The 72,089-nt window shown below is 39.5% G+C and overlaps 1 long non-coding RNA gene across 2 annotated transcripts; it reads right to left on the bottom strand.

The window, feature by feature from the left end:
• Window positions 1–1,442: 1,442 nt before the first annotated feature.
• Window positions 1,443–35,763, bottom strand: LOC106028256 (uncharacterized). Of its 2 annotated transcripts, XR_010049678.1 has the most exons (6): window positions 35,617–35,763; window positions 20,555–20,605; window positions 19,890–20,161; window positions 18,870–18,990; window positions 9,075–9,230; window positions 1,443–5,309 (listed from the first exon to the last, which is right to left on the bottom strand). It is a non-coding gene; the product is annotated as an uncharacterized LOC106028256 (long non-coding RNA). The 2 variants fall into 2 exon arrangements; XR_001201862.3 differs by having other exon boundaries at window positions 1,443–9,230.
• Window positions 35,764–72,089: the final 36,326 nt, after the last annotated feature.

Raw genomic sequence — 72,089 nt, forward strand, 5'->3', positions numbered from 1 at the left:
TGTGGGTTAAAAGAAAGGGCTCACTTCTTGAAGTTTTTCTTCTTTCCCCTCTTTGCTTTTTTCCTCTTTGAAAGTCTGCTATGTTTGTTTCAGGGCTTTCAGAGTCTTTGGAGCCTTGCCTCTCTATTCAGAGAGAACTTGGCTCCTTCATGGTGCCCCCATTCCTCTGCTGAATCTAATCTGACTGTTCTATTTATAATTCTTGAACAAGATGAATCTAGTCTTTGTGTTTCTGAGCAACAGCGTCCCCTCCCTAGGACTTGAGCCATTTAACCTCTGCAAGAATCTCTTTAATTTCTCTGCAATTTGCCAGAAAGCAGGCAGCTGAAACCCTATCAGGTCCTGGATCATATCAGACCTGCTTTAAACTGGCACCCTCCTCCATCCCCCAATCTCCTGGGAGTTGATTTAGGAACAGGGCTGTGTAGAGAAATTCTCAGCAGTGCTTTGGTGACGCCAGGGCAGTCTGGGAAGTCTGATAGGCAGGGGCCCATTCTCTGGAGGATGGAAAGGCTCAAAAATGGAAATTGTGCTACTTCTGTGCATGCCTCGGTTCCTCCCAGTCCCTTGAGGCTTATACACACATTATGGGCTATTTACCCTTAGCCTTAGAGTTAGCATTAAGTTATTTTTCCTAGGACCCCTGTGGCCTCTACCTCTTAGAAAGGGAGACAAAAAGAAGAGAACGGACTTATCCAAAGTTACATAGCTGGATCGTTCAAGAGTTCATACCATCACGCAGGTGTATTGGCTGACTGTGTCAATTTGAGAAGTTTAGAAGTTTAACGAAATCAGCTCAGCAGTTGTATAGCCCAGGGTATAGAAGACCCACCCTTGGGCAGCGCATCACCTGGATGGCATAAAGGGAAAGTTAGGAAGGACAGATCTGCTTCTGTTCTTCCGAGGAACTCCAGTCTGCCTTCAACTTGGAAGTCATCTTTTGGCTTCCAGGGCAGACTCCGGCTTCCTTCATAAACAATTCAGCCTTCTAGCGCAGACCCACCGGCCTCTGGATTCGGACTTGTACAGGGGCACTGCAGTGAACATCAGACACTGGGTGGAAACCTTCGCTCTCCATTGTGCAGACCCCCTCTGCTGGCTTCCTCATCTGACTCTGTGAATGACCTTGAGAGCCAATCTTGTAATTTCTCATACATTGGTGTACCTTGTGTTATATCTCGTTTTTCTAGTAAAATACATGAGTAATACAAGTATCCAGTCTTAAGCCACCATGAACTTGTGAAAGTACTAATTATCTCACATGCATGAAACTACCCCCATTAAACACAGTTTTTTAAAGTATCTCTTTCTTCTGCTTTGTCTAATTGTTCCCTGAAGCCTATCCTCATTTTATCCCAGTCTCTACTTCTATGTCAGAAGAAGAGCTCTGTCTCCAGGGAATAGAAACTGCCTCACTGGAATGTAAATTTTACAACGAGAGATTCTTTTTAAGTTTTTTTTTTTATTTTAAAGAGAATAAAACAAAAGGGAACAGAACAAAGCAAATCAGAACAGAACAGTGCAAGCAACACAGCACTTCGCAAGCAGACATCTGGACAACAGTAGCTACCATAATGTCTCTTTTCTTCGAAATAGTTGACATTACCTTCACACACATTAATACCTAGCATAACAATATAGTGTAAAACCATTCAAAAGAATGAAAGAATACAGGACTTCAAAACCAAATAACAGGAAATGAACAATGGCTACTATAATACCTTATTTTCCTCAAAAAATTTCTATTCTATTACATATAATCAAGTCAAATAAACCACAACAGGATAGAACCAATCAAAACAGAAGAACAAAAGCATGGTAGGACTTCAAGATGATAGTAAATCAACAATGGCTACCATAATGTGTTGTTTTCTTCAAAATAGGGGTTCATACCATTACACATAATAAAATCAAACAAAACAGAATAAAATCAATCAAACAAATGAATGAAAGCATTACAAAACTTCAAAGCAATATAATAGGAAACCATGATTATCATAATATATCCCATTGTATTCAAAATAGCTGCTCCTACCATCTGAAAGCATAGAATCTAACAAAACAAGACAGAACAAAGCCAAACCTAACACAATTGTGTTAAATAATGCAAGAGTTCAAGATAAGACAACAAGAAATTGACAGGAGTTTCCACCTTTCCCTCCCAGGTGTTTCCTCCGCTTTGCTCTGCATTAACTATTTTGCTTTTGGATCCCATAAGGAGTCTTAACGAGGGAACAAGCCCTAGAATTGCAGGTTTGGAGGAAGCAGGTCATTAAGTTCACAGTGACATACAGAGCTGTGAATTGGCTTTCTTGGGTCACACTTGGTGACCAAGCCAGGATTACAGCCTGAGGTTCTCTCCTTCCAGTAGTGGGCATTCCACTCTCTTCAAAATTCTGCTGGCTCCTCGTGATTCTTGAATTTGAATGGAATCTGGAATGTCTTTTCAGACAATTCTTTTAAGACTCACTCAGACTTGCCTGATGTAACCTTACATACATTTGTAACAAGAGGATATTCTATCATACTCTTAAATTCAATCATATTTTAAACCCATTTATCATAAGCTTCCTTGTAAAATTAATGTAAAAGAGCAAAAACATTTTTTGACTTCACTCATGTAATTGTGAAGTCAAAAAATATTTCTTAGTTTATCTTCTTTTCTAGCAAGATAAACTAAAATGATCTTTAATTTTGAGTCAGTGTGTCTCATTGAACATATAAAAGTACATTTACTCTTCAAAACTACTGATTTTGCAAAAAGATTTCACAAAATGGAAAGACATTCTTTGTTCATGTATAGGAAGAACAAACATTGTGAAAATGGCCATCTCCTAAGATTGTTATACAGATTAATGCAGTTCCAATCAAAATACCATTTATATACCTCACAGATGTAGAGGCAATCATTCCTAAAAGTCATACGGAACCAGATGAGATCTAGAGTAGCAAAGGCAACTCTAGGTAACAAAGGCAAGGCAGGAAGCATCACAATCCCTGACTTGAAATTATACTACAAACCTACTATGATAAAATCAGCATGGTACTGGCAAAAATACAGACCTGAAGATCAATGGAATAGATTAGAAGATACAACCATAACTACAAACACAGTCAGCTACCTCATCTTCAACAAGGGACAAACCTGTTTCTTTGGTTGAAAGATAGCCTCTTTAATAAGTGGTGCTAGAGTAACTGGCTTTCCATATACAAAAAATTAAAACTAGATTGATATCTATCACAATGCACATATTAAAGTCAAAATGAATCAAAGATCTTATTAAACATCATATTAAACAAAGATCATATTAAAACAAAAACATTAAATCTGCTGGAAACCAAATTAGGTAGAAATCTTGATGACAAAGGAGTAGGTTGAGAGTTCATGGACAAAAATCAAACTGCATGGAAAATACTTCCTAGAATCAACAACTGGGATCTCATCTTATTAAAACGTTTTTTCATGTCAAAGGAAATCTCCAACAGAGTGAAAAGAAAACCCATGAATTGGGAAAATATCTTAGGTAACTGTCTCTCAGACAAAGGATTTCTATCTAGAACATATAAAGAATTTTTTAAAAATCAGGCCCCCAAAATTCAACGGTCCAATTCAAAAATGAGTAACTGATATACACTTCTCAGACAAAGAAATTTAAATGGCAAATAAGTATATGAAAACATGTTCAGCATCACTGATCATTAGAGAAACGCAAATTAAAATAACACTGAAATTCCATCTCATCCCAGAAAGAATGGCCAGGATCAAGAAATCAACCAGTAACAAATGCTGGAAAGGCTCTGAGGGAAAAGGAACCTTTCTCCACTGTTGGTGGGAGTATAGACTGGTGAAACCACTGTGGAATTCAGTGTGGAGACTCCTCAAAAAGCTAGGATTAGAGATTCCATTTGACCTAGCTATTCCACTTCTGGGCATATTCCCAGAAGAACTGAAAACATCATATCATAGTGATATATGTGCACCCATGTTTACAGCAGCACAATTTGTAATAGCCAAATTGTGGAAACAACCCAAGTTCCTATCAAGCAATGGATGGAAATGATGTGGTGTTTTTATACAATAGAGTACTACTTAATTAAAAAAAAGGATTACATTGAGAGATTTATAGGTAAATGAGTAAGACTTGAGACCATATACACAAGTGAAATAAACCAGACTCACATGTGTAAATACTATAAATACTACACTTTCTCTGTAGTGTAAGAGATGGAAAGAGTAAATAAAACCCAAAATCTACAATAAATACTGTGAAAGGATAAGAAAATGCTCAAAGGAGTAAAATAAACTGGGGTAGGGGAAAGGAGAAAAAAAGGGAAGAAAAAGGAAAAAGATATAAATTTGCTTATATATACATAAAATATCTAAAATGATTATACTACCAATTCTATTAGTTCTTGGAAAATAACAGTTAATACTCATATGATTAGACCAATTTTGCAAGTTTATATGGGGTAATCTAAGTGACTCTTGAAGATAACTATATTATAACCGTTGTTAAGTTCCTATCACCTTGTTTTGAAAGCCTATATAATTATTGTTTTGAGTTTCTTGTAGCTGTTGTTTGTATGCCTCTTGATTTTTGTTTTTCTTTTCTGTATTTTTTTTTCTTTAAAAAAAAAACTAGTGATTTTGCATTCAAATATGACACAGGTGCTGTTTGGGCCAAGACCAACTTTATATAATTCCTATTGAGATCTAGGTGGAGAAAGATAGTGATCAATGGCTTCCTACACGTGTGACTGTGTCAGCATCCTGGCCCTGCTCTTTCCATGACATACTTGTTATGGTCTGAGAACTGGTGGTCAACTTAACGCCAGCTGGATTACATCAGCATGCATTGAGAGAAGATGCTCCACCTGAGGAGGGTTGCCAGGATAAATAAGTGGAGAAGAAGGGAGGTGTTGAGAAGGATTGAGGCGGTAAGGAAGCATTGTGGGTTCTCCTACGAGTTGCTGTCTGAGCTTTTGGTTCTCCTGGAAAGGCTTTGGTCCTCACATCAAGCATTGCTTCCTGGCTTTGGAGAGGAAGACATGTGCTGCTTGGTCTCCAGGATGAACTCATCACGCTATTTCCTGGCACATATCCGACTGTGCTTGTCGTTGGAGGAGCTCGGGGCCTCCGTGTCACTGAGGATGGCTGTGGTGCCTTTCAGGATAGCCCTGCTCTTTGTTGTGAGTGTGACTTCTCGGCTCCAGCGGAGAACCCTCATCCCACTAGCACAGCTCCTTCATCCTGCTGGCATAGACTTTCTGGCTTCCACTGCTGACCCTTGGGTCTTCCCGGCATGGATCTGTAAAAGAGACTGGTGTGAGTCCTTACTGTGGGCTCTGGACCTCCAGTTGGACTCGTGGAAGGCATTGTTCTGAGCTCTGGATTTTATCTGGACTCATGTGGGACAATTGCCGTGGGGTTTAGGCTCTTGACTAAATAATCTATGTCTTTGGTGTTGAGGATAGATTTCCTGCGTTTTCTTGTGTTAACTTCTGGTGACCATTATAAAAATATTATGAACTCCATATCCTAATCCTAGTTGTTCTCTGTCTACAACCCCTGACTACGACAATACCTTCTCCTTCTGGATTCAAATTCTTAGGAGCAGAGGGTTTATGGACTTCTAGGAAAGCACAGAATAAGAGAAAATGGAGGAGCTCACTTGTTCGCCTCACACGTGCCTTTACTTACAGTCAAGCAATTTCTTCCAATCAGTGAAGAATATGAATATTTCCCTAATTCATAGACACGTGGAAAATACCATTCTTAAAAATTTCTTAAGTGTCAGACATTGAGTGACACTCTTCACCAACATTCTTCTCTTTTAATTTGTACAGTATCTCTGCAAAACAGGCACAGTTATCCCATTTTAATGAATGAAAAAGAGCTAAAGTTTGAGACCACATAAGGAATAAATGGTTTAGACAACACTTAATTCAAGTCTCTGATCACAAAATCAGCTATTGTTATGAATGCTTTTGTATGCTTTCTCTTATAGAATATGTGTAATACTTCTCTGGTGTGTGTGTGTGTGTGTGTGTGTGTGTGTGTGTGTGTATGTGTAGAAATGGAATGATGGAATGGCTGAGTCATGGAAAATGTGTAACTTCAACACTGTAAGTCAAATTTTTCATGATGAATCTATTTATATTCTGCTCAGAATTAAGAATTTGTCTTGCTCTGTATTCTTGCTAACACTTGATGTGATCAGAATTTTTAAAAATGTTTCCTGATATCACATGATACTTCATTGTGCTTTTAATTTGCATTTTTGCATTACAATGAGATTGTTTTTAAATGTTTATTATTGTCTCTTCTTTCTTGGTGAATTCCTTATTCATAATTTTTATAAACCTGTGTTTTCTAGTTCTAGTTGGTTTGTAAGGGTGTGTGTATGTATCCAAAACATAGATTATCTGGATTCTAATCCTTATATGATTGTATAACTCCCCCCAAATATCTTGTAATCTGTAATTTGATTTTTTGCTTTTTAAATGACTTTAAATAATTTGGGTAGAGATTGTGCCTACTTTGGTAAAATTTTTCTTAAAAAATCTAAACACTGCTGAATGAAGTAAACCTTACATGGCCTCAACTTGAATAGACTGTTGCATTTTAGTTAATTTAAGTGATCAAGCAACCATCATTATAACCCAGTTTTAGAGTATTGGATCACCCCAATCTTGCCTAAATTTGATCACCATATGCTCCTATTTTCTGGCCCAGCCAGCTATTGATTTGTTTTGAGTTTCTAGTGCTGCCTTTTTTTAGAAATGTCACATAAAGATATACAATAGTGTTCTTTGGCATATGATTTCTTTCCTTTAGCCCCGTGTTTTGGAGGTTCATCCACGGTGTGGGTAATATTTTGTTCCCTTCAATTTTGAATGGCATTCCATTCTTGGTTAGCCCATCTTCTACTTAACATATGCTCTAGTTTTTGGCTATTTGAATTGTTTTCAATTTTCAGTTGTATAAATAATTTTGCTATGAACATTTCTGTAAAAATTTTGGATTGATATTTTTGTATTAATACATAAAGTGAAATGGCTGGGTTGTATGTCACTTCTATGCTTCACTTTTAAAGAAACTGGAAAAAAAAATACCTGAAACTGATTGTACCCATTTTATCTCTAGGAAAATGTATGTATTTTTAAATGGGTGAGTTATTTGAATAGGTATTTCACCAAAGAAAATGTATGAATGGCTAATAAAAGCATGAAAATTTTCCAACATCATTAGCCAATAATAAAATGCAAATTAAACCATAATATAACAATAACCCACATAAGTGGCTTTAGTAAAAAGATGAACAAAACCAAGTGTTGATGAGTTTGTTGAGAAATTTCCCAATGTTTGATCACTGATGTATCTGCCCAAGTTTCGAATCCAGCTTACTGGAAGTTACCTCTGTGTCTGTTTAGCTAACTGAACAGTCAATGATTTGGTAGAAATTGTGCCTGCTAATTGATCAGTGTGTGAGTACAGAAATTACTTGGACATACGAGATCTCAAGTCTTTTTTTATTTTTTGGGGTCTTCCTCATACATGTTTATTTTCCAGTCACCGAGATTAGTATGCAAAGTTTATGCAGTTACATGGCTCTCTTATTTCCAGAATCTCCCCATTAAGTTTTTGGCTAACGTGTCACCACAACTAGGTTGCATTCTTGGACTAACAAATTGAAAAGTGTTTCCACATATATCTTTTTTACCGAATTTGCCACTTTTACCTGGAAAAGCATGTTTTTTTTTTTTTAACCTCACATGCATTAGTCAGTGTTTATGAGACACACAGATACGATAGAAGATATTCAAATATACATTATAATTTACAAGTTGGCTTACAATGGCTGCCCACAGAGCTGGGTGTGGGACAGTGCAAAAGGTCTGTCTGCCCACTTGGGATCTGAAGGATTCAGTCACGGGCCTGGTGGTCCCATGTGAGCTTCAAATAAGGATGCTGAAGGGACTGTACCAGAAAGCTGAAGGTGAGCATTCTCTGTTGGAGGCTAAACAGTCTGCTGAAAGCCAGGAATGAAGTCCAAGGTGAAAGCAAAGACTAGAGCACCTGGGGAGGAAGATGAAGGGATCTTTCCTCTTATGTTTTCCCCTTTGTATAGCACTGTGGTGGTAATCCTCCCTAGGGTGGCTTTTCCACACCCAGAACTATGCTGAGGTGATTTAGTTAGTGTAATTTATTCAAATTGATAAAATAGTTCAACTGTCACATCACCCCATCCTTCTATCCACCGTGATTACTTGAGCTGACTTCCGCTGGTTTTGCAGCATGCCCAGCACTGAAAAAAACTACTGTCTTTGACTAACAAAGCTGTAGCAAGGGATGAAAGCAGACTCCATCAAGAAGATTAGATGTCATAAGTGGGCGCAGCTTCAGACCATACTCATAAGCGAAATAAATCAAACTCACATGTATAAATGCTGAATAGTCTCCCTAGTGTAAGAAATGGTAAGAATACATAAAAGTATGTGGTAATCATGATTCCTCATTATATTGCTTTGAAGCCTTATAATGTTTTCATTCATTAGTTGGAATGGTTTTATTCTGGGTTGTTTGATTTTATTGTCTGTGATGGTATGAACAGCTATTTTGAAGAAAACAAGACACTGTAATAGCTAGTGCTGATTTAATATCATCTTGTTTTGAAGTCCTACCAAGCTTTTGTTCTTCTGTCTCCATCGGTTTTATCATGTTGTATCTTATTGGATTTTATTATATGTTATAATATAAACAAAATTTTTTATGGACAAGGAGATAATATAGTCATTGTTCATTTTCTGTTAGTTGGTTTTGAATACCCTGTAATACTTTCATTCTCTTGAATGGTTTTATACTATATTGTTATGTTTGATACTACAGTATATGAAAGTATACTCAAATATTTCAAGGAAAGAGACACTATGGTAGCTACTGTTATGTTGGGTTGTCTTGTGGTGAAACACTATTTTGCTTAAATTGTTCTGTTCTGATCTGTTTTGTTATGTCCTCTTTTATCTTAATCTTTTTAAAATAAAAAAAAAGATTATATGTCTACTGTTCTTACCCCAAGCTCTGGTAGGTTTTGGGGACAAATTCTTCCCGACTTATCATCTGTCCCATAGTTGATTTCCAGAGCCATCAAGTGGTTGATTTTGACAATTCTTTCACGTATGGTTTTTGAAATGTCCTCTTGATTTTGCCATAGCCTCTCCAATTATGTCTGTAGGTACACAGATACTTTAATGTAATATAACAAAATTTATCACTATTTTCTTATTGGTATTATGATTGGATGATTGTGTCCTATCCAAAACTCGTGTTGAAATGTAATCTGCAATGAAATGGTAAGGAGAAATGTAGCTTTTAGGCAGTAACTGAGATATGAGGGGTTTATCTTCAGGAATAGGATTAAGTGCATTAAAGGGTTAACTGAGCCAGTTAACTTGGCTCAGTTGCTCTTCCGCCTTCTATCACGTGAGACCACAGCACTGTTCCCTGTCAGAGTTAAGTATGCCAGGTATCATTTTGGAAGGAGAAACACTGCATTATTTCTAGATAGGGCTACAATCTTGTACTTTCTAGTCTCCAGAACAGTATCACTGTCAGTATAGTGATAGGAGTCGTGCAGGTTTTTGAATCTGTACATTCCTCAAGGTCTGTACCAGGTCTGGAGCAGTGTGAACAAGGCATATGCCAAAGATAGTGCAAAGGTGCAAAGAAATAAGGACTTGACCTTGAGGGCTACTACAAACCAATGAGGCAAATGAGGAGTCAGAGCTGTTTCAGGTAAAGACTGATAAAGAATAGGTTACATTCTATCTAGATATGGGTTTGAGATTTTGAAATAGATAGTCGAATTGTCCAGTAGGCCATCAGGAGTTTTGGTTTAAAAGCTGAGAAGTTCTGGCCAGAGATAATGCCATGGGAATGGCCTGCACACAGTCAGAGCTGTGAGGTGGAAGGTGGTTATTTGAGACAAATACACAGGAAAGAGGGTACAGGGTGCAACTTTGGAGGTGAGAGTAACCAGGATGAGTAGATGGAAGAGAACAGGAGAGAGGTGCCATAAAGTCAAAGAGAGAAAAATACAAAGGTACAATTTCCTGTGTTTGGACTCAAAATACACAGTAATATCTGGGGTCTGATACTTCCTCCTTTAGGCCATATATCTGAGAAAAGGGAATTATTGAATTTCTCAAAATATTTTAGGTGAAATCACTGTTAAACTATTTCATCCTAAGGCCCAGAAAAACATATCTTTTCCTCCAGATCAAAGGTCAATATATTCTCTAACCCACTGGCTTCAATCTTGTTTGCCTTTTTAGTTCTTAATCTCATAAAAATAAGTGTGTTATTTTGAACTCAGTCACAGAAGGAGTATCATATAGTCTGTCTGCTTTTCATCACAAGTATCATATAGATTAAGATTTTATGTCTTCTCCAGTATAAAAATGATCGCATAGCTTATGCTGTCTTTTTTGATATTCATGTATCACAGATGTACAGCATTCAGTCAACATAGACACATAAAATTTCAAAGGTAAGATGGACCACAGAAGGCATCTTTTTTAGTTCACAGATGAGAATATTCAGGACTAGAGAAAGTGCGGTGACCTAACTGTGAATTTGAGACAGAGATTGGATTAGAGCCCAGATCTCCTGACTTGAAATTCTCATGATTCAGAACCTTATCAGCAATGAGACATAAATCACCCTTTCTCATGCCAACACACTATTATGAACTAATAATCTGTTCATTTTATCGATAGCTATTTTCCTAGTTATGATTCCTTTGTTTATCTGAAAGATATTAGCTGGTTCCTATAAACATACTATGTTTAATTTTTTAAAAGTTTTTTTATGTTTGTTTATACTGAATGGAAACAGTCAAATAAACATGCTATTAGCCTGCAAACAAAAATGTCAACTGAGGCAAAATTCATTAATTTGTTGATGATTCCCTTGAAGTATATGTATCAATTATCTTCAAATTATCTTTTCTGAAGCACAAATTGCATTCTTACAAAACATATGAACTAACATTTTTACAGTTCAATGTATTTACTAAAGTAGAAGTTAACATCTTTTTTAATTCAATAAATATGATTGAGTGCCTACCACATGCTAGGCCCTAGGACCTAGAGTAGTAGATAAGATACGCAAAGTCCTTCATGAAATACATAGTATCATGGTGGAAGGGCAGACAACAAATTTGCAGATGATGTACTTTTGAGACAGGGAGAAGACTAACAGGATAGAGATGGTTCTACACAGTATAATCCACCATGGCTAGGAAGAGCCACAGTATTCAGGATTCCTGGAAAAGTTACTCCAAGGTGGAGACTGTATATCTAGAAATTTTATTGTGGGAACTTTTTCAGGGCAATGCTATTATCAAAGTGACAGGCAGTCACAGCAAAGCTTCAACCTCCCAAGCCATAAAGAAGTTTGGGTTGCCTGCAGATGATCCTGAATTGGGGCCAGAGGGCCAGCTTTTAGATTTGTTTATTAGTCTGTATTGTACACAGGCTTCTCTGGGATAGAAGAGATCTCGGGTGAAGTGGACCACTGAGGGCCATCTATGAAAGGGTGCAGCTGGGAGGAAATAGTACTTAAGTCCAGAAAGGGGCCTCTGGGTGGACTACCAGAGTGTCCACTGTACCTCTCTGAATAAGGATTACGTACCTGAGCTGAGATCTGGATGCTGTGATCCCATTGAAGTCTGGGGTCAGTATTGTTATTGGGGTCAGTATACAGTTTTGTATCTGTTTGTTTCTTAGAAACTCAAAAAGGTGAAGCGACCTTCTCCAAGAGACATAGCTACCAGGAAGCAAGATTTTATGTTTCTTGCCCAGTTTTTTCCTAGTATGACCTGGATTTATCTTGTTCTGTTGTTGCCCATATTTGTGAAAATCTCTGGGTGAGCATTTCTATAAACACTTTCATGAGGGGCTGGAGACACTGTCAGCACACTACATGCATTTCACCGTACAGTACAATAGAAAAAGCTTGTAAGGCCATGTTTGCCTCTTTGTTCAAATAAGAGACTCTGTATTTCTACGGAATAAAGCTTTAGAGTTTACAAAATTTTCAAATAATATACTGATGACTTAGTTAAAAGAAAAGCAAGTGGAACAAATTTCCCTCGACGTTACTTGTTCCAAAAAGTCAAAAGGTTAACACAGTCGTTCCAAACATCTGCAAATGTTTTCAGCCTTCTAATCCCTAATCTTTCTTTGATTTCAGGCACAAGGGGAGATTACTAGGTTGCCATCGTCCTTAGAGTCAATTGCTTAAAGTTTGTTTCTTCAACCTTTGAGTCATTCAGCCCATCTTCTGTCCATTCTGGGCTCCAGTCAGTGTCTTGCATCTTACATTTCTCTGTAGTTTTAAAAGCACCTTTTTTGTGTTAGTTCATTCAATCCTTGCAAAAGTACTGCAAAGCACTGGCCTGTATCACCCTCACTGATAAAGAAACGGAAGCCTTGAAAATTCAGTGACTCAGGTACATCCAAGCCTTTTGCTCTAAGATTACATGTTCTTTCTCTGACCTCTCCACTCACAGAACCTGAGGTGGCTCCTTGGAGGGTGCAAGGTGGGTAATATATAAGAAAAAAGACATGAGAATGAGAAGAGAGTAATATAGTTTGAAATAATTGGGAAAAGGCATGTAGCTTCCTTAGATCTCGGTTTACTCATGGAAATGATAGAACTAAGGTAGGTTGAATTTGAGGAATTTCCTCAACTTTAAGCATCTTTGGTTTTAAAGAAACAGCAAAGAAAAGGAAACAGATGAATACAAACAATGAGACAGCAGCAGCACTACAGCAAGAGCAACAACAACCCCACAACCGCAGACACCACGGTATCGCAGCTCTGTATACATCACACTAACTACACCGCGACTCCTTGTTTGGAGTTTTGCCAGCCACTGCAAAGCCTTCATCTCTAACACTGCACTGCTCGGGTTTCTGCTAGTTTCCTTGCTACCAATATCACTGTTTCACACAGAATGGTGAACAGACTGAAGAGATCAAATTAAATCCATTTCCACTTTAAGATGGGAAATCTGTTTGGAACAATCAAGCGAGTTTGGAGCAGCAAGCCTGGGTTTTCAATTGCCATCAAATGGTAAATTGCTTAGTGTCAATTGGTGTTAAGTGAACCGATTTGTACTCAATTAATATACTGTGGTTGGGAAGGAAGAAAACAATTTCATTTAGCTAGATTGTTCTTCTCTAGGTTCTGTGTGGGCTTCCAGCAGTTTGCTGGTCTCCTCTGTTTCTCCATCAATTCTTTACCCACTGTTAGCTGCATCCTCTGTTGTTGAGGAAGACAGGTTTGCAGCACTTTATTTTAGGCTTCTTCATTCTTTGCAATCCCACCTAGGGAACGGTTGGTGCAGGCCCCCAAGTAAAAGCATTAGTGGTGTAAAAGAGTTAACAAAGCTTTCGGAAGCATTTCATCTCCAACCAGCTCCAATCCACTTTTAAAATTTACCCCAGAAGACTCCTGCTGGAGGGTGCAAGAGATCAAAACAGTGCTAAGGTGACAGGTGAGATGTGTGAGGACCTCAGTGGCTCCATAAGATCTGGAGATTACCTGACAACTAATGATCTGGAGATTACCTGACAACAAGCACAGAGGAAATATTGGTCATCCAGCAATAGCCAGCTGAAATACTAGCATACAGAAGCTCAGGTAAATCCATGTGGGAGTGCTGCCCAAATAAAAGGACACCCTGTGGACATGGGCTGGCCAACAGGAACAGGATGAGGAAATACAGCAGCCTCATTTTCACACATATAGATTTTTATGCTCCCTTTGGTTGGTAATTTACATTTATATAGACTCTTTCAAACTCTGGGTTCTGAAATGGTTTTACTGGTTTATATGTATAGGATACCACTTTATATAAGCAGTTGGCTCCGTATGCGTAAACAAAACCTGACCATCTGTATTTAAGTGACAGCATGTGGCCGAGACTGGTCATTTGAAGCCCTACCGTACTTGAACTCCCTTCCTTGAGTTTTTTTAAGGGACCATCAGTATAGAGCAATGTCATTTGATGATCGCTTTTGTCTGACTTCCCTTGATGCACGCTGGCTGTTTCCATGCTGCTGTTACGTTTATGCATGAGCATAGCTAGATGAGATGTGACTGATCAAAATACAGGTGACAACTCTTCTCTCCTTTGGTCTAAATATAAAATGTACCTTGTACCTCTTTCCACAAACCTACCTAAAGAAATACAGAGGAGAACAAGAGCATATGAAGAAATCACAACATAGGTTGTCCAGCTCTGCAAGAGTGTTAATATCTACTGTTTCTGTGGAGAGAGGGAAACATTAGGAGAGATTCCTCGTCTGGAGTCAGAGGCCTGGGGCTGAGTCAGGACACTGAAAGTGAGGAGTAGTGAGGTCTTAGGTCACTAAACCTTAGTTTCCAAATATAACTTGGAGACACACTGATTCTGTTTCCTTAAGACAGTTGAAGAAGCAGCATTGTTAGCAGTGACTGTCAGGGTCAACCTGGCAACTCTGGTTGGCTAGGCTAAGAATCCTGCCTCTCAGTGGGAGAGAATGGCCTTTCCAGGTAGAGGAAAACTGCTCTTCAGTTACTAGTATGCAAATAAATGGAGGCGCTTCAATAGGACTGTGTGAGGCTGGAATATGACAGTATATGCACAAAATTCCTGTAACTTCCAAGAATCCTACATAAGAACTTGTAGAAACTTTGTTCTCAGTAGAGCATAATCCTCAGTTCTTTAAACTTGCTGGTAGAAGGGTCTAACTAATGACACTAAGATGATTTCTTGCTATAAACTGAAAAGATTCCCAGAAATCTGAGGCTGCTACTCCTCCTAGCCTCCGTTGTGTTAAGGAAATCTACACGTGCAGGGTATTCCTAGACAAGAATTGAGAGTTTCTCACTTTTAGCACTTAATGACATTTTTGATGGGATAGTTCTTTGGGGTTGGATACAGACCTGTGTGTTGGCAGATACTTAGTGGCATTCCTGACCTCTACCCGAAAGATACAAGTAGCACCCCCATCTTCAATAGTGATAATCAAAGTGTCGGTAGACATTGCCAGACACCCTTTGAGTGGAGGAGTAAGATCATGCCAGGTTGAGATTCACTCACTTTGACTGGGAGCTCTATGAGAGCAAGTTCTACTTTTTAAAAAGTTGTATCTTTACACTATTGTAACAGCACATTCAGTCTTACTAGGTACTCAACAGAAAGTGCCTGGGTGAAATTTACTAAATAGTAAAGTTCCACTTTGGTATAGAGTGACCCCCTGCCGACTTACAACCCTTGGTTAAAGTGGCCAAATTGAAAATTAAAAATGTTGTAGCTGTAAAGCCAGCCCTAGGCTCGATAGGGAAATATTTGTCGACAAAGAATCAAATATTCTCAGTATACGTTGTGCAAATTATAAAGGCAATTGAAGCTATCCCAGGCTGCTGCGGTTGGACTGAAAGAGTCGAGAGTATATTTGTATGTGTGACCCTTTTCATGTTCGCATTTATTGGTAGCCCCCTGAGACTCATTCACAGTATAATTTTGAATTACTTTTGGGTTCCTGACTTCTGCACATTCATGTTCTTGCAAGTTTTCCGGCAGACTTTGTCACTGTACTAGTAGTTGGAGACTCTAAGTGTCCCTTGCAGGCTCAAGCAGTAAGACAAAAGGAGTCAGATGGTGCTTAGTCATTTAATGGGTGAGAGGCCACTGCCGGGGCTTCTGAAGAAGCAGATCTAATAATTCAATGCATAGGTGGACCATCAGCTCCCTGCAATGCCCATCATAGCACATTCTTTGAGCCTGCCCGATTGGCCTTTGGAGCACAAAGGTGCTCCGTAAGTAAATGCTGCCCTCCCAGGAGACAGAAATACACTGCGGGTGGCTTTTACAAATACACGGGTTTCCTTTTAAAGCCACCATGCCTTTCTCTGCTCTCTTTAACTACAAATGCCCTGGAAGAGTGATTAATATTAGTTGCTCCCATTTCTTCTGTCTTATTTTACTCACCATAGTCAGAATCTTACCTCTCATTGGAAAGAAAATTGCTCTAGTCAAGGTCACCATGACTTGCCAGCTGCTAAATTCATGATCAGTCTTCATCCCCATCTCAATTTATCAGCAGCCATTTCACTTAGGAGATCATCCGTCTTCCTTTAAACACTTTCTGAACTTGGCTCAGGACAGTGCACGTCCCCTGTTCTCCGTCACCTCCCAAGGCCATCCCTTCTCTCTGATGGCTGCTTGGGATGCTTTATTCTCTGCGATCATGCCAGGGGCCCGTTCTTCACAACTCTCTTCTCCTTTCTCCACTACACTTCCTCTCTTTTTTCTTCTATGTGTTAGTCTCATAGCTTTAACTACTACTCATTGGAAGCTCATATATTTGTGAATCTAGGCTGAAAATCTTACACGAACAGCCAATACCTAACTGGTTATTCAACGTCTCTGCTTGGATGACTAACAGGGCTCAAAACTTAGTATCTCCAAAATATAACTATTGATATCCCTCTGCCCAAAACTTACTTCCAAATTCTACTCTGTCTCCTTAAATGGCAACTCTTTCCTTCCAGTTGCCCAGGTTAAGAGGCACGTCATTCTTTGCCTCAGATTCCACATCCAACCCTTCAGCAAAGTCTAGTTATATTGTCCTTGCAAAAATATCTCAGAATGCACTTGCTTCTTAAGAGTCTCACCGATCACCACCTTGGCTGTGTCACCAACCTTCTGAGATGTTGCGGGGCCTCCTAATTGGTGGCTTCCATGTGCCCATTCTCGCCTGCCACTCTAGTCATCTCCTAATCTGTATCCAACAGAGATGCTAATGGGATGATTTTGAAACATAGGCCAGATGCCATACACTCCAAGTTTGCATTCTCCAAAAAGACCCATCTTCCTCAGAGAAAACTCTAAAGCCTTCCTGTGTGGTACAGCTTCCTACATCTGTAGCGCTGCTATTGTTACAGCCTTATAGTCCCCCACCCCGTCCCCCTGCAACCCTGCTCACCCCTCTCCTCTGCAGTGTCCTTATTTTCCTCTTCTGCAAAAACACCAAGCATCATCCAGTTGCAGAGTCTTTGTGATCACTTTTGGCTAGAATGCTTTTCCTTCATATATTTGCATAGGTTATTTACTTAGCTCTTCCAAGTCAAATAGCGATCTCCTTTAAACAGTCAGAATTTTCAAGTAGCTTCTCTAAAGAACTGTTATTTTTAAGTCATGATTCTGACTTCTTTATATCACTCAAGACACATTGCCTATTTATTACCTTCTTAACCTATTTCTTCCTTTATATATAGTCCCCAATTTTCTGTTCTGTATCCCTAAAAGTTCACCAGCTCCCAACATGTATTTGGGGCTCAGTGATATTTATTGAATGAATCGATAGCTCTATTTGTAAAAATTCAGCATGGAAAAGTGATCTCTCAACAAATTCCTGAAAGATGGCAGGATAGTGATATTTCTTTGTTAAAGGAAACATCCAAGTTTCAAAATGAGACTGCATGTGCCACTATTTCTCATTGCAGTGTGAAATATGACTTTTTTCTGTTAAAAATGAAGGATTTAAGTTTGATGAACATTTCCAACTTCAGCATTCTGCTAGTCTTTTAATGGATGAAGCTATTTTTTTTAACGCTCAGTTCAACTCAACAAATACTAATTGCTCCTCACTGTATATCAGGCTTTCTGTTTAGAGACAGAAATGTAAATTGCTTAGATGGGGTCCTTCCCTCAAGATGCTTGCAGACTTTTAGAGAGCCATAACTTGTGCTTTCAAAATGTAAAAGTATTGATAAATGGTAAAATGTTTGTATTCTTACCCAGAGAGTAAAACCAAATGAAAGCATTAACATCCTCTGGCCAAATATGTGTCTAGCCTCCTCTACCGGAATGTGCTGGGACCAGATAGAGGTGTGCATCCCAAAGAGAACAGCAGAGTTGATGCCTGAAGGGAGGAGATGAAACCCAAGTGCAGTGAGAGTTCTGAGATGGGGGTGATCACATCTTTGGGGGGAAATGATGTCATCAAAGAGACCATCACTGAGCCTAGCAGGTAGGGGAGTGGAGCCAGAAAAACAGGAGAAAAAATTTCACCAAATGTAGGTTTGGGTATGGAGCAGAAATAGGGGAGAATGTGGAAAAGGGAATTGAGAGAGAAGTCAAATTATATTTGGTGGTATTTGTTGTTCTTGCTTATTTGTGTTTCAATAGCATTAATCAACAGTGGCCCTTTTGTTTTTTCAGCAAATAGAAAGAATATCGAAATTTCATATTTCTCATTTGTTATGCAATACTCACGCAAAAGCTTTTGGAATCCTCAAAGAGGATTTATTTATAGCAACTTTTTGGTGTATTTCCATGTTTCTTTCAGACTTTGAAAACTGATAGTTCACACAGCATCTGTAAGGCTTTCTATTAGCTAACAGAACTACCTACTGCCCACCCCTGATGGATAACAGAGTTTACTGTAAGTGTCTTTTCATGATCTTGATGGAATTTCCCTTATTCTCTCACTTTTCCCATAAAGCCCACATCTGCTGACCTCCAGGGTTTGCTAAAAGGTCTCTCTCATTAGCTCAAGCAGCCCGAGTTCTGGCTGAGCGGATTCCAGTAAGGATGGCTACAGACTGAATAACAGTCTGTCTTTCCAAATAACACAGGCCTCCAGTCCTTAAAGGAACACTGCATTTTGGTAGTAGGATGCAGTACATATACTTAGAATTATTATAAGACCAAATAGTCGAAATGAAGTCCATTATGACAGGAGTTCAAGGATCTGGTCTACTGAAACAAACAAACAAACAAACAAACACTAATGTGGCTGACATTTACCTGAATCCACAGTCTAATTTAGTATAGTTGTACCACGATGCAGGTCACAAAGTAAAGGTCATCAAAGGAGTCAGAAAATTTCAAAGCCAGGAGATGTTAGTAGTTGTTTGTGTCAATTGTCCTGGTTTAAAAATGAGGAGCATAAAGTCAGAAAATGTTATAGCTTCACAAAGGTCTGTTAAATGCAGAGTTTGAACTGAAATGTAGTACTGCAATTCTTTTCCCAAGGAAAGAATGTGTTTCCACGCCTTTTTTTTTTGTCTTTTTCGGTACCAGGGATCGAACTCATGACTGCCTGCTTGCAAGGCAGGCGCTTATGCTGCTGAGCTAAATCCCCAGCCCCTGTGTTTCCATGCTTTTCTGTGGGAGTGTTTCCTCACGATCAGGTTTTATGCCTCATACTTTTAAGAGGTATCAGCATTCTCACCCTCTTTTAAAACATGCCTTTGTAAACATATGTACTACATAAGTACGTAATGCCATCTTGGGCTCACTGGCTGCCAGGGAGCTTAAAGGTGCAATAAGCTTGTTTGTCTGTATTCATGATTTCTGCACCATTCCCAGTATGTCATTGGAGCTTAGCAAGTCTAAGTTCCTTTCTTTTCCAATGCAGAATATATTTGATCAATTGAATTGATGTGGTTGGGGAGAACATGAATATTGATGAAGGTTTCAAGTGATCGTGTAACTCACCAGTGTGAGTGAATTGGAAAAAATACAAAAACCAGGAAAGCACAGAGAATAAATGAACAGAAAGACAAAGGGCGATGGAAATGTTAGGAAAAGATCACATTTGAAGGCACAAAGCCAGTTCTTGTTTAAATGCAAACATTAGTCCAGAGTGTGCCACATGTGTTCAGCCTGTGCAAGTGATTATGCAAATTAATTAAAAATAGGGAAAACAGGGTAACATGGGTCCAAATGGAAGTGCTCCCAAAGACTCCCTTCCGTTCTGGTCAGTGTTTGGAGGAAGATATGGATGCCATTTGTACTGGTGCTAGAGGAGGAAAGAGGCATTACCCAGAGTAGTCACAGCAGGCAGATGGGATTTCATCTCGGGCACCGCCTGTGGGGTTGACTCCCATGAGATCAGCCCAGCAAGCATCCAGGAGACTCAGTTCACTGCTGTCCTTTCATTTTTCCCATGGAAACCTCTCAAAAGTACTAATTCTACAGTCAACTCAGCCACAGCCTCAGGGCAGCCCAGATGCCCCTCTGCATCCCCAAGGCGTGACGGGTCTAGCAAGAAGACTCACAGCCAGCGGTGGTACTGCCATGGTTCTGCTGGTACTCTGGAGGGAGGGAGGGAGGGGGGAAAGGTCAGGTAATCTTGGCTACCAACTGTGGGGCCACCCGGGCTTTGTCCCCGTTTCCCTAGCAAGCCCTGTGGAACCTGGACAAGTTGGGACTGGGGCTGAGACATGAGGGATGCTTGGGGGCTGCACCCAGCAGAGTCCCTGGCACAATGCCAGGCTAGAGCGGCCTGCTGCGTGCAGGAAATATTGAACATTCTGAGTCTTAGAGAGAGAACCTGGAACGGGTCCAAGATTACACTTAATACATCTGCTGGGAGCTTCGAGAAGGGAGACGGGGAGGACTTGGCAAAAATAACCCTTGCGTGGCCAGCAGAGTGCACAGCATTGGCAGGGCCCAGGTCATAAGCAAAAGTAGAAATCATCTCTTACCTTTGGCTGTGCATGCGGCTTCCAAAGGTCACTAGCCATGTGCTGTTTGTTCTGGGCAATAGGCAGGGAAAGATATTTAAGTTGCTGGATTATGCATATATCTCCTCCAGTACTTAATCTAGCAGACTGTCCGATGAATAGCAGATAAATAAATGGATGGATGAATGGGCAAACTTCATCAGTGTCAGAGAGGAAACTAACTCAAAATAGGTAAGTGCTTTAGAAAGCACTCAACACCTTTATGGAAAACCTATGATATTCTAGTGACCGCATCAGACCCCGGGAAGACTAGTACCCTCCCTTGAGGACCTAGACACAAGCAACTAATGAGTAATTGTGCAATCTGGACATGTTCTCTATTTGAGGCCATTTTAAGAAACAAGAGGACACGAGAGGGGCTTGCCTACGGGAGTAAGAAGCAGTCCCGACCCTGCAGTCGTCCAGACTCCCCTTTGTTCTTCTTTCCTCTGACCAAGAAAGCAAGAAAAGCATCTCTTCCTTCTGTTTTCCTTGCCTGCATCCTAACTTGTTGCTAATTCTCTCCCGAACCTGTATATCACGGAGGCTTTACTTTCCAGCTTTAGGTTAGTTTAACCATTTAAAATATTTTGCAGGAAGGGTATTTACGTGGAGCAGGGCTATCAGGTAAACTTTCCTGGGGGTGTAGAAGGAGTAACGCGATGAGGGGGTGAAGTCCCCAATGTCATGAGTGTTGTGGGGAATAAAATAAGTAGAGAGACAGGAAACAGGAAGAAACTGTGAAAAGGCATTACCTTCGCAGTTTGCAATTTCTTTTAGTACATGCCTATATCAATATAAATACTCCACGCTATCTGCATATGCATGTGTATATGTGTGCATTCAGATGCACAAACACAGACACTGCCACTGTCTTTACATCTGTACAATGGGATGCAAAGTTTTTACCAGCACTTTTTACACCAAGTGTTTCTGTGGCGATGTTTCCTTTGTATTTGTGAATGCAGCTTCATGTCTCTTGCTGGCTGTGGATTTCAACTTTTATTAAAATTCTAACTTTTCTACAGTCTGATTTCTTTTTTTTAAACTAGTATAAGTGATACTGGACTTGAAAACTTACAAAATCAGCAATAGTTAACATAATGCCTTTTGTTGTCTTCAAAATAGGTGCAGACACCTTTGGACATAGTAAAACTCAAACAGAACTGAATAGAATAGGAACAGTACAAACAAAACAATGAATGCAATAAAGGACTTCAAAACAAGCCAATAGCAAATCCAAAATGGCTACCATAATATGCCTTGCTGTATTTTAAATAACTGCTCATGCCATCAGATTTAACATAATCAAACAGAACAAAAGAAAACCAAACCCAGCCCAAGAAAGCAATGAAAATGGTATGTTTTCTAGGTAGGGATCACCTCCTTGTGAGGCCTACTCCCCCCCTAACTCCCCACCCCGCACACAGTCTGATTTCTTTAAGACCTCATCTAACTATCTTGGGCCTAGGGCTCTCACTTTGGGGTCATATGCAAAGATATAAAATTCATCACACAACTGAGAGAAAGTAATAAATGAACGTACAATAAATAGCCACAGATTTTGAGGCTCTGCGTCCTTGTGTAAGAAGAATAGCTTGTAAAAGTAATTATGACATGAAACATGCTTGCATTATTTACAAGGGAGATGTATCCAGTTCTAGCCACAAAGGCTGCTGAGCATTTGGATAGAGTTTGAGTGTGAGTGTGCTTCCCAAGCAATCAGCTGTTAGATGTTTGGTTCCTTATTGCTTTCAGTAGAGATTAACATTAGCCTCACAGATTAAGTTAGGTCTCAGGAAAGTGAGTTATTGTAATAAGAGTAAGTCTCTCTGTCTGTCTGTCTCTCTCTCATTCTCTGTCTCTCTCCTTCCCTCTGTCTCTGTCTCTCTGTCTCTCCTTCCCTCTGGCTTCTTGTCTTGAGACGGGCTCTCTCCTTCTCACAAACACTCTTTTTTTTCAGTACTGGGGATCAAACTCATGACCTTGCGCTTTCAAGGCAGGCTCTTATGCTGCTGAGCTAAATCCCTAGCCTCTTACAAACACTCTCACTGGTGTGACACCATGCACCTGGAGGCCCCACCAGAGGTAAGTGAAAGCTAGTGGTATCCTCTTGAACCTCCAAAACTGTGAGCTACATAAATCTTTTTTCTTTATATATTCTACCCTCAACTATTTCATAATGGAAAACTGATACAAATACAATCATCAGAAATCCAGACCTTCCCCCACACATACTTGTATAGTAACATGCACCTCAAGCTGAGAAATGCAGTGTTCAGCAGACCACTAAGCTCCAGGTGCCCACAACATGAGTGTGACCGTCACCTCTTCTAAGAAGTCTTCACTATTCTCCTGTCTGATTCACTTGTCCTACCTTCGTTCTCCAGAGTAATGTACATGGGGACTTACTTGTCTCTCTCACCCTGCAGAGATGGAATTCCCTTGAGAGAAGTGACATGGTCTTATTTATCTTGCTTTACTCTCAGATTTTTCTTGAATAAGTGGGTAAATGAATGTTATGTCCTTCTAAATCTGTGGATCTAGTGCAGTGTCTTCTACAAATAAATCATAATAAAGAACATTTACCTATTAGTAGAGACTTGGATCAGCTGTGTAGCATAACATAGTTTTTTGGTTAAATGTCCCAAAACCTGTGATACCATCCCCATTGTTACACTGCTTCTCCTACCCCAACGGGGAAAATACATGAACATGAACATCTGGAGGTTCCAGAAGAGGATATACATCTCCCACGTTCACCTGGGGAATGAGGCACAGATCCCAGGGTCTAGATATCAGCCCCACCTCCTTGTGCAAACGTACCTCCTCCTGCCTTTCCCTTCAGACTAGAAACTGCTCAAGCATTTATACAGTCCAGGGCCTCTCTATGTAAATCCACATTCCCTAAATCCCAAAGCGTTCCTTCTGTTTCAGAGTGAAAGTCTGAACCAGATACATGATTCTTGTTTTTTGAAGCTAGCAAAAGGCTTTTAAAGTCCACCTACCTTTTCTAATACCAGGTTTGTCTTCATGCAGACTTCAGAGACCTGTGGCTGCTCCGTACCCCGTCTCTCTCTCCACCCCCAAGTTCAGAGAATCTATTTCCTCTCCTACCTCTGTCTTCCCATAGATTTATCTGATTTCAGCTCTGTTCAAAACCCTTCTAAGTCTTGTATACCCCACCTCCTGCAGCTAGAATTTTATGGTGCTAATCAAACTTTGCTGTTTTTCCTCATAGTGAGACCCCTCACCATCAGCTCAGCCCTCTTGACTCTTATCCCCCACCCCACCTTCATGGTGCATGCGCCTATTAAATGGGGTCCAGTCCAATTTCTGGCATCCAATAAATCTAAATTTTCAAGCTTCGGAAGCTGGGTTCACCCACTGGCACCCAGATAAATGAGACCTCCGTGAAAAACCTACACTGGTCATTACTCAAGACTCTCCTGAAACCTAATATGGGGCTTCCTGCCTTTTGGAGGTCAAGGCTTCCTCCCTTTAGCTCCTCACCGTCTGGGAAAGAACCCCTCATAGCCCAGCACAGGGCCTTCAGTCTTGTTCATCCTTGTACTGTCCTGTCCACACAGACGCTCAGAGCCCTGGGGCCCTTGGCTGCCACATAACCTGCCTGCAGCGTCTCCTGGACTTAATATCCCACACACGCGCTGCTCAGGGCCACAGCTCAGTGGTGGAGCAGAACAAAGGACCTGGGGCAGAGGTCTCATTGTTCACAACCAGTACAGCCATGACGGAATTCTCCCCAGCCAGCTGGCAGCAAATCTTGAGTCTTTGGGCGTTACTGCTTCAACACCCTAAATCTAGCTCTTTCATATGATTGACAACAGCCCTAAAATTGCTCCTGTGTGCGTGCATGTGTGTACGTGCATGTGAGCATGGATGTGTCTGCATTGGGGAGTGTCTAGGAAGGGAGGTAGTTTATTGAGCTTGGGGGCAGTTGAGACCTGGATGGCTTCCTAGAAAAGGCTGGGAAGGAGTGGTTGCGATTCAGGGCTGCTGCAGACCCAGGGCCCAGGGTCTGTTTTTTACTCCCAGGCAAGACCTGGAGATCTGAACTGCTCTTGGGAAGCTGGGACTATTTGTATTTACTTATTTGTTATTTTGACTTGTGAAATTACCCCCTTTCACTTTTTCAGCCTTCTGCTTCTGTCCAATAAAAATTAATTACAGTGAGCCTTTATAAACCATCCTGAATAAACAACCACCCACCGACAGCTTTCTGGCCTCTAGCTGGTCTAGAATTTAAAATCTGATCAGTAAATGCCAATTGTAGAAGACAAATGTCTCTAAAATCAATGTGCCTGCTTTTGGCTTCTGTGGAATACGGCAGACACTAATAGGATGCTGTGCCAGTTATTTAATCCACACTAATCTAGGTGTTGCTCTGATAGTATTTTGTAAATGTGGTTAACAGCACTGATAGTTTATTTTAAGTAGATGGCCTTTGATAATGAGAATCGGCCTTATCTAAGGAGTTACAAGCCTCAAGAATGAACTCTGAGGTTTCTCTGAGAAACACTTCCCCCTTCACATGGCAGAGTCTTTGCTGGTCCATGCTTCCAGCCTGCTGCCCGGCCCTGTGAAGTTCACACCTGTCAGGGCCTACAATTGTGGAGAAATTCCATTTCTTTATATAGAAAACGTAAATCCCCATGACCTCTAAATCTCTATATCTAGGTATTATTGATTCTGTTTTCCTGAAGAGCACCAAGTAATATAGGTAGCTAGAAATTTTGTAGAGAATTCAAATTGATTCTTGGAAGTGCCTTTTGGGTAAAGTAATGGTGTACGTTTATATTCTAATTAGGAAGCTACATTGCGCCTGGTGTCTGACAGGACTTCAGTGTTCCTTGACGTGACTGGAAAGCCAAAGAAGCCCCACAAGATTTTGTCAACTTTTGCCACTGAGTTTTTAGCTCAAAGGGAAGTATTTGCTCCTTGTTGAGCGTACAGGACAGGAGAGCTCACCTTAGGAGCTCGTCTCTTTCAGGGCCCTTCTATGACATTATCAAGTACTTAGGCCTACATCAGTTGGTCTTTAAAAGATACCAAACGAACCACATCTTTGCCAAAGGCCTCACTGCTGAGGGCCAAGCACATAACTTATTTTTGCCTTCTCTAAGCTTACATGTGGGATCTTCGAGGTGTTTGTTAGTTGTGTTGTTTGTGGCTGGCTTGTTTGTTTTTTGTGCTAGGTTTGAATCCAGGATCCTCACATTTGGCTTGACATCTTAGAGTGATGTGTTCCTTTTCTCATTAACTGATAGTCCCCTGAAGGAATTGTCAGTGCTAATGTCGTGGAAGTACATGGCTTTTGAAGCTAGCTGGGCTCAGTTTGGGACCTGGTTTTCACATAGGCTTTGAAAGTCTGATGAAATAATGGAATTGCGCTGAGCCTCAGTTTCCCTATTTGTGAAATGATGACTAAATGTCTTTCAGAAATGTCTGAGGGGCAAAGCAAACAGTTTTCAGTCTGATTTTCATTTTTGAAATCAGCAACAAAACACTCATGTTTCCCCAGTGACCTCTGCGGAGCTGCTATGCTCTGAGAGATCACCTGGTTGGTTCTGAGGAAACCTTCCCTCTTGTAATCCAGAACTCTTACTACCCGTTCATGGCCAGGTCTTGAGCAGTTCACCCTCTCTCCTCTATCAGTATTTAACACTGCTTTATCAGATCATCGCTATCAGCTTCAAAACATGATGAATAGCCCCTAGTTTTCAATCAAACAAGCAAACAGCCTGCCAGCTGATTTAACAGTGGAAACCATCTTCTTTCACCTTACATAACTTTCCTCCCCATTCGTGCCCTCTTCTTTATAGCAAAACCCACTGCTAGCATTGTCTGACATTCCGTTCTATTTTTCTCTCTTCCTTACTCCACATTTTCTTTCTTCTTGATCCCACTCCAGTTCTCAATATTTTGCTGCAGATCCAATGAGGCTGTAGAAGACTTTTGTGTTATGGCTGATTCGCAGTCACCGCCCTGCTTAGTCTATCAGCAGTGCCAGCCACAGTTGGCCACACCTTGGACTTGAGGTAGTTTCTATCTGTGCCTAGGGTGCCACTCTCCCAGGTTACTCACAGCTCCATTTTAATCTGTTTTGTGCCATTCTTTTGTATCATCTCAACCTATGCATTTTGGAGTGTCTGTGGGCTCTCTTCTCAATTTACAACACTGCCCCACCTGATTCTATGTACCAAACACATAGCGATAACTCATTCTATAGGACTTCACACTGAAGTCTTCGGTCTGGGAAGCCAGACTCACAGCCAGCTGTGTTTTTGACATCAGTGCTCAGATGCCTAACAGACACTCAAAATTCACCAAGTTCAAAAGAAAATCACTTTACATTTTTGCGAAGCCTGTTCTGAAGTCATCCTCAGTTCAGTGAGTGGAGCTTCCATTAAACAATTGCTCACCCCTAAAATCTTAGGGCCGTCGTTGATGTTTATAATCTCAGCCTAGTCCAATTCAAGGGCAAGTGCTCTAGACTCTAGAGGCAGATCCAGAATCAGCCTGCTTTCTGCCAGCACGCAGAGTCTACCTCAACCCATTACGCTCTTATGTAGATGAGTTTTACTGCCTGCTGCTCCTTACTGAACAACCCACTCAATTGTCATTAATTCTCAATATGATGTCCACATTGATCTTCTTAAAATATTAGTCCTATCACATCCTTCTTTTACTTAAAATATCCCGATACTTTTATGGACTTAGAGTAAAAACCAAAACATTTTTAATGGGCCAAGACCCACATCGTCTGTCTCCTGAGGACTTCCTTCTTTCCTCTCTCTGCTTCCTTCCTTCCTTCCTTCTTTCCTTCCTTCCTTCCTTCCTTCCTTCCAAGATAGAGTCTTGATAAACTGCTAAGTTGTCCAGGCTTGGTCTCAACTTGCAATCTTTCTGTCTTGGCCTCCCAGCATGCTGGGATTACAGGTGCCCATTACCACCCCAACTCCTGTAAAATTTCTGGACTTATTTTCTGTCACTTTTGTTTTCTATGCTTTGTTATATATGGTCATCCCCTTTCAGTCACAATCTTCTTGCTATTCCTCAAACACCATGCAAGCCGCACCCTCCTCGAGGCCTTTTCAGGTGCTGTTCCTCCCATAGGCAACATTTTCCTCCTGGGTGTCCTCACGAATCCTCCTAGAGAGCCATGTGCCTGCCTCCTCTCTTCAGAGAGTGCGAGCCCCTTGTAGGTCTGACTCTGACCACCCCATATCAAAGTGGGCAGCCTTCCTCATTCCTAATAGCACCCTTCAGCTCCTGCTAGCCTCCTTATCCTGCTTTATTTTTCATGCATCTATCAGTGTTACAAGTTCTTTTGGTTAGTTACTTGCTGTTTATTTCTACAAAAATATAAGTTCCGTGACAACAATAGTTTTGGCTCTTTTAGTCTCCGTTATGTTTACTAACACACAGTACAGTGCCTGGCACAAAGTTGATTTTTTTTGTTTTTTAATTTTTAACCTTTTGATTATTACATGTTGCGGCACACAAGGATTACATTCATCATGAGAAATTAGTACATATATATACATGTAATGCATCTTAATTCTTTTACTTCCTTTTCCCCTCCTCTTCCTCACCTTTCCCTTGTTTTATGGTCCCCTTCTCCTTTGCAAAAGACCTATCTCCAGGTTTAATATTATTTATTTTTAATTTGCATTGCAATTTTTTAGTAATTTTTAAAAATAAGTAAATGCGTGGCATGAAGGATGCAGAGACTCATCCATTGCAACTTCCATGTTTGGACCTGTAGAGGTGGTTGTCTCCCTAGACACTGATGCTGTTTGTCCTTCTCAGGTCCTTGCTTCTTCTTAGTAAATGTCTGATTCTCCTCATTCGTCTTTAAATCAAGTGGTGCCTGTGACAGTGCACACGAGTGTCTTCATGCTTCGTACTGTGGTTTATCTGACTGAGGGGTTTGGAATAACTACTTTCTTGAATTTCTTGGGCTGTAGCTCCATCAGAGCTGTGTTAGTTCCACTCACTTGTGTCTGAAGATCAGTTTTCCTGACTGAGAGCTAGAACTACGGGGCTTTGAATTCAGACAGAGTGTGTATTTAGATTTCAATCCTGTCAATTTCCCTTTTTTGTGATTTATGCTGACCCAAGCCTCTTGTGGCCAATGTGAAAATTAATGCCTATTAAATGTTTAACACTCTGTCTGGCACACAGTAGACTCCTAATAAATACCAAATTTCTGTAGACCGTCTGTCTTATGTCAGCTTTGTACCTTTGCTTTCAAGAAATGGAGCTTCTCTTTCCAGCTTGGTCTTGCTCCATATGAAGCCATGGTGACATTCTTCTTGTCGGTACCCTGCATATGTGAGGCAGGCTGAAAAGCACAACTGATCTTTCTAAAACCCGTGTATGTACATATAAGGTCTGAAGTTGCAACAAGAAATATTTGGCAGCAGGCAGAATGTAAGTTAAAACAACTTAAAAGCTTCAAGATAGTGCATTGTGTGTTTTAGGTCACATATTGTTCTAAAACTCTAGGATGAAAGAGATGTGTGGCTTCCTTACATGCACTTTCATTAGAAAGAGGTAGAGGCAGTTAGCTTACCAACCATGCAACCAACAACTTGAAGCCTATACCCACATTAGATGCAAAAGTGTTTTCTACAGCTTGCTTAAATGAATGCTAATGTCAGTCAGAAGCAAAAGACAGTTTGTTCAATGGAGGAGAGTTCAATGAAAGGTCTATTTACAAAGGCATTAAAAAGATGGAGGAAAACTGAGTAGACCTGTTGAGATGACTACAGAGGCAAGACCAAAGAAGCAAGAAGAAGCCATTCCTATACCAGGGAAGAGTAGGTGGCTGTAGGGAAAAGTTGTCTGAGATGGAGCAATCTCAGGTAACTCAGCACAGCGGAGACCAGAGCAGTGAATATCCCAATTAGCTCTCCACTTACCTGGCCATCTACAGTTAGTGCCTTCCTTTACCCCAGTCCAAATGGATGCTAGAAAGTGACAAAGCCACTGATGGAGCCCACAGAGGGCAGCCTGTAGGAGCCCAGAGTAGGCTTAAAGGTGGAGGAAAGATCTGATGGAGCACTAGGGAATATCGATCAGGTTTTGCTTAGTGATGAGGAATATTTTTTGTTAGTACACACTGGTAGTATATGATGTTTCAGGTACTATTAAGATGTACATGGTACATCTTAATTCCTTTCTTGCATCCCCTTTCCTTTCTCTCCTTTTACCTCCATCCATCTCTTGATCCCCTTCTTACACATCTTTGCAATTCACATTCTTTGTGTGGAGTTAGTACATGTACATAACACGTCTTGATTCATTTTTATAGTGATGAAGAATTCTTGATGAAGGATGGAGGTGAGGACTTTTCCAAACCTTTACTGCTTGAAATATCTCACTATATACATGTCCTGCTTTTATTAATTTTTAAACCTCAAGGCTTTTTGTGGTGGTTCTGAATTATGGATTTCCCCCCTTTGTCTCATATTGAGAGAATACTTTGTTCTTTCAGTTGGCATTTCTGATGCCATTTGTATGAAGTTAGAAATAGACTAACACAATGTATGATGGTAGAAGTCAAAATACTGATGGTCTCTGGGGAAGGATTGGATATTGACTTCCAAAGGCCCAAGGGAACCTTTTCAAGAAGCATTCTGTACCTTGAACTCTGTCGTGCTAACATGGGCAGCGTATCTGTCAAAATTCATGGAGCTGTATACTTAAGATTTATGTATTTTATTGGATGTAAATTATACACTTTGAACAAAAGAAGAAAGAAGAGTAAAGTGATGTCCTTAGAATTGCAATGTTTGCACGCAATATTTTTACATGTTTATACAATACATATGATCATTTATGTACCAGATCTGCATTGTCTTATTTGCCCTCTCTACACGTGCACTTACTTCTTTCAAGGGGCAAAGATATGGGAGGGGTAGAGACTTGTCTCTGTGAAAGCTACAGACAATTACCCTCAGTTGAAAATAAACATAATAAAACTATAGAAGTCTAATTTTTGCAACTTGAGAGGGTTTTTCTGCAGCTATTCACTCCTAATCACTCTCACCTAATAAATGACTAGAATAGCTAATGTGATTAGACTAATTCGCTATTCATCAAGAATATTAAATGAATAGAATATTTTGCATTTCACCAGTCACACATCTTGAGTATTTACCTGATATTACAATCAGACATGTGTTAGATTTTCTTTCTACTTCTGGGCCATAGCTCATGGATAATTATAGTGTTTAATTAGCCCCACACAGCACTTGGCTCTCTGGTGTGGATGGAAATTATAGGATGCAGAAAGAACAAATCAAAGGATGTAAAGGGAAGTAGCCCTTCCATATATTCCAACAGGAGCTTTAGCAGGAGACATGGCTAGTGCATGGTGAACTGTGTTATTCCACTTGAATGGAAAAGAAGTTGCAGTTCATCAAGATTTTTAAAAGTACATTTTTTGGAAGTATAGCTAACAAACACAAAATGGAAAATAATGTAGAGTTAGATCTACTTATAAGGAGGATTCCTCTTCTGACCAATTGTTAATTTTCTCTTCAAGTTTAGCAAAATGCTAGAATCCTTAGTTGGCTTGGAGATTTCACTAAGTGAGGCAGACAATGTAACTGCACTCTTAGGCCATTGGGCTGGCCTTCAGAGAAGCTCCAAAAACCGAGTTTGAGTTACCAAGCCACTTGAAAATGAAATACAGCAATCCACTTGCTAAACACCTACTTTCCCAAATAAATTTGAATCAATCCAATTCCATTTCATGAATATATGTAAGCATCTTCTTCGGATGAGATTGGTTACTGAGGGGTGTGGAAGATAGAAAGATAAGACAATCCTTTTCCTTTTGAGTTTGGAAAGCATGGAAAACGAGGGGGGTTAAAAACTACCCAGGGTTTGCCATATTAGAGCACTCTGGGAGATCTAAGACAAAGTCTAATGTTACGGCTTGCATCTAGATGTCCCCCCAAAGCCTCCTGTGGTCATAGGTGGGGTTTTTTGGGAGTGGCTGGATCTGGGGTTTGTGATGCTGGGATCTGGGATGTGATGCTGTGATAGCTTCATGGTGGGATGCGTTTTAATGCTACCCCACCTTGGGTGTGAATGCTACCCACTCTGTGGGTGTGTAACCTGGATAAGACATAGACAGAAAGAAGGTGGCTTGGCTTCCTGCTTTGCTACTTTGCTGGTTTGCTGCGTTCTCTTCTGTGATGTCCCTCTGCAGTGCTACCCTTTCTTGCAGTCAGTCAACTATGAACTGAAATCTCAACTGTTTTTGCATTTAACTTTGGGTGTCACGTAGTTTGTCTCAGCAATGAGAAAAGCAACTAAGACAACCAGCACAGCAGGAATGGGCGTATTAGGAAATATTTGGTGATGTGAATGGCATTTCAGATGTTTTTTGAAGGATGCATAGGAGTTTGAGAACTCGAGGGGAGAAAAGATCCATAGGAATAAAGACATGGAAGTGGATATCTAGTTCACCCTTGTAGAAATAAGTGGCAGGGAAGAAAATATCTTCTGATCTCCATCAGTGCTAACTATTCTTGCCCCAAACTTACTCAATAGCCGTTGATATGAGAGAAATAGATTCAAATAAAATCTTTGTTCCATGAAGGACAACCTCTCTTCTCACCTTGATATTGTAAAAGTTGAACTTACTAGCACTTTAAAGAGTTACAATGTTATTCTAAACCTTCTTTCTACCATAGAATTTTTTAATAGAAACCACCCTAAGAAGAAAATCTGTGTGTGATGGCTGAATGGATATCTTTAACTCATTCAGCAACTGTTCTCTGAGTGCTTATTGTATTCCTGACACTATTAGTCAAGACTCTGTGATGCAGCAGTGGATTGAGTTCTGTTAGTCATGGAGTCTACTCTTAAATACAGTGATAAGAAATTAACACATACAAACCCTACTGACAGGAAGTGATATGCTGTGAGGAAAGGAAAAGCAGGGGATGGGAGATAATATTTGGGGTGGTTTGGTCTAGAAGGCTGTCAAGGAAATTCTCTCTGAAAAAGTGTTATTTAAATAAAGAAAATGCATGGAAGTGAGCCTTCTGAGACTCTGGAAGAAAAGCAAGGGAAAAGCAAATGCAAAGGCCCGGTGTGCAGGTGTGTACAGGGGGATTGTGAAGGGTGTGATAGTAAAGTGTAGCGAGTGCACTCAGGTGGGGATAGCAGCAGAGTAGAAAGTGAGAGGAGATCATGAAGTATATTTGCATTTCCCATAAGTCAGATGAGAAGTAACTGGAGTATTTAAATAGGGGCGTGGCACGATATAGTTCCTGTTTTGAAAGAATCATCATAGTTGTTACGCAAAGAGTAGATTAGAATGGGAAGGGAGGGTAGATAATGGTGGATGCAATTAGAGTAGTTAAATGTCTACTGCAAAAACCCAGGCAAGGTGTGATGGTGCTTTGCTAGAAGTGAAGGTAAACCACTCTCTGATTCTGTGTAACACATGCACATGCAAACGCACACACGCACGTACACACACACATATTTTTGTGGTGCTGGAGAATCAAACCTAGAGCTTTGCTGTTTCTCGACAAACGCTCTACCACTATTACACCCCTAAACTCTTTCCCCCATAGATTTTGAAGGCAAAACCAACAGCTTTGTTGATGATTGGATCTCGTGTATGTGACAGAAAAAGGAGTTAAAGGAGACGCCAAGACTTTTGGCCTGAAAAATTGGTAGAATAGGGGAGTTGCCAGTTTCTAAGATGAAGAGGACTTAGGAACACTTTGGAGAAGTGTTAGAATCAAGTTTATTTATATAAATGCAAAGCTTAACATTCCTACTGAAGAGCAAGTGGAGATACTGATGAGGAAATTAGGTATGCAAGTCAAGCATTTAGGGGAAATGTCTGAGCCCTAACTTAGGGAACCACATCTACAGATGCTATCTCAAAACCTGGGATTGGCTGAGATCTCTAGGGCAGTTTAGATGAAAAGATGAGGTTAGTATCCTGAGGTACTTCAGTATTTGGAGGTTGGAATATGGAGCAATCTCTAGAGAGTTAGAAGACAGCAAGCAAACAGTGGCGCCTAAGAAGTCAAGGGAAGGGTCTTTTAAACACCTGGAAAGCATCATCTCTTGGAAGGAAAAAATTCTGTTGTTATTATTGACACTACAGCTCAGATAAATGGAGTATTCTGCTGCTAAGTGTGCCCAGGATTTCCCAAGCCCCTTCTATGCATGTCCTGTGTAATCCCTGGGACTATGAATTGGATGGATTTCACCCCAGTGGTTAGGTTAACACTATATGGCACAGTTGATCTTCAGATAGATTGCCCTCATGATCCTAACTTAATCAAATGAGCCCATTAAAAGCAGACAGTTTTCTTCAGCTGCTTGTAGAGGTGAAAGTCAGAGAGACAAACTCCTGCTGACTGGGAGAAACAGGCCTCCATGAGGGAACTGCCATTGTCCCCAGGCTCCCATGGTAAGGGACTGGGGACAGCCTCTGGGCATTGAGAATCAGCCCTGACCAATAGTTAGCAGGAAGGTAGGCATCTGCCATTCCATGGCATCAGGGTCAAAAACCTGGCAACAGCCAGTGAGCTTGCTTGGAAGGGGAGCCAGAAGAGAACTACAATCCCAGCTGGCCTCTGATTATAGCTTGATGTTGCCCTGAGCAGAGTGTCCAGCCAGGCCATGTCCAGACCTCTGACCTACAGAAAATGAGTGATAATAAATTTGTATCATTTTAAGATATGAATTTGTAAAAAATTGACACTCCAAGGGAGACTGAGGATTTAAAGGCCTATGATACAGAGGGAGAGAGAGGGAGGGAGGGAAGGAAGGAGAGAGAGAGAGAGAGAGAGAGAGTGAGAGACAGAGAGAGAGAGAGACAGAGAGAGAGAGAGAGAGAGAGAGACAGAGAGAGACAGAGACAGAGAGAGACAGAGAGAGAATATGAAAAGGGAAATATGAGTGGGGAGAGAGGCAGAGAAATGCACCTATGTGGATATTTTCAGGGAACTATTAATCATAAAGTAAATAACACTCCTCATTGCAACAAAAGGAATTTAAGAAGGGAAGCAATGATTTATTGCTGAATCCATCAGGGCTGCAGCATAAATGCTTGGCCAGACTGAAATCAGGCTGCTATGGGAGGCTTGCTGGCCCCTTCTGTTTCCCTCTGTTTAGTCTAGGATTCAAGATTTTTCCTGCTTGTCACTGACCTAGACTGGATTCCTACAGGCACAAATTCCAAGTTTCCTTATGTGGCTTGTTACTGACTTGGAGATCAAATTTTTGTCTGACCTGCAGTCTTAAATTTAAGGCACTATCTTATATTTTCTGTGATGTTTAGAGCAGGTACAGGAAGGAAGTCTTACAGCCAGAGCTTTTGATTTGGCTGTCCCATCTTTTTCCCTGAGACACTAAAGCATTTGATCTTTTTGGAGTCTTCAAGCCCCATCACCTATTAATCTTGGGGAAATAAATATCTGACTTATTCTTAGCACAGAGTGTAATAGTGATGGGTATGAAATATGAAGTCATAGAAGTTGTTATTAATATTTCAGATTTGGCTGTGAGCTCAGGAGCTTATAGTTTATTTTAATTCCAAAGGTTATGCATTAAAGTCTATTAACATCCTAGTCACATAGGCCCTGCACTTAAATATCACAATGTTAAGAAGTTTCTTCAAGTAATTAGAGACATAGGAGACTGGGGAACAAGACTGGTTGCCAGTGTAGGTAATATTATCATAAAGATAAAATTCTTTAGAAATGAATAGCATTATAGCATTACATTTCTATGTAATCTTTCAAGGAATATTTTATCAAGCTAATTATATCTACAACAAAAATACCTGTATAAAAGAATGAATAGCCTTTTTAAAGTGAAGTTTTTGATTATGAGCTAGCTGTAGTGGGCGGGAAAGCTAGAGGGGGCCTGTTTACATCTCTTATGTCTTGCCTTGAAGTATACATTACCCTTCAGAGTTTCTTTTTTTCCCTTTTCCAGTATCACAAGGGCTGAGACAATATTTCACTTACCTTGCAAACTGATAGCAAAATCAACTGGCAAGGAGGAAGAAAGGAGACATGGAGGCGGAGTCACCATGTTTTCCTCCTGGTAGGTGGAAATCTTGCCGGTGACCTTGGAATTCACTGACGGAAACGCACAGCTGGATTTTCTCTTCATCTGCTGCAGACAAGAAAAGTAGTAACATATCATCCTAAGCAAACCCCGATGGGTGTGCACATGCACACAAAGACAAGAGAGAAAGAAAGGGAAGTGGAAAGGCAACCTCACTGTCTTTCTCATAGGGTTACACTTCTACAACACAGGATCATTTAAATGATTGACAAAATTATTTGGTTTCTCAGGCATAAAAAGAGAATGGTTAAGCAGGGATCTGCTTTCTGTACTTGGGCTTAATAGATATTAATTGAGTTCATTCATTCAACAAATATTAATTGACCACTTACAGAACTGGGGATGCAACAGGATGTGAATAGAAAAAGTTCTAGCTCTCATGGAGTAGATATTTTGGCAGGGGAGATAAATAAATGTAAATGAATTAGCAAATATGCATATACATACATATTTGCATATTTGTTAATTCATTTACATGCATATCTGCATATATGTATCAGGTGGTGGTCAGCACCGTGCAAATAATGAAACAGAGAAGCAAGGGCACAGAGGTGCTGGTTGGCAGGGTAGTTGCTATTTATATGGAGACACTAATAGATGTCACACTGGTGAGAACTTTGAGCAGAGACCTAAAGAGAGTGTTGAGGAAACATGTCATGTAATGATTTGGGGTAAAACCATTCCAGAGAGGAGGAAAAACAAACCTGAGAGCCTGAGACAGGAGCTCACTTGAGTTTCATCTACACATTTATTTATTTACATATATTCACACATTCTCACCTTCATTTATTCATTCTCTTATTCATCCTTTTTATAAAAAATACCTACTTAATACTGGTTATGTACTTCTAGAAAACTTATTTTTGTTAAGTGTATACTTAAATTTAGTTATGAAATACATATTAGCTAGTATATGTTAGATATAAAGGGAAAATATGGGTGAATCATGCAAGATTCTTACTCTTACTGAGCACAGAGTAAGAGTAAGAGACTGACACACAAACTCATAAACATAGTACTACATCGCGGGGTATCCAGGGAGTGTCCACTGCCTGAGTGCATCATTGCAGGGATAAATAACTACAAAGAAGTAACTTGCTTATCTGATTCTGCATCGGTGGTCGGAGGTTGGGTTTTCTATACAGGGTCTGGGCCACTTAAAGTTTTTCAGAATCTTTTGAATATAATGTATTTAAGAGAACAGATTACTGTTGAAACTAAACAGGACCCTTCATACGTTTCATTTACACGGTGTTTCAGTAATTAGAAAATGCTCTCCCCTTACTTTCAATGGCAATGGATACATAACTCTCGGTCCCTTGGGTAATGCAGAAAAGCATATTGTTTCCCCTTCTCTTAAATAGACTCAATTTTATTTTTTCTCACTATTCTTACTCTCAGAGACACTGAGTTGTTGGGAATTATACTTAGCACATAGCAGACGCTCAGTGTTCTTTTACTGACACTCTTTGAGGCCCTGATTTACTCTTTAGATACGATCTCAAAACCCTCAACTTTCTTATTTACCTGTTTCACTGCACCCATTCTCCAGGCCTTCTCCAAGCAGCCTCATTGTTCCTCTGTGTGGTCTCTCCAGCAAGTTGGGCTTATTTGACAACAAGCACTCCTGAAGGCTGTGCTTGGAAATATAGCTTTATTGGTCACCTTCCTGCTGCTGAGACAGAATACCCAACACTCATAACTTAAAGGACAAGTTTATTTGGCTCACAGATGCAGAGGATTTCAGTCCACGGTTGGCTGGCTCTCAGGCAGAGGTGGTGTCAGGAGTGGCCTTTTAGGGGAAAGCTGGTCACCCTATAGCAGGCAGGAAGCAGAGTAAGGCGACAGCCAGAGTGGAAGGGGAGAGGTATCGACATAGACCTGAACCCTAAGGCCACATCTCCATGAACCACCTAGATGCACCCAGAAGTGTATTCAACTAATTCACAGTATAGACTCCAAAGTTGATCAAATTGAAATCCCATCTAACCTCCACGACACTCTCAAAACACTCGGAGGGGAGCCCAGATTCAGGAATAAGAAAAGAGACTTTAGTTCTTGATGAGATATATGTCAAAGAATTAGCTGCCACTTAGCTTTCTTTATGCCTACTCATATTAGTATTGGGAATTGCTTTTCCATGAAGTCACTGGAGATGAATCTGAGCCCAGATACCCTGTGCTTAGTTTGCTTCTTCTATACTCGCACTGACGCAGTCAAAGATCCAAGTTCTGTCATGTGGTCTGGGTTATGATATTTTGCATAACATTTTATCTATTCTGCTGCTGCAGACATGGAGTTCCATGTTCTAGGTCCATCTTTAGAGGCAGGCTTGCTGTCTAGTTAGAGGAGGTGCAGACAGCAGTTTCCAGCTGTCAGTGTTAAAAGGGTCAGCCTCAACTGTGGAGAGCCTGCTCCCCTGAGATGGAGCCTTTTCTGAGTGGCCCACGGTCAGTGTGTGGTGAGGCAGGTGTATTAACTCCTGGCCACTTTGACGTGCAGTTTATGACTAACTAGAGACATTCCCAAGGCTCTTCAGTGAGTTGATGGAAGTTTTGCAAGGCTTGCAGTGCGGTTCTACTTCTTCCAAAGGCAGTTCAGTTTCTCTTCTCTTCCTTTCACAGCAGTAACGACACACAATGCTATTAATACTCCTCAAAGTACTCTTGCTTTGAGCACATTTATTCTATCACTCTTGTCATTTTCTGAAGGTGTTTTGGAAGTTTTGTTTCACAAATGTCTATTTGCACTGTTGTGGTTCCCTCGAAGTCCTGAATCAATTCAAGACATTTACCCTTCATGATTCTTTTACCTTTAGGAAAGAGGCAGAAGTCACAAATTACCAGATCTGGTGAATAAAGTGGATGAAGATGACCAATAGTGCTTCTTCAAGCCTGTTATTCTAGTAGATAGCACTTGGCAGCAGCATTTTATACATATGTGTATATATATATATATATATATATATATATATATATATATATGATAAACCTCATAAAGATTCAGAAGAGGAGTTGCAGGACTGTTTCAGACAGTGACAAGAAGGGCTTCTGAGAAGACGGTGGAGTGAAGAGCAGCAGCAAATTGGCCTTTCTGAGATTCAGTGTCCACACACTGAAATATAACAATGTGGGAAACAGAGGAAGGAGACAAGTGGGTCCCCATGATGCTCAAGAATCTGAAGCAAAAATGGGATCCCACAGGGAAAACAAAATTAAGACCTCAATGCAGAAGAGGAGGTAGCAAATGGTGCTTTCTACCTGAATCCTGGCTCACAGTGTGAGAAAGATCGCTTGAACCTAAAGGGCGTAGTGGGTACTGGTGTCTCCAGAGGCCTTCACAGGGAAACGCACAAAGGGAACAGAGCAGTGGATGCTGTGAGCTGCAGCAGCTGATGAGTGAGTCCAATCCACATGTTTGCAGGAGAGGACAACTTGCCAGTAGATGTTTCAGAAAGGGGCAATCTGTACCTGAGGAGCCATAGGTTGGGTCCATCTTGGGACTTCTGGTGTCCTAATGGGACTCCTGCTACCACAGGAGACATCCCATGCACACAGCCAACTTCAAGGTGGTAAGAGATGTCCAGAGTGTTGTGGGCTAAACAACTGGGTCCCAGGCTTACAGCCAGAAAACACAATCAACCTGAAGTTCAGTGGAGCCAAAAGCACAGATTTGCTGTGATCACCTACCACCCTGCTATATTCTCCCGAAGGCTTGCTGTGACCAAACAGCACAGATCTGGGTTCTCTATGCACTCTTTGATTGGTAGTGAGAGCAGAGACACTCCTGGAAGTGGATGCTTTTTTTCTTTCTTTCCTCATTTTCTCTTTTTTTTCTTGAGCTTTCATTCCTATTTTTATGAGTATGAACATTGTTTTTAGGGCTTTTTTTTTTGGTTCTGTTCTTATTTTTGTATCTTTCTTCTTTCCTTCCTGTCTTGTTCACCAGTTTCCAAAAACTTGCATAATCTTCATTTGTCTTTTGGCCTTACTTCTAATCTCTTTTTTTCTTCCTATTTCTCTATTTTTTTCTCTGACCCCTTTTAGATTTTCTCCCTTGAAGGTAAAATCACACTATTGAGGCTATGTGTATTGTATGTACTTTTCTGGTTTGTTTTAGATTTTCATATATAACTACAAACCTTGTTACTATAATTAAAGCTGGCAAATTAGCGGTTACTACTCATTTTCTAGGCTGTTTTTGATGCTATTTTTCTTAATCTTGTACTATCATAGCAAAGGGGACATGGATGTTTTAATCAGTTGTATGCAAGACCAAGATTGTCTGATGATCATAGACAATACTATAGACCAGCACCAAAGAACCAGGGACTAGGTCAGAAAGGTAGCAACTTCCCACCTTTAATAAAATAAAGAGGTAGGACCTTGCCACAAACTCAGAAGTCAACTATATCTAGAAAATACCTTTCAAAAGTAGGTATTTCCTAAGGAGTTTTCAATACTAGTAATAAACATACCTACCATATGCAATATACAAGCATTAATGCAGAAACTAAACTAAACTAAAATAGAAAATGAGAACACATGGAAGCATGATGGAACCTCAGACCTCAAGCTCCCCCAAAGCAATCCCAACAGGTGGTGAGTTGGAAGAAATAAAAATCCATCTACTTGAACTTTCTGAAATGGTAACAGCAGAAGTAACAAAGCAGATGAATGAGGTTGTAGCAATAAACAAATCAAGAAATAATTTCTCACGTAGCTAAAGAGATGATGGCTATAATAAAGGACATGGTTAGTGAATCTAGAGTAGATATCTACAGATTAAAAAATAGAGGAAGTCAAGAAAATGATAGAAATAATGAATGCCTACAGATATGCAAGAGATTAAATTTTTTTTGAAGGTATACTCAACAGAATCAATGTGAGGACAAAATATCAGATCTAGAAGACAGATCTGAGGTTAGAAACCATGAAAATAAAGATTTCTTCAAAATTAGCAAGGGACCATGGCTAATCAATCCAACAGCTGCAAAGTGATGCAAAAGAGAATAACATAGATTGATAAGAATAAATGAGAAAATTAACACCAAAGACAGAATAAAACCTGATCTTAATGACCAAACCAGCACTATAAAATGATCTATAGAATATTCTGGTGGCTTAGAAGAAATGGAAGAATATTTCCCAAGCATGGAAAAAGAATTTGATGCACCTATAAGTGAGAATGCAGAATTCCAACTAGTTACAAAAAAATCAAAAGAAATGTACACAAAAGCACATAAGAGTCAAGATTCTAGAAATTCAACAGAAGAAAAGAGTGATAAAAGCTGCCAGAGAAAAAAAAATCTATAAAGGAATTCCATCAAAATCATAGCAGACTTCTCCACATAAACCCTTATGCCAAGGAGAGTTTAGAGTGAAGTATTGCAAGCCTTAAAAGTAAAACAACCTCCAATCCAGGTTGATGCACCCCACAAAATTATCTACATTTCCATTATAAAGAATCTTTGAAGAGGAAAGAACAAAGCAAGCAGGCCCAGTCTGGGAACCAGTCCCCACTGGACTGAAACAGACAGACCACAATCCTTTCTGGTGCATAGTCTGGCAAAAAAGAAGTACCAAATTCCCCACTCCCCACACCCCTCCACCCCTCCACCCCTAGCCATAAGCAATAGGCCTAGCTGGAGAAACACAGATAGACGATAGCTATGGAGGTGAAATGCAATTGGATGCCTGTGGTGCTGTGGTGTTTCACTAACATTGCAGGTCTAAGGCCAGTGGTCTGATCATAGGTTCAGAGGATAGTGGTACACAGTGTAACATTTATCTGGGATCTCTTTCTGCATATTATCAGACTACAGTGCTATCAAATTGTAAATCAAAGGCAGAAGAAACCACAAAAACTACATAAACATATGTAAATTAAATAACACCTCCTAATGACCAATGAGTCACAGAAAAAAATTGAAGACACAATGCAGTTTCTACAATTAAATGATAATGTCAATACAACATACTGAATATACGAAACAGTGAAAACAGTCTTGTGAAGGACATTATAGTGGTGCATTCTGCATCAGAAAAAGTGTGAGCTCAAATAACACCATTAAACATCAAGCTACTAAACCAAGAAGAGCAACTTAAAGCAAATATGAGGCAAGAAGTTAATGCAATTGAGACTAACAAAATGATGCAAAGACTCAATGAACTGAAGATTTGGTTCTTTGTAAAATAATCCACACCGCCGGGAACAAGGCCCCAGCACCATTCTCTGGAGGTGCATCTTTGGTAGTCAACTCTTCCCAGCCAGGTGCACTTGGTGGCACACTCCAGGGCTGCATCCTCACTTGCTGCCTGAGTCCCAGAGGTTCTAAATTCCACCCAGCCAGGCACAAGTCCCCAGAGCCAAACTCTGGACGTGTGTCTGTTAGCTTCATGGAGAATCTGAACTCTGCCCAGCCCAGCATCCCAGTGCAATCCACTGGGAGGGTGCCTGGCCAGCCATACAGATCCCAGCAGAAAATGACAAAAATAAGACCAGCATGCAGTCTCAGTCCTCCAGCGCACCTAATACAAACCCAGGAGACACTGAAATGGAAGACACTGGAAATTGCACAATTGTACTTTCTGAAATGATACCAACTAAGTAAAGAACCAACTCCAAGAGGCTATAAGGAAATCAGATCAAAAATAATCTCCCTGGTAAAAAAGAAGTGAAAAACATTATGAAAGAAATGTTGACTGTATCTAAAGAAGATCTAGACAAAAAAATAGAGGAACGTAAGAAAATGATGGAAACCTTGAATGAACAATATGCAATAGAATTAAAATTCATGAAACAGTTCCAAAGGGATATTCAAGAAATCAAAAATTCTGTTGAACGCTGGCAAAACCATTTGAATGAAGCTGAAGATAGACCTTGAAGACAGAGTGAAAGCTTATGAACATGAAAGAACAGATCTCTTAAAAATAATAAGGAACTAGGAAACAAAAATTCAATAGCTGTAAAATGATGCAGTGAGAAACAATAAAAGACAGATAGGTGTCAATAAAAAGTAGGGGTCTACACAAATGACATAGAAGATTATTGATAGAAAAATTGCAGAAAATTTTCCAAACATGGGAAAAGAATCTGATATTCAGATAAGTGAGGCATCTATAACACTAATTAGCCTAACCAAAATAAATCTTCACTCCGATATATACTAATCAAGATTCCAGAAATTCAGCACAAGAACAGAATACTAAGTACTGTCAGAGAACTGAAGCAGATCACCTATGAAAGAAAGCCTATCAGAATCACAGCAATCTTCTCAAAAACAAACCTTCAAGAAGGGTGAAGTATTTCAAATCCTGAAAGAAAACAACTTCCAACTCAAATTGATGTACCCTGCAAAATTATCTTTCAAAATTCATGGAGAAATAAGATACTTCCATGACAAAGAACAGCTGAAGAAATTCAAGACCATGAAACCAACACTGCAAAGAGTACTGAAAGATAATCTGGAAAGAGATAAAGATAACTACAATTCCAAGAACACCAGCAGAAGGAAACTGCTAAGCAGGGAAAACAAGTGAACAGAAAAAGTAGAAAAACAACAGCAGAAAGATAATATGACATGAATAAGTCAGTACATACAAGTTATATCCATCAGTGTAAATGGTCCTAATTCACCAGTAAAAGAAACAGGCTGGCAGAATGGATTAAGAAACAAAATCCAACAATATGCTGCCTACAAGAAACACATTTAACTCAAAAGGAAATTTATAGACTAAAGGTCAAAGGATGGAAAACAATACTCTATGCAATAGGAACCCAGAAAAAAAGGGAGGATAGCTATTCTGACTGCAAATAATGTGAAATTCAAACCAAGAATGATCAAGAGATAAAGAAAGTCACTACATATTTGTTAGGGGAAAACTTCAAGAGGAAGAGATTACAATCAATCATATAAATGCATCAAATATGGGAGCACCCAACTGTGTGAGGCAAATCTTAACAGACATGAAAAATCAAGTAAACAAAAATACAGCTTTAATGGGAGACCTTCACAATCCATTTTCACAAAGAGATAGATCAACTAGACAAAAAACATTAAAGAACTAATAGAACTGAGTCAAACTTGTGATCAAATGGACCTAGTAGATTTGTACTGAGTGTTCTACTCAACAGCATCAGAATACATGTTCTTCTCAGCTCCACGTGGGTCATTCTTAAAGACCACATACTAGCCCACAGAACATAGATATAAGTAAAGGAACTGAAATAGTTCCACGCATATTATCTGACCATAGCACAATAAAATTGGAAATTAATGACAAACCCCACAAGAATCCCATAAACATATGGAAATCAAATGACACTATCCTAAACAACAAATGGGTCACAAAACAAATTAAAGAAGAAATTAGACAATATCTACAATTGAACAAAAATTCAAATACAACTTACTGGAACCTGTGGGACATAATGAAAACAGTCCTCAGAGGGAAATTTATAGTGGAAACTCCTACATCAGGAAAATGGAATGAATGTAAAATACACAACCTAATGCTGCACCTCAAGCTTCTAGAAACAGAAGAGCAAGTCAAGCCCAAAGCACAAAGAAGGTAAGCAATTATAAAACTGATAAACCCCTAGCTAGCCTTATCAAAAAGAGGAAAGAAAAAACTCAGTTCCAAGTCATAAGAAATGAAAAAGCTGAAATCACTACAGACCCCGTGCAAATACAGATCATCAATACCTACTTTAAAAACCTTTACACTCATATATTTGATAACAGAGAAGGAATGGACAGATTCCTAGAAATATGTGAGTTACCAAAGCTTGATCAATAAAACATAAATCTAGTGAATAACCCAGTTTCAGTTAATGAAATTGAAAATGTAATTAGAACCTTACCAACAAAGAAAAGCCCAGACCTGATGGATTCACTGTTGAATTCTACAAGAAATTTAGGGAAGACTTAATGCCAACACTTCTCAAACTCTTCAATGAAATTGAAAAAACAAGTATCCCTAACTCATTCCTAGAAACAGCTATTATACTAATACCAAAATGAGAGTAAGACTCAACCAAAAAGATAGAATTATAGGCCAGTCTTCCTAATGAACATTGATACAAAAATCCTCAATAAAACACTGGCAAATAGAATACAACAAATCATTGAAAAGATTATACATCATGATCAAGTTGAGATTCATCCCAGGAATGCAGGAGTGGTTCAGCATATACAAATCAATAAATGTAATATATACACCATATCAAGAGCCAAAGGCAAGAATCACACAATCATTTCAATAAATGCAGAAAAAGCTTTTGACAAAATCCAACACAAAGTCATGGTAAAAATAACCCTACAGAAAATCAGAATAGATGGTCTCTATCTCAATTGGATAAAAGCCATAACATATATGATAAACCAATAGCCAACATCTTACTAAATGGAAAAAAAACTGAAAACTTTCAACCTAAAATCAAGGAATGAGACAAGGATATCCATTATCACCGTTCCTATTCAATATAGTTCTGGAAACATTAGCTAGAGAAATTATACAAAAGAGAGAAATAAAAGGAATAAAGATAAGAAACGAGGAAAAATTATCATTATTTGCAGATGATATGATATTCTACATAGAAGACCTTCAAAACTCCATTAACCAAATTCATTAAAAGTAGATGGATACAAAGTTAACACACAAAAATCAATAGCATTCCTGTGCACAAAGAGCTAATTCATTGAGAGAGAAATAAGGGAAACCAAACCCTTTACTACAGCATCTAAAAAAATGAAATACTTAGGAATCAATCTAACAAAGAAATAAAGTATCTATTTATTGAAAACTACATTACTCTGAAAAAGAAACCAAGGAGGATCTCAGAAAATAGAAAGATGTTCCTTGTTCATGGATAGGGAGAACAAACATTGTGAAAATGTCCATCTCCCAAAATTGTTATACAGATTTAATGCATTCCAAACAAAATGGTATTTATATACTTCACAGATCTAGAGAAAATGTTTCTAAAATCCATTTGAATCAGAAAAGACCTAGAATAGCTAAGATAATACTGGACAACAAAGGCAAGGCAGGAGGCATCATAATTCCTGACTTGAAATTATACTGCAAACCTCCTATGATAAAATCAGCATAGTACTGGCAAAAAAAGAGAAACAAATAAAAAACAAAAACAGATGAAGATAAATGGAATGGAAGAGACAACCACAGCTACAAACAAACTCAGCCACCTCGTCTTCGACAAAGGTGTCAAATGTGGTCATTGGGCAAAAGACAGCCTCTTTAATAAGTGGTGCTGGAAAGACTGGCTTTCCATATGCTGAAAAGTAAAACTAGATCCTTGTCTATCACCATGCACTAAATTAAAGTCAAAATGGATCAAAGATCTAAATATTAAAACAGAAATACTAAATCTGCTGGAAGCCAAAGTAGGTAGCAATCTTGATGACATAGGATAGGCAGAGAATTCATGAAGAAAAATCAAACTGCAATGGAAATAATTCCTGTAATCAACAACTGGGATCTCATCTTATTAGAAAGTTTTTGTATGTCAAAGGAAATCTCCAAAAGAGTTAAAAGAAAACCCATGAATTGGAAAAATACCTTGCCAACTGTTCCTCAGACAAAGGACTTCTATCTCAAACATAAAGAATTAAAAAAAAAATCAGACCCCCCAAAATCAAAGACCCAATCCAAAAATGAGCATCTGAGATGAACACACAACTCTCAGAAGAAAAAATACAAATGGCAAATAAATGTATGAAAAAATGTTCATCATCATTGGTCATTAGAGATATGCAAATTAAAGCAACACTGAGATTTTATTTCACCCCAGAAAGAATGGCCAAGGTTAAGAAATCCACCAACAACAAATGCTGGAGGGGCTGTGGGGAAAAAGGAACTCTTCTCCACTATTGATGAGAGTGCAGACTGGTGAAATTACTGTGGAAATCAGTGTGGAGGTCCCTCAAAAGGCTAGAATTCAAGGTTTCATTTGATCCAGCTATCCTGCTTCTGGGTACTTTCTCTAAGAGTTGTCAACATCATACCACAGTGATAAATGTGCATCCATGTTTATAGCAGCACAATTTGTAACAGGCAAATCTTGGAAGCAACCCAAATGCCCATCAATTGAAGAATGAATAAAAATGATATTTTTATACAATGGAGTATTACTCAGCTATAAAGAAAAATTTCATTGAGGCTTTCATAGGTAAATGGATGTGACTAGAGACCACATTCATAAGTGAAGTAAATCAAACTCACATGTGTAATTACCATATTGTCCCTCTAGTATAAGAAACTAGAACAAATACAATACAAAATCTACAATAAATATTGTGAAAGGGTAAGAAACTGCTCAAAGGGGGAAAGTAATTGTGGTAAGGGAAAAGAAGGAAAATGGAAAAAGATATAAGATAGTTAAGATGACTAAACTACTAATTCTATTAGTTCTTTGGAAAAGAACAGTTAATACTTATATGATTAGATCAATTTTGCATATCTATATCTAGTAATCTAAGCAATTTTTTGAAGGTAACGATATGCAATATTACAACCATTGTTAATTTCTTATCATTTTGTTTAGAAAACCTATATTATTATTGTTCTGGGTTTGTTGTTTGTTTGTCTCTTTTGACTTTTGTTTTTCTTTTCTGTGTTTTTTTCTCTTAAATAAACGAACACAATACAATGTAAAATACAATAAAAGACAAAGCTTTAGACAACATTATCAATAAAAGGAAAGGAAAGACTTAAATCCATGCAATAATGAATGAAAAAAGGGAGATCACAAAATATGCTGCAGAAACCAGATTATTATACCTACTTCAAGAACCTGTATGGTAATAAATTAGAAAACATAGAAGAAATGGACTGATTCTTAGATACATATGAATTACCAAAGATGAATTAAAATGATACGAAATTTTTAAATAAATCAACATCAGTCAAAGATATTAGTCCTTGTCCTTACAGATTCACTGCTGAATTCCACAAGAAATTTAGAGCAATCTAAATCTGAATTCTTCAATGAGATTAAAGGGGAAGCAATACTCCCAAACTAATTCCTGGAAGCAAGAATTACCTTGATACAAAACCAGAGAAGTATCCAACCAAAAAAGAGAATTTCACACCAGTCTCCCTAACAAATATGGAAAAATCCTCAGTACAGTATTGATAAACAGAATGTAGCAAGTACAAATCATCCCAGAGATTCAGGGATCATTCAATACATAAATCAATAAATGTAATATATACCATATTAACAGAATCAAGAAAAAAACACATGATTATCTCAATAGATGCAGTGAAAGCACTTGACAAATTCTAACACATTCATGATAAAATCCTACAAAAAGTTGGAATAGATTGTTTTATCTCAATCTAATAAAAACCATCTGTGGCAAACCAACAGCTAACATCATACTAAACGGTCAAAACTGGAAAGCTTTCACATTAAAATGAGTAACAAGACAAAGAGGGCCACTATCACAACTCCCTTTCAGTGTACATCTACAACGATAGCCAGACCAATGAGATAAGAGAAAGAAATAAAAGGAATAAGTATAGAAAAGAAGAAGTTAAATTATCACTATTTGTGGATGATACTTTACATAGAGAAGATCCCATAAACTCCACCCAAAGACTTCTAGATTTAGTCACCAAATACAGTAACATAGCTGGATGCAAAGTCTACACTCAAACATCAATAGCATTCCTGTACACAAATAACAAACAGAGAAATTAGGGAAACTACACTTTTCATAATAGTAACAGCAACCATAAAATGAAATAGGAGTCAATCTAACAAAGGAACTAAGACCTTTACTTTGAAAACCTATAGTAACCTGAAAAAGGAAAGATTGAAGAGGGTGTCAGGAATTGAAAAGATATCCCTTGTTATTGGGTAGGAAGAACCAATATGATACATATTTAATGCAATTCCAATCAAAATACCAATAGCGTGTCTCTCAGAATTAGAGAAAACAATCATAAACTTCATTTGGAACTAGAAAAGATGTAGAATGGCAAAAATAATTCTGGACAAAAAAGGCAAAGTTGGGCACATCACAGTTCCTGACTTAAAAGCTAATGTTATAAAAACAGTATTACTGGCAAAAAAAAAAAAAAAAAAAAGAAAGAAAGAAAGAAACTGACTTGATGATCAACGGAACAGATTAGAAAATGCAGAAACAAATCCAAACATAGTTGGTCACCTTATAGCTTGACCAGAAGAAAGAGCTTCTTCAATAAATTGTGCTGGAAAAACTGGCTTTCCACATACTGATGATCTAAACTAGCTCTATATCTCTCACTATGTACTAAATTAGAATTAAAATGAATAAAAAATCTAAATATTACAATAAAAACACTAAGTCTTCTGAAAGAATAGATAAAATCCTTGACAATATTGGAGTAGGCAAAGACGTTCTGAACAAAACCTCAATTGCACAGGAAATATCACAAAGAATCAACAACTGGGATCGAATCTTATTGAAAAGTTTTGCACAGCAAGAGAAACCACCAACAGAGTAAAGAATCAAGAGACAATCCGGAAAAAATTCTTGCCAACTGTTCCTCAGGCAAAGGACTAATATCTAGTATATAAAGAACTTAGAAAAATCATAATCCTCAAATTTAGAGACTCAGTCTCAGTATAGACATCTACAGCGAATAAACACTTCTTAAATGAAAAAGCACAAATAGTAAATAAATGTATGAAAAAATGGTCAACATCACTGATCATTCAAGAGATACAAATTGAAACCACGCTGAGATTCTGTTTCACTCCAGAAAGGATGGCTATTATCCAGAAGTCAATCAATAAAAATGCAAGTGGAGCTGTAGGAAGAAGGGACCCTTGCCCACTGTTGGTGGGAGTGTAGTTTGCTGCAACCTTTGTGGAAATCAGTGCGGCGGTTTCTCAAAAAACAAAAACTAGAGGTTACATTTAACTCAGTTATTCACTTTTTCGTATCTTCCCAAAATAATTAAAAGCATCATGCCACAGTGATATTGTAGATACCTATATTTATAGAAGCACAATTTATAATAACTAAATCTTAGAAATAACCTAGATGTGATTCAACAGATGAATGAATAAAGAAGAGATTTTTTTTACAATGAAGTACTACTTTCTCATAAAAAGGATAGTTTTAGACATTTCTAGGTAAATGAATTCACCTTGAGACCATGATCTTAAGTGAAATAAATCAGACACACATATTTAAATATTGTATTTTTTTTCTGTTGTGAGAAACTAAAAGAATAAATAAGGTTCAAAATGTATAACAGATATTGAGAAATAGGAAGAAGATGTCCAAGCAGGAAAGGGAGCTAGAGAGGGGGAAAGGAAGAAAGAGACAAATGAGAAGAGAAGAAAAGGTAGAAACAAAGATTTTTGGAAATAAGATGAGAGATTGAGGAGAAGGGGGCAGATTGGGGAAGAAGAATCAAGATACATTAGTACATACAGGTACAGATTCTTCATGATGAATGCAATCATTATGTCTATCTAAATTGCACCAATAAAATTATTTTTAAAAAAGAAAATGGGAAGAACAATGGAATAATTGGTTTTGAAGTGAGGGATGTTATTTTGAGGAGGATTAATGGCAGTGTGCTCTTTACTGGAGTACATTTTTTAAAACTTTAAACATGCACTGTGTATTTTGATCACCCCATACATACAGATACATATTTTGCCTCTAAACATGCATATACATACATACAGTACACACATAATATACATGCACAAGCTCATACCCACCGAAGTGCCTGGGAGGTGTTTCTGTTCCTGCACTGCTTCAGTGGATACTCACTGTCAGTGCCCTTGTGTACCATCTCTGCTAGCCTGTTGGTCAACACGTATCTTTAGTGGGACAGCAAAGAGCTGGTCCATCCATGTGTCCGTCTCTAATATGGATGATTCATTACAATAATAATCTGTCTCCTTTCTACAACCTTAGGGCTGGACACAAAATAGATGGGTTAATCAAACTCCTTGTGATGTTTAACTGGAAGCTGTGGAGAAACTCTTTCCTTGCTGATGGAAAAATTGGGTGTCAGAAACTGCCTGTGGCATGGGTCTAGCCAATGGTTGCCTTCACAGAAGGGCTCAGGGGATGTATGGAGAGCAGCAGAGATGAAACAGTGGTACCAGCATCATCAGGTCTCTGGGGACAGCCATCTCCATCTACAGATCCTACTCTTCCTGATTAATGAGCCAATATACCACTTTGGTATAAGTTGGTTGAAACAGTGCACTGCCATTTGCAGTGAGGAGTCCTACTGAATTTGGTTTTTCAGCTGTGCACTCTATTTTTTGTTTTTTCATGTATTTTGACTGTTTTCATTTTCATTTATCCTTGCCTCTAGGATCTTTACTGTGTTTCTCTCTACTTAACGTTTTCCCTTTGCATGGAATAAACATAGGTCTCACCCATGTCAGAAAGAAGGCCTTAGTATCTTCATCTACCATTTCTAATCTTTCGTTACATGGCTAAATTTCTTTTAATAGTGAGCCGTACACACTCTTACATCCTTAACACTCTTCTCTTAGCCCATAATCTTTTCTCTTTTTTTGAGCATAGTCATTTTATTAAGTGTGACAACTCATAAATTAAATGCTACAAAACACAGCGGTTTTAATTGCTGCAGGTTTTAAGTTACACTATGCACTGAAAGACAAGAGTTACTATTTTAAATGCAGGTGAACAAATAGGCCGTTAAAAACCAGAATGATGACTTACAAATGCAATACCTCAGTTCATGAACGCTTCTGTTCAGGAACAATTGGAAGCAAAATTTTACTTCCCGTGTCCTTACCTCTCCTAAAACCAGTGATCTACAAATGGTGATAGCAAACAGCTTTTCCTCAGTCTTATTATCTGAGCTCTATTTCGGAACTATGGCTCTACCATTCCTTACGCTTTTCAACTCTCTGGCAATATACGGTCTTTAATTTTTCTTCATGGAGGCCCCAAATTCTCCTGGCACTCCTGAGGAGCAAGGTTCTGATAGTCATCAGGGAGATTCTGAGCTTACTCATAGAGTAAGCTCACCTTTACTGCAATGTTAGGCAGAGAAGATACAGAGATTTTTGTACAGGAGAAAATTGAGGGAACTTATTTGGTTGATTTTGCTCTTTACAAAATCAATTGTTCAAATTGTGGAAGACTAACTGGAGATGTCAGTCTTGAAGAAAGTGGATAAATGTTGGAATTACTAGCAAATCCAAAAGAAACATGATACGGGTATAAAACCAGCCACAAAGATCCAGAAATGATAAACAGCTTGGAATCAACCATAAACTCATAGATTTTGCCCAAAGTTCAAGTTTAGGGGCAACAGTTAAAGCAACAAGGACTTCAGGCATCGTGGAAAAGGCTGATTAGGGGTCTAGACTGAGTGAAGGGAGTCCAGAAGAGGTTGTAGAACTCCATCCAGACCACGGCAAGTGTCAGATTAGCAAATTAAAGAATGGCAAAAAGTAATGATAAAGAAATGAAGCAGATATTAGAGCAAAAAATCCTCCCCACAGAACCTCAGCCACTCTATGATCATATTTAGTACTAGACCCTCTCAAACTTTGGTGTATCAAAACCAATGCAGAGTCACCTATTGAAACACACATAACTTTCTCTCTCATTCTAATTTAATAGATCTAGGCTTGAGCCTGATAATTTACATTTCTAATAAGTTTTGAGATTGTACTATAGGTTCAAGAATTGCTTCTGAGAGCTGATCTTGTTAGAAGAAACAGAGAGAGGTGAAAGTTACTGATGTTGAACTGTTTTTACGTATTATTTATCAGGTATTTGGTACTGAGCTGGGAGAGATCCTGAGAGGCTAAGATCATCAGTCATCAATATAACTTCAATGTGCTGATGGGGAATAAGTGAGCAGGTGCTGAAAGCATCAAGGATCAAAAGAATAGACCAAGGGGTGAATAAAGAGCTCTCGTGCCATTGCTGCAAAACCATGCTTGTTGAAGGCGGTTGAGAGCAGATGTAATTGTCCATGAGTGGCGAAGAAAAAACAGCTTTTTGGGGGGACAAGGGGCTTAAGAGCCATTGTATAATTAATAGAAAATCATGTTTCTGTTTAGACAGTAGAGTAGAAAGAATGCTGGGGTAAGGGCTTGTGGGAATATGAGAGTTTATTCATTAAAGACTGCACAGGACACTTAAGAAAGGGCTAGTAGAGAAGAGGGTGCAGAATAGGAAGAGTAGACGGAAAATTGGTTTCATGAAGTGGGGTGAACTGGAGAGAAACTAAGGAGGGAAGCTGAGGTAGGTGGGGTCCCACGTTATCTAGAGGCATGGGACAGTGCTTGAGGCCAGGGTAAGTGTGCCAGTCTATGTTAACCATCAGGGAAGGACATTGCCAACTAGATATTCAGCCTTCATTCTGGGTCATCCCTCTGTCAGATTGCCCGGATATCTGATTATGTCTGCTTTTGCTGTGTCCCTTTTTTCAGCCTTTGTTAATTATAGTGTGATTGTTTATAAGGTAGGGAAGGGGAGAGGGCATTGTACACAGGGACAGGCTAAAGCTACGTCTGCAGAAATCTTTCTTTTGTTGTTGTTTAATCCTAAGGGCTTTTAGTACTGCAGACACAAGTAAATATTTGCTGAAACAATTGATCCATACAACTGTTTTTTTTTTTATTATTGTTCCACAGTATGTCATATGTCTGATTGTGTATGAGATTGTATTTGGAGTAGTAACAGGAAAATGTGAGACTCACTTAAGAAATTAATGGATACAAAAGCCACTGAAATGGACACATTTGCCATTCTGCCATAACATAAAAATGACTGAACTAAGATTCAAGAGTTTTGCTTTGCTAGTTTTATAACCCTGATGGTGTTTGTCTATGTGTTTCTAAAGGCCCTTGAAATGGTTTAGAAATTACACAGACCCTAATCCTAGTTCAAATCCAACTCCTTATCTTAAAGTAGATACGAAGCCCATTTGTAAATAAACAAAAAATAATGATTGATCTCATAATATCATTACGAAGAGCAAATAAGACAACTGTTTTTAGCACATCCTTGGGGAGGTAGGAAGTGCCTAAATATATGAATTAGTTAGGCTTTTTCTTTTGTTACTTAAACCCCCACTTTTACCTTTATGACTCTGTCACAGAACTATTCCACTGTGTGTAGCACATAGATTTCTCCTCATATAGATGCAATTTTGAAATGAAGAGAAAAAAGCTTTTGCCAAATCTCCATCATGTTTGGGCGTTTACTCAGATCTGACAGTTCTTGGCGCCTCTAGGAGGAGGCACCTGTCTTCTAGGCCTGGACAGGATGTACATTGGAAATGGATCATTTATTTTTACAATGCTTCATCTATGTGCGTTTTCCTGATGATGCCTATTAGTAAAAGAAAAAAATATAGGAAAAAAAAACAATAAGTCAATCTGCGACAGTGTGCATTCTTTAAGATGTTGTTTTAAAACAGTTTGCTGGGAAAACTTACTTATAACAAGGTCTGTATCTCCGGAAAACTTGGGTAAAACCTATCAAAATGAGCTGAGGTGGTAGAGGGACCGAGCCATGACTCCTGTCTTCTGTCCTATGTGGGGACTGGTCGGGGAGATGGAAGGGAAGTACTCCTTGTGGAGTAAAATCTCCTTATGGAAAGTGTACTAAGGTTTCTGTACTATGAATTGCTATACTACAATTTAGACTTCAGAAAAATAAAACTTCTACACATGCAAGTTGGAAATAAAATAAGAAAGCAGTAAGTTGACATCCTCTTTCACTTAATATGTAAATGCTGGTGCTGTCAGTGTGTGTTTTCGTTAGAACTATCTTATTTTGTTTCTGTCACGGAATGTTTCTTTTTTAGATTCCTTGAGTTAGATAGGGCAGGTCAGGAAAATAAATTCACAGAGTATGGGCAGGAGGGAATTGCCTTGGCATTTCTGCCTTCTTACAGCGGTGTTTGTGTGTGCAGTTTTCAAAGGACATAACCCTGATCCGGAGGATAATCTTATGTTTTGACAGAAGGTGGAGGGTGATAGAGGAAATAGGGGGAGCCAAAATCTGAGCAAAGTGGACTTTTCTGTGTGAATGGCTCCCATCATCTCCAGTCCTCCGAGGGAGCTTTGCCTGATGCATCCTCCCAAGGGGAAGCTAGGTTTTGCTGTGTCTGTCATACCCACTATTTTGTTCTTTAAAGGGAGGAACTTAGAGAGTATCACCACCACCCCTACAGCCTGGGGTCAGAAGCCAGCTGAATGAGATCATCACAGGAATGAGCACCCCTTCCCTAATCCCAGCGCTGCCCCTGCCCCTGCCCCTGCCCTGGGTAGCTGACTGCCTTATTTTCCCCGCAGTGGGGTGACAGGCCACCCTGACATGGGTAAGCAGTGTCCTGTCTTCTTTCTGCAGGCTCTGTCGGAGGAGGGTTACCTCTGAGGTCTCAGAGACGCCCCCAGCCAACAAACTCTCCTTAGAGGAGGAGGAAAAGGAGGAGGAGGAGGAGGAGGCAGAGGCTGTGTACAACCTGGAGCCAACACCCTGACAATCCGCTATTGTCCTAGGATTGGCGAGCATGCGCACAGCACAGCAACTATGCCTCCCTTCCTCCGTGACTCTTGAAGGGGTGGGGGGGTCATACATATTTAATCAGGCAATGTAGGAGCACATTATTTGGATAAAGTACTTAACAGCAGCGCTAGCCCTTCCTCGGATGGGGTTAGATGCCCCCTCGCCAGCCCAGCTCCAGAGGCTTGGGTGCTTCATCTTTAAGGGTCTCTCCTCGCTTTCCTTTGAGTGGGCATGGAGGAAGGCTCCTGTCTCTGCATCAAACCCATCTCTAAACAGCTGTTAATAAGGGTTAAATCTGCAGGCTGAGCTGGCTCTTCACTTGTTACTGGCAAAGGGGGGAAAATCAGTGGAGCAGGAAGCCAGAGGGGCGTCCATTTTGCAAAGCCGTAATGAATTAGGTTGCCTTAGCAAAGCTGGCAACCTCCAGGCCCGCGCCCGCAGCCTGCCTTTCCCGTAGCCAAGGCCTCTGTGACACATCAAATTTAATGAGACTGCACAGATCTCAAATAAGGAAGGGGAGCATAGCTGCTGCTGCTGCCGGGCCACTTTATTAAGGGGGATCAGAGAACTAGCTTGCTTTTAAGAGTCCGTAAAGGCAAAGACTATTTGTGGGTTGGGTTGGGGGTGGAAGGAGGTCCTTAAAGGCCTTGATTCAGGGCTCCTCTGCAGCATTTTAACAGCCTAATTCAGTGTGAGCTTTTGGGTCTCAGCATTAACAAGCAGGCCCCCAAACCTTAGGACCATCGGAGACCTAGAAGATTGTGGTAATTAAGCACGGTTTGATTTAAGCCACCCCCACACCCACACCAAAACCATCAGAAGTAAACAGAGAGAGGAGCACTGTACTGTGTTTCAAGCGATGAATCCTGGTGGAAACCATTTTTTTTCCAAATCAATAATTAAATCACTTGCTTGGCCAATAAGATAACACACAGATAAAAGAGAAGGAATCTTGAACTCTGTGAGGGTCCAATATGGGTATCTGCTATAGATCTAGGAGGCTGAGCATTATCTAGCTATCAAGAGACTTTAGTTCAAGTGTTATACTTGTTCCGGCTTACAAGGCCTATGCAGTAAAATACTACCACACAGATCTTCACTCGGCTTGTTCTTAAAATCAGAATGGGAATAATCTATAATTCTGCATTGAGCTCTGGGTCAGCCTTGCAAAGGAAACAAGACCATTGTGTTAAGCCAAGACACACACATCTCTAGAGAAAAGCCATGCACCTTGTTTGGTGAGTCTTTCACAGCTCTCCAGGAAATATTCTTCTGCCATTCAGAACTGCAGGTACTGAATTTCAGACCGACCTTTCCTGATCTCCTTATGCTCTGTATAAGAAAAAATAAAGTAAAAAGGTAGCTGGCATGTATAACATTATTTTCATGTACTCACATGGTAGGTAAGAGAATCTGCTGGAGCTAAAGTCACCACTGGATTCAGATCACTGCTTGGCCTGTCTTGGCTCATACTAATACAAGTGCTAATGTTAGGCTCTCAACGAAACCTCAGGACATTTCTATGAAGAGGAACCTGCAACTTGGCCACCTGTTTGAGGTCACCTAGCTGGTGAGAGGCAGAGCTGGGCATCAAAACCAGTTTTGCTTGTCTCAAAAGCCTGAGCTCCTAACCATGACTCTCACGGTCTAATTTTGGACTTTTAAGAAGTCACCTTTTTGCTTTAAGTGGAGTAAAATCCACAAGCATTGCTGAAGTAGGACGTTTTATTTTGTCTTTACCTCTGTGTGTATCTTAGCGTTCTTGGCCCAGCCCCTCCAGCCTTTCCTGTTATTCCCTTTGGCTAGGTTTGCATCAGAATTCCTGCTTCACTTTCTTTCCTCATTAGACGGTCTTCTGTGTACGGTCAGAGCACCTTTTCCTTGAAATTCTATTTTGACCCTTGCTTCACGTGTCTCCCTTTGTTCACTGTGGGACGAGGAGGGACCAGCGAGAGGGATGGGGGCAAGCTCAATGCTGCCAATTGAGACTGACAGGAAACCAGGAGTCAGGTAGGTTTGGATGACTTTGCATCCCAAATTTGGGCTCTCTGGAGCAGAGAGGCCAAGAAAACGCTTGAAAGGAAGGGTAAAAGGAAGGATGGCCAGGGCTCCCAGGTGAAGAATCTTTGGAGGATGGGAGATAAAGTCAGAGAATGCAGTGTTGCGCTAGTGTAAACTTATTAGGAGTATACTCTGGAGGGAAGCAGGGAAATTATAAACTCAACTCTTTATTTACTGGTTTTTTTTTGAGATAGAGTTTTGCTATAGAGTTCAGGCTGGCCTTGAACTCACTATGCCTTTTACTAGAGCAAGAGCCAGATGAGTCCAAGGGAAATAGGAAATAAGGTGATCCTACCACCTAGGAAACTTCAAGACAGAGAAGCAGCCATGAGCAGAGAGACAGGATGCATCCAGCCTGGCCTTAAACTCCTCATCCGTCCTCCTGCCTCAGCCTCTCCCGTGCTGGGATTACAGGTGTGCACCACTATGCCCTGCTATAATCTTAACTCTTTGTAGACAGTATCTTACTGCCTTCCCTGTTGGAAATTAACCTGAGTTGTTTAACCCAAAAAGTCCAAAGAGGAATGTTAGGGTGATAAAGTCATCTTCTTGGTCCATCCATCTCTCTGGATCCATATTTTAGCTCATGGTCTAACTCCATCCTGGCAGACAGAGAAAAAAACAATGTATGCTTACAGCTTGAAGTTTCTGTATTCTTTGTGTCTTGTGCCTTCTTATAGTGGGACAACTTGTCTCTGTTCATGCTTGCTTCTTAGCAAGAGGAAAGTCTTGAAGTTTCCTGCCTCTTTCTGTACTAAAAGCCACTATCCGTGTTGGCTTTTTGCTTAGAATGGTCTTTCTTGGAGTAACAGTGTTCTCACAGAAGCTTTTTCTCTTTCTTCTTTGCCTTTTCTGGTTCTCAGCATTTGACTCTGGGCAGTCCCTAGACTGTCAGTAGACAGAACCAGATTTATTCAGTTTGGGATGAATGAATTTTATTTTTAGGAGTAAGATCTAATTCATTAGTCAATATTCTGGGTTGTGGTGATTGTCTTCACTGGAAGTGCAAAACTAGATGTGGGGCTTCTCCTGAACCAGAGGCAGAAGTAGGAGATGTCCTTTAGAAATACCCTGACAACTTCTAGCAAGCTGCCACACAGCATGAAAACCACAAAAGTAAGAGCCTCGCTTAACTCTGGCGCCCTGCAAAATGGCTTGATCTTGGAATTTTCTTGCCATTTTGTTCTGATTGGCGATGGGGAAGATAGATAGGGAAAGAAATTTCGAAGTTCAGAGAGACTTAATGTCAGTGCAATCTGGGTTTCTAGGCCTTGTCACCTAACATGGAGCCAGTGTGCCACACCCCAGGACAAAATTAATGCAAAGCATTTGCTTAACCTGATGGCTCCTGCAAAAACCTCACACCCATCTGTGTAGCTTGGTCTCAGAAAGTAGAGAGTTTCATGATTTCAGCCATAAGAAAGTTAACATTTTTAGTTGACTAAGAATGGTGACTGTTTGCATTTATAGTTCATAGATTTAAAAAAAAAAGCAAGGAGGGAAGGAAGGTAATGGCAAAGACAAAGGACTCCTGTGCCACTGCTGCATGGCAATGCCTGCAGAGAGAGGCTGAGGGGAAGTGTAATTGACCATGAGTTGGGGCTGGAAAGAACAAGCAGCCTTTGGGAAGGAAATGGGCTTGAGAGCTCTTATATGACTAAGGAAAACCATGTTTTTGTTTTGATGGTAGGGTAGAAATTCTTGGTAGGAGTATGCGAAAAGGACGTAAGGTGGCAAGCTGGTTGCAGACAAACTACATGAAGTACCTTCTTGATGACGAACCATACAGATCCAGAAATATCACCTTGGGATTTCTTATTCAGGGCGATCAACCTGAAAACAAAGAGAGAAACCCCAGAAGAGTAATAGATTGAGTCTGTGATTTCTTAACTAGTCAGTTTTGTGAATATTTATATGTGAAAAATCAAACTGGCAGTTCACTTACAGAACTCAATCCAACATCCTAAGACCCAGCCTCGTGTGTGTGTGTGTGTGTGTGTGTGTGTGTGTGCGCGTGTGCGTGTGCGTGTGTGTGTGTGTGTGTGTGTGTGTGTGTGTGTTGTGTGAAGTCCAATGAGTTTCTGCAAGGAAAAAAACCTAGGATTGGGGAAATGGGGAGGCAAATGTATGAAAAGCACATAAATTTCAGTAATTTAACACCAGCCGTAGCTGGCAGCCATCTAAAGAGCTTGCTGCGGTAGACACAGCTGGGGAAGGTCTCCAGAAGGGCACACGGGACAAGGAGACTTTAGTTATTTCTGCTATTCGAGGGCAGCACTTGAAGACTGTGCTGAGCGCCCAAGACCAGGACAGTCCTAGGGACAAGGGTTGCTTTTAGCTTTCTGAAGACGCTTCAACAAAAATGGGGAAGAAGAGCTGGGCAGAAAACTGTTCTTTGCACATAACAGCGAATCCCACGTCCCTCCCACGTCCTAGTGCCCCACACTGATCTCTGTGACACTCTGTCCTCAGGCAGGTTCCGAGGGCTCTGCCATTGCCTTCCCATCTCCCGCCTGAAAAAGCAAAATAAAGGAAAGTAGCAAACATCCTGGAGAGAGAGAAAAAAGAAGAAAGGAAGCATGAAAGGGAGGCAGGGAGGCAGGCAGGGCTGGAGGCAGCTCGGCTGTAAGGCATTTGGGTAACACAAAGGATGAGGGAAAGCTGAGGGTTAACAATCTAAGGAAAGAGAAATATAAAATGTCAAGACTCGGTAACGCTAAGAGGTTGGAACTATTGAAAAGCCAAGGCCGTTTGGCTGAGTGTGTGCTGAAGGGAAGGGGTATTAAATTCAGACATTTCAACTCCGCAAGTTTGGGCGAACTTCAAAACAAGCAGGCGAAGGCCCTAGCTGTGGTGCAGAGCAGCCCTGCGTGTGTGCAGCAGTCCCCAGGGCCCGCCCTGCCTCCCCCTCTGCCGAGTCCCTGTGACCCCCTCCCCCACAGGGCAGTGAAGGAATGTAGGTGGAGTCCACTGAGGCTGGGGCTCCACTGGGGACAGCAGCACTCCCAGGCTGTGCAGACGCAGACAGCCCGGGGCTGCTTAGGTAGACAAAGAACTCGCAAGACGGGGAAAGTATGTTAATATTTTAAACCTTGTTTCTGAGCTCCGTCCCTGACCCGCAAACTTTGCAATGTTTTATTGTCTTCTCTGGAGTTTTTAACTCCTTTCCTTTATTATTCATTCCCTTCTTTTAATTTGGCTTTGAGGAGGACAGGTGGGAGGGCAGTGAAAGGGAACAAGAAGACAGAAAGAAAAACTCCACCATTCGACCTGCTTCCACTGCAGGAAAATAACTCAGATTTGAAAGGGCTTCGGTGAGAGTCAAGTTGGGGTTTGATGGGGTGCTGTGACTCTGCCAAAGGAAATCTTTTGTCTTTCTTTTCCCTCATGCCTTGGTCTCCTTGAGCCCTGCTACTCTTTTGAAGAGATAAATCTGAGGGGAAACACAGTTTGCAAGATAGTTCACAAAGAAACAGAGAAGCAGCCGCCTGATTTTTATGTAATCTGGTAAAGGGGAGGTTCATTAGATAAAAGCCAAGGCTCAGGAAGTAAATAAAGAGAAAGAGGCGGGAAGTAAGGGTGGAGGTCTGGGAAAAGGTAGGGAAAGAGAAAGGTCAGATGAAGCCTAGGTCCCAGCAGAATACCTAAATGGGTAGAAGTAGAAAGAACTCATAATATAAATACATTTTTTAAAATTTCCCATCATTGTTTTAGAACTACTGAGTTCTAAACAAGTGACCTAATATGACAGTGATCTTGACTTTCAAAAACAGGTTGAAAGTTCATAGCGTTGGAAACATTTTTGAAAACAACACCTCCCCAACACAGACACACGCACTCACACATGCACACGCACACGCACACGCACACACTGCCCACCTTGCTTATGTGAGCTTCCCCTGGCCATTGAGCTTCCTCCTGAAAGCCAAGGAATAGTCAATAATTGAACTGTAAGTCAATAAGGGCAGACAGAAGCTGCTACCTCCCATTTCAATGAAAATAAGAGACAGTGTGAACTATTGTTTGTACCTGGACTTACTGCTAATTTGGTTATTTATTGTACCTAGTCCCTTGTACCTCCCAAATGCTTGCAACTCAATTCCTGGGCTGTTTTTATGAGAAAAAGCCCTTCAAAACACTGTCTTCTATGACTTGATGTTAAGCCATGCATTTAAAATATATCAGATATATTTAAAATGTATCAGATACTGAAAAAATACTCTGAGGCATGCTTTGTGTATGCACACATATAACTGCAGATGTATTTCTACCCCTGCATAGTTTCTTCTAAAACTCATGAGCCACACGTGTGTACACCATGTAAACGTAATTGAGCACACCTGATAAAATGGCTAGAGAGCCCCAGGGAAAATGTTTCTACAGTGTTCCAGCCGTTCTGCAGTGCAGCGTGGATAAAAGGTAGGAGAGACAAGAAACAATCTGGCGACCAGTGAGGGCGTCCCTGGCATGTGGGATGGAGCCGGCCAGGCACACCTTTACATTTAACATTGCAATTCATTTAGTTTAATCGCTGCTTTTAGAATCAAGTTTCATCATTCTGTGCATTTGCAACAATCTCTTCTGGTAAACTGTCTTAGAGAGAGGCCATTTCTATTTGAAAAGCCAGCTGTGAGGAGCTGGAAGGCACACAGCTGCAGACAGCTGGGGGCTGGTGCTGTAACAGGATCCTCGCAGAAGTGAACTTCAGTTCACAGGCCCCGGGGCCTCCTGTGGGAAGGTTGTCAGCACAGAAAGATCTGTTTCTGCGCTTGCTTTTCCAGGGCCTCCTGTGCCTTCTCGTCTAACTGGTGGAACACAACCAATGAATAGCATTTCCAGAACCAAAGCACTGAAAAGCCAGAGCTGGTTTTGCTGAATCCTTACTCTGCCTTCTGATAATTTGTATTTACATACACATGCATGGACACACACACACACACACATTCTAGCCTTTGCTGTCATTTCCAGTGTGGTGATTCGATCCTCTGTGAAGCTCTCTGGTTCCCTCTGAGTTGTGGATTGTCTCTTCAGACCCAGAAGATGCCATTTATTAGCTCCAGCGGGAATGGGGCAAAAACACTTTGAAGCCAAAAAGGTTCTGAGAGTGTTTGGCAGGGGTGAAGAGAGCACTCTCTGGATTGCCAGTAAAATATCTGTCCCAGGCATCAGACAGACAACCTATACTCTCCTCACTTCACTTTGCCTGGAGAAAAATAGGCTTGGGCTTTGGAAACATGCTCACTGATCTGGCTTCATGGGGATTCCCGTTATCAGAAGTATAAAAAAATAACATAGCTGGAGAAAGCTAATAACACTTCTCAGCGTGAACCTTCCCCTGGCTTTGCTTTGACTCTGTCCTTATGGCTTCTCCTTGGGTAATAAAAAGCACTTTTTAAAATGTGACCTGGGAAAGGAGAACAAAAAATGACCATAGGAGGCCCCCCTTATTTGCCTGTATGCACTGGCCTGTGTGTTGGGTCCACAGCCCACCTTTTCTTATCAACAAAGTACCCAGAATGTCATTATTCAGTGGTGGTCCTGCTGAAATCACTTCCCAAGTCAGCTTTGGTGAGGGGGAATCCAAACAGGAATGAGGAGGGTTTGCAGCCGAGGAGCTTAGCAGTAGATCAGGACGTACACTACAAGGCAACTCAGAAAGTCAGACAAATGTCGATACCCTGGTAAGAGAAAGAGCCAGTCTTACTAGGAGCTGACCGCTTCCATGCTCTGGGTCCAGCCTAGTTTTCTATCTTCTATGTCAAGTGACATAACTTGCTGCCCAGAATATGGGGAGCCTAATGTTTTATATTTGTTTAATGCTTCATAGTTTACAAAATCTCATTACGTAAATCATTTGAACGTTTCATCAAGCCTAGAAGCTATGCAGAAAAGGTAAACTTTTAATCAATATTGAAAATCAGACTAAGGGGTGGGGGCTTAGCTATTGTGAAGGTGAAAGGGGAGGAAATGTCTAAAAAGGGAAGGGGGAGGCCATTGTTAATTTCCTACTACCTTGTTTTGAAGTCCTGTGTCATTTTCATTGGTTTGTTTTGTTTGGTTTTATTCTGTTTTGTTTTGTTAGATTCTGTTACGTCCGATGGCATGGGCAACTATTTTGACAATAACTAGGTATATTATGGTAACCATTGTTGATTCCCTTTAATCTTGTGTTGAAGTCTTATATCACTTTCATTGTTTTATTTTGATTGGCTTTATTCTGTTCTGTTTTGTTTGATTTTGTTATGTCTTGTAGTATGAGCAGCTATTCTGCAGATAACATGAGGCTTTATGGTAGCCACGGTTGACTTTCTATTACCTTGTTTTGAAGTCTTATATCACCCTCATTGTTTTGCTTTGATTGGCTTTATTATGTTTCATTTTGTTTGGTTTTATTCTCTTTCATATAAAATCTAAAAAAAGAAAGAAAAAAATCAATCTAAGAGATCGAAAGAGTTGTACGCTGACTGATAGCAGAAGTAGACCTAGAACTTTGGTCTGGTGATGCTTGATTTGATTGCTGTCAACAATACGATATGACCCAATAATTATATCAGGAAGGAATTGTAATACAAGATAAACAAAGAATTAGTAAGCCCTAACTGTTTACAGTGTCCAACTTCAGACAGATTACATTCTAAATTATCAACAAAAATTAAAACAGAAACAATAAATTATAGGGTGATAACATAGTAAGAAACTGCTAAATCACAGGAAAATGTTAGCACTAGGTAATTGCTGCCCATTCTTGTAAAGAGAACACCCTAAACTGTAATCAATTTGACACTGATGTTCAGAACACTTTATTTTTAAAAAATCCACACAAACTTTTGTTAGACCTAAAAATTAACATAAATTCTTTAATATCACCAAATATTTATTCTGTATTCATGTGGCTTGAAAACAACTTTCTGTGGTTGGTTTGCTCAAATCCAAAAAATATTTTGTACTCTACCTGGTTGATATTTACGCTAAGATTTCTTTTACTCTGTAAGACCCACTCCCCTTGTTGCTCATTCATTGAAGAAACTGGACCATTTACTCATAGTCCTTCTGATATTATTTATCGTGATCTTATAAATTGGCAGTTAGATGCTATTACAATTTTTTTCATAGAAGAGGTAATCTTTGATGATATAGAGTTTATTAGAGAGCCCCATAATGGCAATGCCTGGGTGATGGGCCATGGAGACATGTTTGGGTAAGGGTTTGGGAACGTACTATCAATTCTACACAAACTAGTTCTCTGGAATGTATTTGGGTACCTGAGTTAAACTACTATCACCACCTTTTGGCAAATGCTTTTGAAAAAGAAATATGGACATGCTGAAAGGCATCCAATACTTTTGGAAAGCTATCCATATGATGGATACCATAACCTCACTGGCCCATAATTTTATGAGATTTTTCACTGCCCTTCAGGAGTGTGACTTATTATTTGGAAATTTAATAGGAAAAGTCATGCTGGGGAGATGTGTTATGGCTTAAATGTGTCTCCAAAAGCTTGTGTGCAGTAAACTTAATCCCCAGTACAGTATCACTGAGAGTCCACACAGGACATCTTGAAACAGATGCCTAAATGTTTGATTCTCAAACAATCAGAAAAGACATTCTGGCCCTGATGTAAACATAGGTTTAATAGAAGCAGTTAATACACCTATGGGCTGTCACCATTTTAGTAACATAATCTGACCTGTATATGAGGAAGATTGGGAGACAATATATGTCTGGAGTTTAGGAAAGCATTGAGACCCCTCTAAAAGCATAGCCAAGGAAATAGAGAAACACAGGCCAGATGGTAGAGTTAGATGTTCTTGTGACACACCTGGACTGATACCCCATCCGTCTTGAAATATGTCCTTTTCCACCATCCCAGCTCCATCCATTCAGTGGTTACTGAGAAGGCTGAACACATACCAGCCCAGGAGGTTTGAGGCAAGCTCACGGGAATATTGTGTGTGCATGCCCTGATGGATTTGATGGAAGGTCCTTTCAAGTCTATTGGACTGTGGATTCTGCATTAGAAATTTTAGAGACTGCCAGGAAGTGAGGAAGAAGGTTTAAACTCAGGAAAAAAACTGGGAAGATTCAAGGCCTCCTGTGACCTCAGAGAGTGGCTGTGGCTTTGAGTTTGGGTCTTTGTCTCCACTGGGGAAGATAGGGTGGGAATTGACGAAAGGTCCAATCTTGCTCCATGGAAAGAGGCTAATGAGTTTGTTCTCTCTATGTAGACGGTGCTCTTAATGACTCTGCAATTCATGTTTATGTCCAGATTCTTGGACATGAGGTAAAGGGAGAAATCCACTTGTAAACTGTTAGACTGGCTGATCTCGGTGTAGGAATGGCCAAGGTGAAGTCTGCCAGTGTGCTGGACCAGTGCTTCAGCTGCAAGTTGCACAATGGGCGTGGCGCTGGCCACCTATCTGCAGGCCATCTTCAATAGGAAAGAAGGTATTTGTCTTGGAATTCAGCCTGGTGATTTCTGAGTCTCTCCTTCTCCAATTCTCTGATTGTTTCAAGGAATAAAAAAACATTTTAGACTTGTCAATACAATAGCTCAAAAGCTTAGTTATTAATCCTCATTAACTTTGGTTCCAAATTCAGTTGAAAAAGTCACATTTGCTTTCTCTCATTGTAACTATGAGTAGCAGCTCAGAGTGACCATAAATTCTGAAACAATGGACAGATCACTAGCTTATCATTATTGCTTATCACTTAACCTCTTTGGACATTAGATTTTTTTTTTTTTTTTTGGTCTTTTTCAGACAGAATTTGCTATGCAGTTCTGGTTAGGCTTGAAATCAAGGCTGGTCTTGAACTTGAAGTGATCCTCCTTGTCTCTGGAATGCCAGGATTACAGGCATGTACCATCAAGCCCAACATTAGATTTCTTTTCATTTATGAAAAAAAATAATTTCAATATGTAATATTCCATACAGGCAATATATACACAGGTGCATGTATATATAGATGCATGAATATGTGATTAATACAAAAGGTGATCAAAACATACAATGGATGTTTAAATTAAAAAAAAATTATTACAACAAAAGACACTGCCAACAATAATGGGATAAGTGTTTTTGAAGACAGGAGTATTTTGGACATTTTGATGGGAATTAATGCCAATATATCTTTTACTGTAATACTTTTTATAGAAGCATTTACTGTGTATTTTGTTTGCCATTCACTAATGAAACATTTATGACAATTTTTCTCAAATAAAAATGTTATGATTTGTCTTCATCCACATTATTCACCAGATCTGGTGCTGTGCAGCCTCCATCTCTTCCATAAACCCAAAATCACTGTGAATGGTAAACACTGAGTTGATTCCAGATGCGGAGCCACAATAGCACGGCCATAGAAACTCATGACAAAGGGCTTCCAGGACGGCTTCATAACGTGGCAAGAATGATGGAATAACAGTGTTTAGAGCAAGGGAAAGTAAATGGCACTGTGTTTTTCACTGTGATAAATTAAAAGAAAAATTTAAAAGTCACCATATTTTATGATCATACCTCATGTAACATGCTATTCTAACTCATTTCTTAGTTTTAGAGAGTAATTCCTAGTGCCTTTTGTGACTGGTTAAGTGTGTATACGTGTGCATGCAAGTGTGTATATGTGAGATGAATTTTAATCTAGTTCTAATGATATCCCATTCCCTTCTTCTTATGTATAAACACATGAATTAATTTATATTTTTCATATCTTTTCATTACAAATTTATTACATATACATGTGTTCCTTAATATATTATTAAACTCTGTGTGGTTTGAACTAAACATGAATGATTTTAGATCCACATAGAGTTTTGATTTTCTTATGTGTAATTTGAAGATATTAATTTTATTTATTTGAGTTCTTTGCTTCTAAGCAACAGAAACAGATGTTGAGCTTGTGAAGAAAGACATTTACTGGAAAGAGCCAGTATTACTGTCAGTGTCAGAGGAAGCAGTCAACAATCAGACTTCCGGAAGGGCTGGAATTTTAGTATCAGGAGTTGCTAAGTTTTTTCAGCAATGCTACTACTGAATAAAATAGCTACAGCTGTCTTCTGTCCTTGATTCTTTCTTCAAAGTGCAATATCACTCAAAATACTTTATTTGGCCCAGTCTTGCTATGTGTTCTTCCTTGAACTCTGAGAAATGCTGCCCAGTGATTCACAGCCCAGAAGATGTACATGCAGACAGAGTGAGGTGTCCATTTCAAGGTGTCCTACACTGGCCTTGCTTGCCTCTGAGTATAAGACTAAGGAGCCAATGAGATTACATATATGAACATTTTTTTTTTCAAACCCAAAATATTATACCTATTCATAAATTTGCTAAATGGAAAAAAAAAAAAGATTCTGTCCCATGCTAGATACCAGGTTAGGTCCTGGGAATGGAAAGATGAGCAATTATACTTAACTATGGAAGTAAATAAATGGAGGCTACCACAAATAATGAACTACTTGTTTTGTCCTACGTACTGTACAAGCTCTGGACATGGATTCTCTCTTTGTTCTTACTATAAGTATTAGGAAGCAGTTATGAGTTCCCCAGTTTTGCAGATGAAACAGAAACTTTGCCTAAGAGAGGGAAAGCCAGATAGTACACCTGAGGTACAGATTCCAAGGCTCGGGGCTCTGCTTCTGAGATGAGCTACAGTCGAGTCAGATATCCAGCTAAGCACAGGGCGATGATGAGAGAGTCAATCCAGGCTTCGTAGAGAAGGAGATATTTAAAGGTGGATGAAGAATTGACCAGGAGACACCATGATGAGAAGGGTCCACCCTTGGCCCAGAGAAGAACAGATAAGTACCAGCAAGTAATTGTGGGTGTGGGGACCGAGGAGAAGCAGGAGCCAGAGGGAAGTGCTTCTTCTTTTCCCTTTCTTTTATACGTTCACTTCTTATGGTTTAATATCAATGCATAGAAAACTTCTGCTTCAGATTTCTGTGTTTATCTTTTCCCTCAGTAATAATTCTATTCAAGAAAAAAAACATGCTGGGTGGTAAGGAAGGCTGACTATTTAAGATGTGGGCAAACCCCTAATCAGAAACTCTACCATCATCTAGGTTGGCATTTTCTTCAACATGCTTTGTGAAAACTTTTGCCTAAGGCTTTCAGGTTTGGTTTGCTAGTTACAATAATATAATTTGCCAATTTCTGGGGCTTGGTGTACATCTGTTATGAATTTAAGTGGAACCTCATTGAAGATTTGAAAACTCAGGTAACAAAGGCAGCTTTGGCTTCCTCCTACTGCATGCGTGATAGGACCCTGTCACCCTGTGTGAGCATTTTCAACCTGAAGTTAATCATCCTTGTTACCCTCGTCATTGTCATCTATTGGCTCTGTAGGCCTTGGCTGTAATTATGGTGCTGTGGAGCTAATCTCTCTGGAGGAAAACCATTTGGAATATGTATTGATACGGCCAGATAGAAATAGGATATATATATATATATATATATATATATATATATATATATTTATAAAAGACATGAGGACACATTGAAGTCAAGTAAGAAGGCTGAAATTATATGAGTTTAATTTACAAGAGGCCTTAGATAGGGCTATGGGTGGTAGTGATAGATCAGGAAACATACTAGCATATGTGTATAATTTCTGTCCTCATTTGAAATTCCACAGTAAAATTAGATATTTACCATTTGAGTTGATCAGTTTTTGAGGACAACTACATATGACTTACTTAATACCTTATAAATTACTGGAGAATGGTTAGTTATTACCACTTTTGTTTTGGAAGTCGAGTGTTATTGTATTTTTTCAGGATATGAAGCTTCAGAAATTTGGTGATTTCAACAGATTCAGTGAAGAATTAACAGAAAATGATGGAACTGAAACCATTTTGTCTTAAGACTTTTAACAATTGAGTTTTACTATAGATCTTGACAGTGTGTGTCTTGGTTTACCCACTGAAAAACACTTCTGTCAAATATAGAATTTCAGATAGAAAAGTGATCAGCGGGACAGTTTCACTTGCAGTGTGTATTTATAACATTGGAATCTACCTCTCTGGACTACCAGAGAGAAAGTTTTGATATGATTAAAAGCAAGCCTCCCTATCCTAAAGCTGAGGTTTATCTAAAATGATCTTGATTATGAATTATATATGAGCCTGAGATTCCACTGAGTAGGTTTTCTTTTCTCCAACCTGATGAAGAAATCAGAAGAACAGAACACTCGCTGTTCTCAGGAGCTCCATGAACCCAAGCAGAGCACTGATTACTGCCTTCCCTTTCATTTCTATTGGCTCCACTAGGTGTGTGTTCTTAATGCTGCAACTAAATGAAGTCTGATTAGCAACAAAAGTCTCAGACTCCAGAAATCACTTAGCTGGTCTCCATGAACGCTAAATGCAAGGGAAACGGATGAGTAGTAAATGGATGAAGCTTGAGACCACATATTGAAGTGAAATAAATTGGTCAACATGTAAATTTCACATTGATTCTCTGGTGTGAGAAACCTTAAGTGTAAATAAAGACCAAAGTGCATAACAGATATTGTGAAATAGGAAGAAATGGTTCAAACGAGGAGCTAAAGAGGGGAGATTGGGAAAGGAAGGGGGGGGGGGGAGAAAAAAAGTGATCAATGAAGGGTAACAGAAAAAGCTTTGTAAATAAGGAGAAGAGAGGTTGGAAGGAAGGGAAGGGAATGAGAAAAAAGAGGAATCAAGATATGTCTTGCACAGGTACAAATTCCCTATAAAGAATATAATCATTATGGGTATCTAAATCATATCAATAAAAATTGTATTTAATAAAAAATTGATTTTTAAGAAAGGAAATAGAATTACAGCGTGGACCCCTTCCCATTAGTTTCCACATTTTCCAAACACTTAATTATCTTGGCTCAGTATTCCTGAGATCTTGCCTGTTGGGATTGAGATGAAAATCTCAATCCATTTTTATTTCATAGTCTTTTACTGTGACTTACAGATAATGTAAAGCACACATTTTCTAAAATTCACTTCTGCTTTGTGTAGTACATTGTTTCCAGAGATAAATTTCTTTTCTTTTTTTATGCAGATTTTTCCCTCATATGTTGATCCACTCATGTGTCCACCTACCTATCCATCTACTCATCCATCTCCTTATCTATCCATCCATCCATACTTATGGTCTGTTAAGAGTAAATCTATTCAGACAAAACCGTATCCAGCATCTACAAGGAACATGATTTGTCCCTGGCACTCACTCCTTTCAGTGTCTAATCTGGAGGACGGAGAGATAGGCTCCATTTTGAAAAGAAGGCACATAGTAGGTCTTCATAAATGTGAAATTTTAAGCATTATTGGTTATGTGAATATTAAGCATTCTTTTCTAGAGGCATTTCTAGGCAAAAGAGATCTTTAAAAAAAAAAGTTAGTTCCTTGTCCCTTTAGCTAGGCGATTGTTTGATCTATGAACCCATTTGGAAGAGTGGGTAAGACACAAGTATCAGAAGATGGTTGCAAGTTTAAGAGCTATGATATTAAGAGAAAAATTACATTGATCAATGAATGTCACTAAAGAATTAAACTGGGTTTTGAAGAATGGGTAGTTGGATAATTTAAGAGGGCAAGGAACGGAAATGATATGGAGAATTAACCATTTTTAGACTATTCTATTTTTTATTAGAATTTTTAAAATTTTACTTAAAGAGAAAAAAACGGTAAAAGGGTACAAGTAATACAGAATTTCAAAAAAAAATAAACAGTAAGAAATCACTAGTTAATAGATTACATATTGTCACGTTAGAAATAGTTGTTTAGGTTACAAAATTAAAGCATACAAAGTGGACATTTAAACAGTGAGGTTGCAAACAGTTGTGTTCAATGATCCAACAAAAACTTAGTAATATGTTCATCTATCTTACATACCTAAACACACATGCAGTTGTATCCTTTAGAGCACTTTCTTTTCCTCTCTTTTTTACAATAACAGTTACATTTTGGGTTTTATTACTCCCACAGTTCTTATTACTTTTTTTTTTTTTTGGAAGAGAATAAAACAAAATGTGACAAAACATAGCAGAGTCAGTCAAAACAAAGGAGAGACATAGTACATGATGTAAAAACAGAATACAAGGTAATGAACAATGGTTACCATGATGCCTCTTTCTACCTTAAAAAGAATTGCCTATATCATCAGGTATTATAAAATTGAACAAAACAGTACAGAACAAAGCCAATAAAACCGAAACATTGGAGACATTACAAGACTTCCAAAGAAGATAATAGTCAAACCAGAATGGGCATCATAGTGAATTTTATTGCCTTCAAAGTAGTTGCCTATATCCTCAAACTTGATACTATCAAACAAAACAGAATAGAGTAAAATCAGTCAAAACAAGATGGTGAGAGCAATACACGGCTTCAAATCAAGGTAATAGGAAATAAGTTACTGTATCTTGCTAATTTTTTAAAAATTTTCCCTTAATTAAAAAATACTAAAAAATAAATAAATTTTTACAAAAAGGGGAGATTGAGGTAAAAGAGGACATAATAACATAACAACACAGGTGAGAACAGAACAAATTAAGCAACATAGTGTTTCATCACAAGATAACCCGACATAATAGCAGTTTCCATAGTGTCTCTTTCCTTGAACTATTTGAGTATACCTTCGTATACTGTAGCATCAAACATATCAAGACAGTGTGAAACCATTCAAGAGGATGAAAGTATTCCAGGATATTTAGAACCAGTTAACTGAAAATGAACAATGGTTTCTATATTATCTCTTTGCCTGTAAAAATTTTTGTTTGTACTAT

The sequence above is a fragment of the Cavia porcellus genome, unplaced genomic scaffold (genome assembly GCF_034190915.1).
Source record: "Cavia porcellus strain 051 isolate PalLab524CR breed Dunkin Hartley unplaced genomic scaffold, mCavPor4.1 scaffold_9, whole genome shotgun sequence".
Lineage (NCBI taxonomy): Eukaryota > Metazoa > Chordata > Mammalia > Rodentia > Caviidae > Cavia > Cavia porcellus.